We start from the raw sequence: 72,089 nt of genomic DNA, 5'->3' as shown, positions 1-72,089 counted from the left end.
TCGCTCAGTGACCCAGTGAGTCACCTCCAGAAGATCCAGGTAGCCTCTGTGTAATGAGGGCAGAATGCCCACGTACATGGATAACAGCTACGATGTAGGGATGGCCACTAACTCCCAAGCTCTGTGCTAAGTGACTAATACTATCTCATCTAATCCTCCTGCAACCCTGCAACGTCTCATCATTTGCCTTACAGACTCAGAAACAGGTTTAGAGAATAGCTGGAATTCAATTAGCTACCAAACAGCCGGGCCAGAATTCTGACTACACAAGCCAGACATGGGTCACCATCACAAATTTTGCTTCTGGATCCAGATAAAAAGCAACACTCCGTACAGGCCAAAGGCACAAAGCCAAAATGCAGCGCCGTGGAAACAGCTTCAGAGGGAATCATTTTTCTCTTCACACCCTTTAGTGTTTCCAAGTGTTTGCCAATGATTAGGGTTACTTTAAATGACCCACTCCTTAGGTTTCCCTGCACCACTCAAGCCCACCTGGTTCCCACTACTTCCAGTTGATTTAAGAGTTCTTGAGGCATCTCTTTCTCTCTACCTGATGAGAGACAGCCCTCAGGATGCACAGAGTCACCTTGACCCGTAAGTAATCCCATCCTTCTTGACCTGCAGTCTCTAACAGTTCAAATGTATGGGCCATCAATGAGCTACTTCTCTAAGGTGGGTTCTCAAAATGAGCTTATATCAACTGTGAGCACCCACTGAACTCCTCCTTCCATGCCTCATCATCTTCTGAATCCTCACCACATCCCCTTGAGAGTAAGTACATGCTACTAGACCCAATGAATGGAGGAAGGTATTGAGGCCCAGGCATTTTAAATGATATTAAACTGACCAAAACATTTACTAGAGCTGTAATAGTGATTGGAAATAAATATTCTCATATATTCACATTTGGAGTATTAATGAGAATCACCTTCCTTCTTTTTTTATATATATATTTTATTGATATTTTACAGAGAGGAAGGGAGAGGGATAGAGAGCTAGAAACATCAATGAGAGAGAAACATCGATCAGCTGTCTCCTGCACACCTCCCACTGGGGATGTGCCCGCAACCAAGGTACATGCCCTTGACCGGAATCGAACCCGGGACCCTTGAGTCCGCAGGCCGATGCTCTATCCACTGAGCCAAACCGGTTTCGGCTCGCCTTCCTTCTTGAAGACACCTTTACAAAGCCCACCAACAACGGTGATGGTGTACAGAGCCCCTGACACAGACATTCCACTTGAGTAGACTTTCCTAAGGAGATGAGTATCAATGAGAGCAAAGTTAGAATATTTCTTTTTTTAAAAATATATTTTTATTGATTTCAGAGAGGAAGGAAGAGGGAGAGAGAGATAGAAACATCCATGATAAGAGAGAATATCATGGATCGGATGCCTCCTTCAAGTCTCCCACTGGGGATAGAGCCCACAACCCGGGCATGTGCCCTTGACCGGAATCGAACCTGGGACCTTTCAGTTCGCAGGCCGACTCTATCCACTGAGCCAAACTGGCTAGGACTAGAATGCTTCTTAGTACTGTTTATTATAGGGCAAGATGAGAAACCAAATGTCCAAAAATAAGAGTCTGCTTAAGTAAATTGGAACTTATCCTTATACTGAAATAGCAGGTGCCCACATAAAACTGTGTTGCAGAATGAATTATATTTATTGATGTTAAAATTATTTTTGGTTTTGATGTATGTAAAATGAGAAAATTGGGTTATGAAACAATCTGTGTAACATGATTTCATTTCTTAAATAAATATTGTAAGATGTGCGTGTAAAAAAAAAATCAGAAGGATCTAAGGATTGACTCCAAAATGTTCACAATTGTTATTTGTGGAAATAAGGTATTACCAGCAGCTTTTAGTTTCTTCTTTATGCATATAGGTATTTTTAAAACTTATCAATAGTGAAGATGTATTACTCGGTGAAAAAGGAGATTTAAAAACAAAACAGGCTTAAAACATACCACAGTGTCAGTTTGGCATACCTGTCTATATGGCAGAAAAGAGCCAAGATGTGGGTGAGAAGGCTGAACCGCCAGGTCAGAACGTCCTGTGTTTGTCTGTGGCATTGCCTTGGGCAGAGCTCAGGATTTAAGACTCCCTCACATCAGGTGGGGGTTGATGGGAGACACCCATGTGGGTACAAAGCTGCCCCTTGAGGTATGCCAAGGAGGGAGGTCAATAAAAGTAACCCAAGCTTTTTCTCTCTGATGCTTGCAAGTTCCAGTTTAGAGACAGGGCTACCCAGGGAGATGGAAATCAACCCAATTTTTATGTTTGTAAGAAATTTCCTTTCACCCAAACCTTCCCCATCTTTGATTCCCCAAGAATGCACTTACCTTTGTGGACCCAGCAGTGGTCTGTTATTTATTACAGCTTTCCTGTAAGCAGAGAGCACTTTGTAAGCGAAGAGAATCCCGCTCCCACGTAAAAAAGAAAAGAAAAAAGAAAAAAACATGGACTTGTCTGTCACTAAAAGGCCTCAAAAGCCTAGAAAACATAAAGAAGTATAATTTTAGTCCTAAACGTTTTCTTTTTTTTTGTTTTTGTTTTTGTTTTAATGCTTTCTAGCACGTTAACAGAGTGAGCTAATGTTGTCAGCACTTCTTTTTCTGGAAGGCTGCTTCCCTGAGTTCCTGAATAGAAAGACAGGTCCTGGCCTTCATCTAGAATAGCATCTGAGAAAGTGAATGCTTTCACCCGCCCCTTCCATTTTCCCCAATTAGGGGAAGCTTTCTTCCTCTAACAGGAAGTTGTTGAGAGCCCACTAAAAAACACAAGTATGACCACATTCTGCTCCGGAGGTTTTCCAATAAGGAGAAAGCTAGTAGAAGTTCCCGGGCCTGTGTCAGCTACACAAGCACCAAGTACATTGTGAGTCTCCATGCAAAATGTCAAGGATCTTCAAAGCTAAAAATGTTAGGAAGCCACTGTCCAGAGGGCAGTAGAGATGTCAGGTCCTCATGACTGACCTGAGCTTTCCTCTCTCCGTATTGTCTATTACTGACATGGATGATTGAATTGCTCCAACATGTGCCTTGGTCTCTCACGCCTCAGTGACTTTCCATATTCTGCCCTCTCTACTGGAACCACCCTCTTACCCTGACTGCCCAGGGACTGCTGAGTCACTTGCTCAGACATCTCCCAGTGACACCCAGTGAACAGGGCCCTTCCCAACTTCCCCAGCAAGGCCAACTGCTCCCTGCTACTCTCTATACGTTAGAGAGAATCCCATTATTACACTAACCACCATCAGCTAGTAGAACAAGCTATTACATGTGCATCTTCTCTCCAAAAAGGGAGATTTTTGAGAGTGACATCTAGACCGTTTCTCTTCTTCATCCAGAATTAGCACAGTGCTCTTCCCAAAAGTAAGGACTCAGAAAACTTGGTCCACCTGGATGAAAAGGCTATGACGGGTCAGCAGAGATAGTGAAGGGAAAAGGAAGAGGGAAGTGGGGGCAGGAAGAGAAGATAGAGAGAGTGGGCGAGGCAGAAGAGGAGGGAGAGCCAGGGGGAGTACAGGTGAAATGCTTTAGGATCTTAACATCTGAATTTTTTATGGTCAAAATGTTCTTCTTGTATAACACCTATTGTTTAATTCATGCCAAAAGTCGATGAGCAAATAGGACAGCGATATTAACATTTGTATGTTTGAAAGCTACTGAGAAGGGATTTTCAATCTCAGAGGAACAATAAAGGATGAGGGGTTAAGGAAGAGGAAACAGCAAGAATGCCAGGCTTGCTGACTTGTTCCCCGACCTTCAATCTCTCATCCATCCTCCTCAAGTCTCATATTAAGCCCCTTGGGCAGACTGTCAACAGAAGGCTTCATGGAATAAAGAAGCATTGAAAAGAACTATGAAAATAAAGGGCATTTTAGCTCAGTGAAGAGCCCTCTGATTCAGAAGGGAAATGCTTCCCATGATCTTTCCCTTTGAAAAAAGAATAAAAGAAAAAGGAAAAGGAACCTAGAGTCAGTTCACCTGACGCTGAAAACAGCAATGACAGAGAGTGAAGCTATCCTATATAATAAAAGCCTAATATGCTAAGTGTCCGGTCATCTGTTCAACCAATCAAAGTGTAATATGCTAATGATATGCTAAGGCTGCTCCACAGCTCACTATGACGTGCACTGACCACCAGGGAGCAGTCGACCAGTCAACCAGTTTCTATGACATGCACTGACCACCAGGGGGCAGATACTCCAATGGTAGGTTAGCTTGCTGCTGGGGTCCAGCCCATTGGGACTGAGCAAGAAGGGCCGGACATGCCCTGAAGCCCTCCAATGGTCCCTCCCTGGCTGGCCAACCTCCCGCATCCCTCCCTGGCCCTGATCGTGCACAGGTGGGGTTTCTTGGCCTGGCCTTCACCCTCTCGCAATCCAGGACCCCTTGGGGGATGTTGGAGTGCCAGTTTTGGCCCGATCCCACAGGCCAGGCCGAGGGACCCCACGGGTGCACGAATTCGTGCACCAGGCCTCTAGTTTTATATGTTTGATCGCCATGGAATTATAGATAAAAGCCTGGGGAATCCTGACATAATTTCAGAGAAGTCTGAAAAAGGAAAGACAGGAAATTCGTGGATTGGCACTCTGAATCTGAGAATTCTCTCTGGAATGGGGACAAGGGGATTTTGTGAACTTCTAGGAAAAGGCAAAATAAGCTTCAGTGTGGTCTGTTTAAGACAACCAGTGCCAGAAAAAAAAAAAATAGAGCTCATTTGCTGGTATTTCTCTGAAGGAAGAGGACTCATGAGCATTTTGGTTGGTAAAATTCTTCAGAGTGTGAAAAGTTTAACAAAATGTACCTGGTCTCTCACTGCCTTTAGTCAATGTGGAAGCCAGAAACATCATCATAATTCCCCATAGCTCCTAGGAGAGTGGCATTGTTCCCTCTCTGTTCCCCCTTGAGACCCACTGAGGCTCCTACCCCTCCCCTTAAGTCCTACCTCATTTTTACAGATAGAATGAAGTTGGGTCCAGAGAGGAAATGTGATTCTGGACAGTAGTTGAATTGGGTTGGTAGTAGAGCCTGGCTAGAATCCAAACCTTACAACTCAATCTGTTACATGGTGTCTGGGGCTTGTTGAGAAAGGTAGCTCAGGACCCTAATACCTCCTGGAGAAGCTTCATTGATTACCTAGCCTGCCCCACATCCTGGACAAGGCAAGGAAACTCCCAGCAATCTCCTTAATCAATGAACATCTGTGGGTCTGTTGATCAAGGGTGAGAAAGATAAAAATTTATTTCTGATGTTCAAAAGCCACTTAAAATTTTCCAGAAAAAAAGTAGAGATAAAGTACAATATGATGTCCAAAATAAACTATAGTTCTTAAGCATTAAAGTATATATTATTCAATGTTGGCTTCATCTAACCAGTGAATCGCTGCATCCATTTAACCTTAAAGTCTAAATCAACTTTGGATTAGCTTTGGATGAATGGAGCTTTGTTCAATTGTGACTCCTGGTTAGAACAGCCTCTGTGGGTTCCTGAAGTGAATCCTGCCATACGTAGCAGGGTAACAGAGACTGATGGGATTTTCTGCATGAGGGCTGCACTGCTGTCATTTTGCTAAGTTGGAGAAGTTCTAGAAAATAAAGAAGGCTGTGGAGGGGGAAGCTTCATACTCACTCATAGGGAATTTTTCAAGCGTCAGTTTGGTTATGCAATTGAGAAGTATACTGGGGACTAAGGAGTGCAGTGACAAAATCAGGTATTTGCCCCACTTCAACGAGATGGGGGTCACTATCAAAAGATACACCAAATCCCCAAGGCACACAGGGCAGGAGACTAAAGAGTGGGATTTCCTGAAGCTTCACAGAGTAGTAAACAAAACCCACTGGGGGAAGAGCCCTGGGGACCATGGAAGAGAACTGGGGAGGGACCCTGCCCTGGGGTAGCCACCACTTTTCCCAGGGGGCACTGGCCAATCCAGGAGAGTCAGAGGCTGACAATGCCAAGGGGTTGACTAATTGATTAGGCCAATTGTTGTCTGCGGTGACAGAAGCAGGAACATACAGCGGGCTGGGCACCAACCCAACCCTTCTAAGCTTAGGCTGTGTCATTTCTTCTCACTGGCCTTCCACGTCCACCGGATGCTCTGTTCCTCGTGAAAGCATGTCTTCCGGGGTCTCATCAGAAACTGTGCATTCATTTTTCATAACAACTGCACATAGGACCTTCTGCCCTGTGTCTTTCTCTCTTAATGGACTGTGAGCGATTTGAAAGTGGGTGGGCGTTCTGTCTCCTTCATGTCTGTGCAGCCAAGGCTTAGCATAAATGCCACTAAATGTTTGCCCAGTGGAAACCAGAAATGAAGACAGAATGAAAAATAAAAACTCTGTCCAAAAAGAGTATGAAGAGTCAAAATAGAGAAATCAAACACAGGTTGGAAATGGGAACAAAATAGGAAAATAGAAGATTGGTATCCAAAAGATGGAATAGCAGAGAGATAAGTGGAGGATGAGAAGAAGAAGAAGATGAAGACATTTCACTGAGAAGAAACCTCCATTGTGTTCCTTGGGGATAGGTGGCCTGGTGTGAGGAGGTGAACCTGCTGACAGCAAAAGGGCAGGTAGAGAATGGGGAGTGGGCTCACCCCAAACCATTTAACAGGGACACTCTAGATGGATGCGCTTTTTCTCCCCATTCTACTCTTACCTCCCAAAGCCAGGGCTTCCAGGCTTCCAGCCCCCACACATCATGGTCCCCTCAGGGACCTGCCCAGGCTCAGTGTCAGGGCGCAGCACTATATACAAAGCTACCAGGTCAGTTCTCCATAACTCAATGTTTTCAGCTACATGAAGAGCATAGGGGAATACCCAGCCAGGCTGATGGAATCTAATCCTTTAGGCACTCTCAAAGTAGGAGAGATCTTTGTAAATGCTCTTCGAAACATCTAGTTCTACATTGGTGAGGACTCTTGTTTAATCAGGTCCATGCACTAATTTTTAACTTCCAGGAAACCCTGTGGAACATAAAATTGGCCATAGAATCACAAAGCTGATTAAGATAACAGTCTCTTGAGTACAGGATTAAATCTTAGTGCACTGTTCCTGAAGAGTATATATCCTTAAGCAATGTACGTTTCCTGGGCCTCAGTTACTTTATCTGTAAAATGGGTATAATGGCATCTACCTTGCAGTATCTACTGAAGAGGGTTGTTTATGAGGATTCAATGAAATAATATCCATAAAGCACTTAGTACATTACCTGGCAAAGGTCAGGTGAGGCGTCACACTTTATCTGGCTTATTCTAAAAAGCACTTAATGGGGGTGCAGGAGGCTCCTAGTTCTGTACTATCTGCCGTGCTTTTCTTTAGGGGCACAAACCAGCCCGCACCCTTGTGGAAAGACAGTGAGACTCCTGGGAAGACTGACCCTTCAACAAGAAAAGAAATAGAAAGCACTGATTTGAATCATCCTCCATCACCATACATCTGGGCCCCTTTACCTTTTACTGCCCCACACAATGCAATCTGCAGATCATAGAAACCTCTATGATCTTATTAACCAACTAGTAGCCCTGTGCACGAATCCGTGCACCAGTAGCTCTCTGCAGGGCCTGGCCACTCTGCACCTGCTGCCCAGAGGCTCTCTGCGACCCAGAGGCCCATCCGCGGCCCAGAGGCTCATCCGCAGCCAGGCGTGGAATGCTTGCCTCATTGCCGCAGCGACGAAGCAAGCATTCTGCCAGGCCACTCACGATGCCCACTCTCAGCGGCCACCCCCCAGGGACTGGGGACTCTGGTGGGGCTGAGAGGACTGGGCGCTGCCATCTTGTGGCTATGGGCGCCTCCATCTTCGTGACGGAGTGATGGTTAATTTGCATATTGCCCTTTTATTAGCTAGGATGTCACCCCAATGAATGTAATTTAAAAAATAAAATAAGAGCCCTGGCCAGGGTTTCTCAGTGGCTAGAGTGCCAGCCCCAGCACCTAAAGGTTGTGGGTTTGATTCATAGTCTAGGGCACTTACCTGGGTTCCAGGTTCGATCCCCAGACCCAATCAATGTTTCTCTCTCTTTCTCACTCTCCCTCCCTCCCTCCCTTCCACTCTTTCTAAAAATAAATGGGGGGGGGAGGGGATACTTCAATGAGATTAACAAAACAAAACAAAACAGAAAAAGAAAGAAAATAAGAAATTACTGATTTGATATAAAATGAAAGGCTCTTATGTATTCATCTACGTTTGTTGTTTTTCTCTCTCCTTGTGCATTTGTTACATTGCTTCCTAAACTAATTACCTAATTACAGAGGGTGAAAGCATTTAAAGGATTAAAGTGTGTTCCCTCACATGTAATGTGGCGGAAGAGATGTTTATTAATTGCTCCACTGAAAAATGCTCCAACCACCCCCCTTTCATAGCCGCTGAGTCATTCATTTATTCTGCCCCCTCCACCCAGGTGTTTAACCAGCGTTAATCCCCTACCCCCAAGGTACCACTAAATACCTGCCATCGTTTATTCTCAGCCTTTTAATTAATCACATTAGCGGTCATGTGTTGACCCTCTTCTCTCCCGCATGCCATTCCTGCAATTTCCTGGGGAAAGAACCCACAAGAACACACATTTCTCTAGCAACGGCTGAGAGGCACTTTGTAAGCAATTATTCCTTTAAAATTGGAGTCACCAACACTTCAGACAGGAGAGGTCAAATGTGGCTAGTTTTATGGTGACCTACAGATGCGCTGGCATTTGAATCCTGGTCTGTGTAGAGGAGGACCAGAGGTAAACACAGGAAGAACCTACTGCTCAGAACATGGACTCTGCCAATCAGAGGTTCGTGTAGATTATTTAGGAGGGAATTCGGGGAAAGAAGTTGGGATGGAGTAAGGGTTCCGCCGGAGGAAATACATCGATGGGGTTCAGCAACTGAAGGGACGGGATCTGGACAGTAGGTCCAGCAGGGGGCAATTTGTGACTTGGACCGGGGCAGGGAGGGGGACGGGGGCAGGAAGCAGAACAAGGGTAGCACAGAGAGCAGGCAGATCTAGGAGACAGCCATCTGTGGACTTTGCAAAGAGCAAGGACGGTCACCTTGCCTGCCCCTGGACAGGGATGCTCTGCCACCTGCTTGCCACTGAGCTCCCGGGAACCTCGTCTAGGTCTGGCTGTGCATCCAGACACATTAATGGAATTTTCTGGAATGAAGAGTTAGCATACAAACCTAAGGTTTTAAGTAACTCCCATGATTTAGTTAGCATGTTGACTCAAATATGAACTTTAAAGAAATCATCTCCTATATTATCATTGTGTTTTAAAGCTGGAGCAAACTAAATAAAACATTTAAAGAGAGAATTATGGCCCTAACTGGTTTGGCTCAGTGGATAGAGTGTCGGCCTGCGAACTCAAGGGTCCTAGGTTCGATTCTGGTCAAGGGCATGTACCGTGGTTGCAGGCACATCCCCAGTAGGGGGTGTGCAGGAGGCAGCTGATTGATATCTCTCTCTCGTCAATGTTTCTAACTCTCTCACCCGCTCCCTTCCTCTCTGTAAAAAAATCAATAAAATATATTTTTTAAAAAAGAGAGAAAATTATGTTAAAACAAAACGCTACCGCACAAAAGATAGAAATCCACAACCAATTACTAAAGCTACATAGCATATCTCAGTGTTTTGGGTTAGGCTGAAATAGCATTACTTTTTTTATTCTAACAACAAGGAAGTTGGCTTACTGTGAAATTCCAGGAGGTCCTCCATAAAGCAGCAATGCTCATGGTTTAAAGGAGCCATGGTGTACTGAGCAGGCAAGCACACCTTTGCCCACACATGGTAAGATTGCCCTTGCAGGTCAGCCTAAGCCACTGGCCCTTCCCTTTGTATTTCTAGGGGATGGGGGTGGGGAAGGAATCACTCTGCTTAAATTGCAAAAACTGGATTTGAAATGTCCTCCCAACTCTGCTGTGTCAATACCCTCACACCTACCCTTCAGAAGCCAGCTTAGAAACCCCCAGCCCCAAAGACTTGCCAGCTAGGACCTGCTGATAACACTCTTTTATAACAGTGACAACTACTACCATTTTCGGGGATGTGCCCAAGCACCCCTAAAACACACCTCCAGGCCTACAGGTAAGGAAATTGGGGGCTGGACCACATTAAGGTACTGATCTGTCTGCATGTCCATTATCCATGGCATATTTCTCACCCTCAGTAGGGCAGAATCCCTTGTCATTTCATCTTTGGTTTTATACCCAGTAGTGTTGGCCACATGGCAAGGACCTAACAGTGTCTGTTAAAGAAAAAGTGCAGGAGAGAAAGAGAAGAGAAAGAGAGAGAGAGAGAGAAAGGAAGACAGAAAGAAAGAAGAAGAGAAAGAAAGGAGGAGAGAAAGAAAAGGAACAAGGCTCAGTAGAAACACATTTTCCACTGACAGAAAGACCCAGGGATAGAATTGCAACTCTTCCCAAACACAACCACCTGTGAAGGCGCCTCTTTCTGTCCAGGAACCACGTTAGGCCATGGGGTCTGACTGTGAAATGAGGGGTAGGCTCCTGACTTGCTTCAGCCCGCAGGACAACTGCCTCATACGAACACTTACTCAATGTTTACTTGTTGACAGGTGCTTTACATGCTTCATGTGGACTGAGACATTCACACTTGAAAACCGTGATAAACATGGGCACGGCCAGGTGCATAAAACAGTGAACATTTAATGGCTAATCAGAAAGTGATCAGCCACATCAATACCTCCACATTTAAATAAAAAAGAAATAGCCCTGACTGGGTGGCTCCGTTGGTTGGAGCATTGTCCCATACACCAAAATGTTGCAGGTTCAATGACTGGTCAGGATACATACCCAGGTTGTGGGTTTAATCCCTTTTTGGGACTCATATGGAAGGCAACCGCTCTCTCTCTCTCCCTTCCTCTCTCTCTCAAAACTAAAAAGAATAAAATAGAAATACTATTTTCCGAACCAGAACCAGAGGGAAGGGTTCTTTCCCTCCCTCTCACCCAGCAGAAACCACTGTGCTGTTATCATGATAATAACGTTCTTGCATTTCTTTCCTTTTCACCTTCTGCGCCCATGCATTCTCACCTAACTATCCACGCTCCCTAACTGGAAGGTATGCGTTGTCCATCCCTGCCTTAGGGACGGGGTGTCTGCAGTACAGAGCTCAGGGGCGTGGTGCCCACAGGGGTACAAGAGGCAGAGCAGCCTTCCGGAGGGGCTGGGAGCTGTGCAGCGCATATGGATCTGACTGCAACCTTTGCCCAGAGCTCTGTGACTCAGCTGCTGAAGAGCTCACATTCAAGATCTCTGAGCTGGTGTCACCTCTCGGAGAGCACAGCGGGACTCCTGCTGGCCTCTGGCAGCGGGCCTGCGTTCCAATCCAGGCCACTCAACTCAGCACAAGGCTACCCAGGCGCCTCCCTGCCAGCGTAAAGCACCATTACTGGAGGGTCCCTGACACTGTTTCATATGTGAACTAACCCTTCATTTCAAAACCTTCTTAAGTCACCAGGACAGCCAGAATCCAGAAACCACCCTCTCAAACTCCTAAAACTCGAAAGAGCAAGAAACCCGAGCTCAGAGAGGGAAGTGAGTCGTTCAAGGTCACACGCTGTGATACTGCACGGGCCCTAATAAGGACAGAAAAGTGAAACTCCTTTCATCCTGTTAAGCACCGGCAGCGCTGAGGCCTAATGTTTCCACTTGCCGTTCTGGCTGGCCAACCCAGTTGGTTCATACTCTGTTTTGATGAGGTTCTGGGAAGTAAGCCAGCTAACTCGAGGGATTTAGATAAAGCCAACAGAAAGAGCTTCACTTTTTTTCCCCCTAAGCCCAACTTTGAGGCCAGTGTCGAGTGATCCGGGCAAGGGTAGGGGGTCACTGTCCCCATAACCACATGGATGGCCAGAGGCCATAGTAACTAACTGACACTCACGGAAGCCTTTGTACGGGGCTCTATGGTTTACAAAGTGCTCTCACATAGGTGATCTCATGTGACCCTCATAAGACTTCCCTGGCAGGCAAGAGGCAAGAGACGAGGCTGGTCATGTTAGTCCTGATTTTAAAGGAAGACACTGAGCATTTGTCGGAGGTCATCAGACTAGCGGAGCCGAGGTGACCCACTCTTCCATCACCAGACTTGGTGACAGGAGAGAAGAGAGCCTGGAAGTCAGTGACCCGTGGTTCATCCTCACTCCATGATCACATGACACTGACAAATATTACAAACAGCTCCAGTTATTAACTCTGTATCTCAGTCATCTTTATAGCCCCCCAACACTGAGGGATCTTGGGGTGGCCGGGTGTAATTTGACTTAAATACAATTTTACCTATAAAGAATGTTTTGCATCATAAAACTCAGTCAAGTGGGGCATTTTTCTGAGATAATTCAGGCTGTCCTTGTCTTCTAGTGTGGTATCTCCATAGATGTGTGTCAGTAGCTTATCTGAGCTACAAGTAACTACAAATAAACTATTTCTCTCCTTTTGTGGATCAAGAAACCGAGGCCAAGACAAAGGACAAGACAACCTTCCCCAGTTGACGGAAGTCTCTGGGAAAGTGGGGACAAACACCAAAATCTACTGAGCTCCAGTCCATGTCCCTTCCACCCCACCCACCTGTCCCAACCCCCCTGTCTGCCATTGACATGTCGCCTACCTATGCATTCTCACGCGATTCAGAGCTAGCATTTTGCCAGGACCTATCGTAGCTATGAGTGTGTCTTGTTTATTGTAGCATCATCTCACTAAGCCCCCATCTCCTTCAACAACCTTTCACCTGACACTCCCCCTCTTTGAGCCTGGGGCCCTCAACCTGTAAAACACAAATAAGCCACGTTCCTCCCCTCACACTGTGGGGACCTCTAAATGGATATGCAAATGGGAGAGGTCATTATCAATATGTAGCTTTGGATTTGCATTCCATGCAGTTGTGCCTCAGGTCTCCATCTGTGAAGGGGAGCTAGCGCTGTCTAGGTCACAGGGGTGGGCAAACTTTTTGACTCGAGGGCCACAATGGGTTCTTAAACTGGACCAGAGGGCCGGAACAAAAGCATGGATGGAGTGTTTGTGTGAACTAATATAAATTCAAAGTAAAGGAGTGGAGGGGAGAGCAAGAGAACCGGATAGAACAGCCGGATCCGGCCCGCGGGCCGTAGTTTGCCCACGGCTGGTCTAGGATCTAGCCCAGAGTGATGCTAGGGAGGCGTGTGCAGAAGTTAACCTCTCCCGGTCCCTTCCCAATGAAATGCTGCACAGTTATCAATGTCCTCATCAATGAATCATTAGTATCCCACTGATCTGCATGAATCATTTTATTTATTCCCCTGGCATCAATTTTGCACTCACTGTGTACCCAACACTGTGAGGAGAGGCAGAGCCAGTCCCTCCCTTCAAGAAGCAGACAGTTCCGAGAGAAAATGACACAGACCTACAGACAGACAGCCTGGCTCTACGAGGGTGCATGAAGCATGTCAGGGAGGACAGCAAAGTCAGGCCTTCTTCTTAGATTAGTCCATTAGGAAGGAGTTCCTACTGCTTTGAGACGAAACAAAATAAAAGAGCCAATAATAATTAGAATTAGAATCTTCCTCCGGGACCCTCCCACAATCAGCACAAGAGAATCCAGGCCCAGCAGACAGTTTCCTTTCTGGAAAGCTCCCCTGCTTGATTGGCCACAGTCCAGGGCCCCTCCTCTGCATCCCAGGGCTCTGTCTGTCCTGGCTCTGGTCTTTCTACTCCTCGTTATCTTACAGTGGTTTGCAAATCTATCTTTGCTCCCTGACCAGTCCAGAAAGACATTAACTGTGCCCTGCTCCTGCCCCCCTCCCTCCCTCCTTTTCACTTCGCCCACTTAAAGCCATTGCACAGAATGGCTCTTACAGGTATTTATCGATACTGGCTGACCGGATGGAGTCGCCTCCTGACAAAGGGCAGGCTTACCAGTTTTCACAATCTGGTTCCACTCTCTCTGTTCAGCTCTAATTCTTCTATTAGGGGCCCGTTTAAGACAGGTCACCTAACTGGATGAGGTGCAAACGGGTTTTACTCCATCCTTTAGAGCTGCTGGGAATCTGTGGAGAGGCCCAAACTGTATTTTAAAAACAATCATCATCACTCCAAACAGACACTATAAAGCAGACGCTATAAAACACACACACACACACACACACACACACACACGGAGAGCCTGGTCAACATGATGGAGCAGGTGTATGGCCTAAGCTTCAGTGTGCCTGTGCCCGGTGGTGACCCATTTCTGCAGCCATCAGCCCCTCAGGGCAATTTATAAGTCCCCATTGAAGACTTTGTGTCTTGGTCCCTGGCTCCTCCCCTCTCTCATTCATCACCAAAACATTATGGAATGCTTGCATCCACAGGATGCTGACTCATGGATTCATGCCAATCTGGTCTCCTAAAAAGCTCTATAAACTACCAACATCTTGGGCCCCCTCTCTTTGGTGCTCTGATTCAATAGGTCCTGAATGGAGCCCAGGAATGTGGGATAGGAGGATGTTCTCTGATTGATTCTCATGTTCTCTGGTGGACTCCCATGTGAGCCTCAGATGCTACCTAATTCACATGATAAACAGAGGACCCAGAAGGAGGCATGTGTGATGCAAAGCCACCCAGAGAGTCCATGGCTAAGCAAGGAACCAAGTCTCTTGATTCCCCCTCCAGGTCTAGCCCCCTCACCCCCCACCCTCCCACCCCGCCGACCCTTAGGACAACAGTGTTGACAAATGGAAAGAAAACAAACTCTTCTTGTTCATCATCCTCCCTCCCTCCCTTCCTCCCTTCCAGAAAGAGCCCTCAGCAGAAAAAAAATAATAATAATATTGCAAATCCTTATAAGCATACACTTTCCAAAATCAGAAGAATTTGGTTTCAACATGCAACTTGCATTTAAACACAAGAAAACAGAAACACACCAGAAAGTGCTACGGTTCAAATTTTCTGTTGAAACCAGCTCTGTGGATTACCTGAGCGATTCGGCCTGTACTTCAACCTGGGGGAAGATGGCTGGAGGATTTTATAAATAGCTACTGTCATCCAGACGGAATTTCTCCTTTGCTTTTCAATCATGTATTATTATTGGTAATATTTCTAAAATCACTTTTGAGATCATAAACTTGAAAAATCGTGGTCTCATGGATGCATGGGGTTTTATGACAAAATAAATACAGGGCAGGAGGAAATGGTGAGTGTCTCATTTTAGTTAAAATATCTCATTTTGACGAAGGTCCTCAAGGGCAGGAAGCAATATATACACATTTCAAATTGGTGGCATTACATCGAAACAGAAATATTAAGGGGAAATGCAATAAAAGATGGTGTTGTACACAAGTGGGGAAAGTGGCCCCAGTCTCGCTGGTAGCATAGCAACACCTAACTACACTTTGGCTCAGGTCAGCATTCCCACGTCCCTTAAAAAAAATTAATAATACAAGTACAAGTTTACTTCTTCTACCAAAGAACTTCAGTAATCAGCATGAGACAAGTTTAATCTTCTGTATCTCTCTTCTACTCATAAAGGCAAAGGAGAATTCAGTGGGATATGACTAGCAGAGATTCTGAAGTTCTGACCAGCTGAGATGGTTCATTTTCGAATCTGAGGGGACAGTTTCAGGTACACGGGCATTAAATAAAGAGAGGTAAGTACTTTTTTTTTTAAGTGGGGCACACCAAAGTGGGATGAGGCTGTAAATACTGGATTATCACTTTATCTCCCATCTGAGAGTCTTTTTTCATTAAGTCATCAAACCAAGGTTCAATTTCATTCAAAAGATATTTACTACGAGCGAAGAAAAGCACAGTGTGAAATGACAAAGGGATCCCTCATTTGTTCCTACGCCACAGAGGACACCAAGTGTTCAAGGTCAGAGTAGTCAGGATAGATCATGCTTTCCCTGTGTTAACAAATGAATCTCCAAATCTTGGTAGTTTACCATAGGAAGCTTTAGTTGTTCTTGTTTTTGGCCACTCACATAAAGTCTAATTTAAAGTCAATTATCACCAATCAGAAAGAATATATGCACCCCTATGTTCATACAGCACAATTTACAATCGCTAAGATCTGGAACAGCCCAAGTGCCCATCAGTAGACGAGTGGATAAAAAGCTGTGGTACATTTGCACTGTGGAATACTATGCAGCAGTAAAAAAGAAGGACCTCTTACCCTTTGAGACTGCATGGAGGGATCTGGAGAGTACTATGCTAAGTGAAATACGCCAGCCAGAGAAAAACAAGTATCACATGATCTCACTCATATGTAGAATCTAAAGAACAAGATAAACTGATGAACAAAATAGATCCAGAGACATGGAGGCATGGGACAGATGGTTGAATCTCAGAGGGAAGGTGTGTGTGTGTGAGAGGGAGAGGGAGTGTGAGAAGAGATTAACCAAAGAACTTATGTGCATATATGCATAACCTATGGACACAGACAATAGTGTGGTGAAGGCTTGGGGCTGAAACAGATGCCGGGCTAGAAGGGGACAATGGAATACTTTCAACAATAAAGATAAATTTAAAAATAAAGCCCATTATCTCTCTTTGGCCAGTTAGAGTCAACTTATCCATCCTCCTCCATTTTAGAACTCTTCCTTCAAAAGCACTGACAGAAGACACAAAGCCGGGAGAGCTCCCAGCATGCTTAGCTGCTTCTGCTCACATTCCCATCGGTGAGGACGTGGGCACATGGGGGTGAAAACACTAACTACAAAGAAGCTGGAGCTAAGTAACCTCTCTGTGTGGCCGGGAAGAGAGACGGTGATGAGAACATGGTGTTGTATGTGCCACACAAAATCAGTTAAATGTACTGGAAGGCAGACGGAGCAGGGAGGGCAGAGCGGCCTCATTCTGAGTGGCTGGGAAAGCTCTCTAAGGCAGGTAAGCTCAGACTCACCTGCAAGGAGAGATTAGGTGGAGAATATAGAGCGCATGCCATGTGGGTGGAGCGCTGTGATCAAAACTCCAAAGGCAGGAAGCAGTGGTGTGGGTGTGGAGGACAGCAAGGAGACAGCCCTGCTGAACAATGGTGAACAATGGAGGCCAGCTCTTCAGAAGCAGCTGCGATGGATCATAGTTTGGAAAGTCCTGAGCCTCAGGGAAAGGAGAAATCCCTTTTCATGTGGTCTGCGAAGCCAGGTCGTCCAGGTAATCCCAGGGATGCCCCGGGTGTCCAATCCAGAAAGCTGGGAGTCACTCAGCTCAGCTCCTTCCCCCAGTCATCAACATGGCCACTAATTCCTACTGATTCTACTTTAGGGTAGCCCAAAGCCATACGTTCCTCTGTGTCCCCATTCCTCTGCCTTGCCCCAGGCCCTTAGGTCACTTACCTGGTACCAGGAAATGAATGTTTGTGTCACCCTGAAATGCTATGTTAAAACCCTAATCCCCAATGTGACAGTACATGGAGATGGAGCCTTGGGGAAGTGGAGCCCTCATGATAGGATTAATGCCCTTCATGAGAAGAGACTGGAAAGCTGTCTGTTCTCTCCTCCCCCTCCCCCTTTTCCTTCTCCTCCTCCCCCTCCCCTCCCTCCTTCTGTTTCTCTTCCTCTTCTCCCTTCTTCTTTATCTTGCTCTCTCTCCCTCACTCTCCCTCCTCCTCCCTATCACGTGACTGCAACTGTACAGCAATAAGGCAGTTTCCTGCAAGCCAGAGCCTGACCCTGCCAGCACCCTGATCTTGGACCTTTAGCCTCCAGATCTGGGAGATACAAACGTCTGCTCCGGGAGCCGCACTCTGTGCACCTGTCAGAGCCGTGCAAGCTGACCCAGACACCTGCTCCCTTGCCACGTCCTCGCCAATGCTCTCCGTCCTGGCCTCTTTTCCCTTCAGTGTAAACTGACACCATGGGGCAGGAGGGCCTTCCTAAAGCCACTTCTCACAGAAGGGCCCCTTTCTGACCTGGCCATGTATGTCTGTGTTCCATGCTACCATACCAAACCACGATGAGGTTTGCTGAAAACATTAGATTGTTCATGACTCTAGCATTTTCTATACGCTGCTCCTTTTAATGGAAAGGACTCCACTCTTTTCTGTTCAGAAACATTATAGTCATGCAAAGCCTCTCTGTGAGACCGCCTCCCGAGTCCTCCCGTAGTTAAGAATTCCCTGCTTGTAAAAGTGTTCACTTTTACATGTTCATTTATTGCTTCTCTGTGTTTGCAGAGGACTGTATCCTGGTCAACACGCCACATACAACGTGAGCTGCACTGAGAACAGGGAATGTGTCCTCTTCACCTTTGACTCCCCAGGCCCCAAGCCCTGTGGCAGGTTCAGAGTATCAGCTCAATGAATTGTGAGTTTATGTGAAGTTAACATAGTGGACATTAGCTAAGCTATATCTTGGGTCTGATCTCCAGGCTTAACACTATGTGCTCCAATGGAATAATAAATAATCCTATATAATAAAGAGGTGATATGCAAATTGACCATCACTCCAACACACAAGATGGCCACCCCCATGTGGACACAAGATGGCCACCACAAGATGGCCAGCAGGGGAGAGCAGTTGTGGGCAGTTGTGGGCAATCAGGCCAGCAGGAGAGGGCAGTTGGGGGGGGGGGGAACCCAGGCCTGCAGGGGAGGGCAATTAGGGGTGACCAGGCTGGCAGGGGAGCAGTTAGGCATCGATCAAGCTGGCAGGGGAGTGGATAGGGGGTGGTCAGGCTGGCAGGAAATAGTGGTTAGGGGCAATCAGGCAGGCAGGCAGGCAAGCCGTTGGGAGCCAGCAGTCCTGGATTGTGAGAGGGACAACCGACTGCCCAGTGGGATCAGGCTTAAATGTGCAGTTGGACATTCCTCGAGGGGTCCCAGATTGGAGAGGGTACAGGCTGGGCTGAGGGACACACACCTCCCCTGTGCACGAATTTCGTGCACTGGGCCTCTAGTAATAATAATAAAGAATAAAGAATGTTACAAAGGAGGAATATGGCAAAGGAAAATGCCATGGACCCTGTAGGACAGAAACCTGTAATCCTACCTAATAGTTATGAAGACCTTATTCTAGACCAGATGTTGTGCAAGGTGCTGTTAATATAGTATCTCACTTAATATTCGTCAAAATCCCTTAGAGAAGAACACTGTTACTACTCACATTTTACAGATGAAGGAACCAGGCATTTTGCCCAAGGCCATGTGGCCGGCGATGGTGGAGCCAGGGTCTGAATCCAGGCCCTCGGAAACAGAACCCTCACATGAGAGCTGTCCTATGAGAAGAGGGCAAGTGTGGGTATTAGGATCAAAGACCAAGACACAGATAGCAATTAGGACAACATTAAAGCAAGAGGGATGATGGAATGTGAGCATGAGAACACCCATCCCCTAAGCTCCTCGCCCTTGGTCATTTAGAAACAGGCGGAGTGTGCTAGTGGTATGTTAAGTACGTGTTTTTAAGTAGAAACCATACTTCATTAACTGTGTGCTATGTCAGTAGTTAGATCTAAACATTTGACAACTGGAAAATAAATAAATACCTCATTGCGATAAACATAGGCCTGGGCAAGGAAAACAAGATGAATCAGCACCAGTCGTTTAAAAAAAACACACCCCGGCACCAAAGGGAACGCCTCAAAGAACAAGTGAAATGCAAGCCAAAGCGAATACTTGACTCTGTCCTGTTTTCCAATAAGCACTTTTCCTTTTTTATCGAATTCTGAAGTGTCTCTGCCCCTATTATTACAAGTGTACCATAGATGTCCTGCCCTCTGGTAGAGGTCTAGGGGAATTTAAGTGGGAGGGGAAGGATGAGTAGAGGAAAGAAGGGGAGAGAATTCCTCCCATTCCCAAGAGCCGTTGCTATCCATTGGAGTGTATTCAGTGCCTATGCATTGAAGTTCCGCCTGGCAGCCCGGAAAGAGCTCAGTGCTGGGGATAATGGCGGGAGCATGGCAGTCCCTCCTCCTAAAGGGCTCACCGTCTTGCAGTGGATATTGACACGGAACTCGGCCACACCAACACAATCGGAAAGAACAGATGCAGGGGGAGCTCTGGGTGAGTGCAGGAGGCTGCCATGAGGAGAAGAAATCTACATGAAATCTGCCAGGGGAACATTGCAGGAAAGAATCCTAGCAGAGGGAACAGAGCAATAACATAAGAAAGAGCATGGGGGCCGGCCAGCAAGGCTCAGGGGTTGATCATCGGCCTATGAACCAGGAGGTCACAGTTCAACTCCCAGTCAGAGAAAATGCCCAGGTTGCAGGCCTGATTACCAGTAGGGGGTGTGCAGGAGGCAGCCAATCACTGATTCTCTCTCATCCTTGATGTCTCTGTCTCTCTCTCCTTCTCCTTTCCTCTCTGAAATCAATAAAAATCTATTTAAAGAAGAAAGAGCATGGGTAACATAGGAGCAGGGAAATAGGTGAAAATAAACAAATAAACGTAATCAGTAAGGCAGAAGCAAGAAGCAAGACCGCCCCAGTAGCCAAAGATGAGGTGAAGCAGAAAAACAAGGGCTTGGTCTTGATGTAGCGCGTGGACTTCAAATGTTTTCCCCATGTCCATGAGCGTGATTGAGGAGGGTATAGAGAGTCAGGCAGGAAGGCACCCCCAGGAAGTGCATTTTATTTTTTAATATGTTTTTATTGATTTTAGGGAGAGAGGAAGACAGAAAGACAGAAACATCAATGATGAGAGAGAAACATAGATTGGCTGTCTCCTGCATACCCGCTATTGGGGATTGAGTTGGAAACCTGGGCATGTACCCTAATCAGGAATTGAATCAGTGACCTCTTGGTTCCTGGGTTAACACTCAACCACTGAGCCACACTGTCCAGGCCAGAATGTACATTTTAGAAATCCCTCTGGTAACAGTGGGAGATGGCTGTGGGAGCCACACTGGGGTCAGGAGTCAACGAGGGGGCTGCTGCAGCAATTTCCATGGGAGTTCCTGGTGACTGGGACTAAGATGCCACAGTAGGAATGGACTGAAATAGATGAGGAAGATATTCACAAGGGACATTGGGCACAGTGATATTGGGCCTGGGGACAAGGGAAAAGTGACCCAGAGTGCCATGCATTGGCTCACAAAACCAGAGGGTGACGGGGCCTGTCCACAGAAGGAAAGGCCCAAAGGAAGCCCGTTTCCAGACACAAGAAGAGTTCCGCCGGGACAGCCAGCCCTGTCGGTGTCTATGGCCAGCCCCGAAGACATGGCTTCCAGGCGGCTGGCTTTGGGTTTGCACTTCAGGAGAGAAACGGGGCCTGGCGATCTCCATCGGGGAGCTGTCAAACGGAACTATGATGGAAGACGAAGAAGCAGGCAAGATCTCACCGTGACAACCCCCTGGGAAGAGAACCTGGAAACAGAATCCGAAGAAAGCCAACCCGGAAGGGACACGTTGACCGCAGTGAGCCCACAGAACATGCTAAGAGGACGAGCCAGAGGAGCTGAAGGGAAGCCAGGAGGCGCAGTAGCCTGGAAGGGGAGAGAAAGAAGAACTTATCACAGCAAGGAACCGGTCAACAGCTGTGCATCAGTGGAAAGTCAACCCTACCAGGGAGAACAGGCACCAGGAGAGAAAGGGAGGGAGATGGGATACCGTGTGCTCTGGGTTAGTTCTACAATAAAGGGTAGGCTAACTGTTGTAACAAATAGCCGTAACATTTCTTGGTGGCTTAACCCAACGGAATTTATTCCTCCCTCACATCACAGTGCAATGCAGACTGTTTGAGCGGGGACAACGTCTACTCGGCACAGTCATTCGGGGACCCGTGTCTCCTTCCATCCAGGGGCTCCTCGTCTTGTAGAGTCTGGGAGCTCTACCATGCGTGCCCGCACACGGCCAAGTGGGAAATGAGAGCGCATGGGAAATCATCACAGGGACCGTCCACTGAAAACCGTGTTAATGGTTTCAGGGGCCCAGCCTGGCACCCACTTACCAAACGTCCACCCGCATTCCATTGGCCAGACTCAGTCACCTGCTCACCCCAATCAAAAATGTCAAAATAGAATTATAACCAGCTGGCTTCCAGAGTTGGCTTTTGATGAATATATTCTGCTTTTGGTGACACTGTGTTTTTTTTTTGGTTTTGTTTTGTTTTTTTTCCAGTCAAAAGCAGGCAGGAGGGGGTGAGAAATAACAGACGGATGAAACAATTAGCAAACACCATGTTGTGATGAAGAGAAAAGTTAGGCTTATCACCAACCTTCAGCTGATCGGCCTATTTCTTCCTTCTTTGTCGTCATTGCCAAAAGACTACAAAGCGCAGGTGCATTTTCCTTAGTTTACTTTTAGCTCCTCTTTCCAGTGTCCCAGAGTCAAGGTGCTCTCTGCCTTATTCTTCAAAGCGGGGAGGGATGTCACGGCACTTACTCTCCCTGGTGACTGCTCAAGCAGTCAGCCTTTTATCCTGGCGGGCAGGGGAGGCCTGGGAAGGAGATGCGGAAAGTTGCATGTTGATGTTTGGACTTTTTGGCGCTGTGTTGGAAGCCCTGGAAATAGTGTGTGTTGATTATCCTCAAGGGTGCTGAGAACAGCCTGTTCTTCTGCCGCCAGGAGCGGAGTGAGGTAGGACAGGTAGGACAGAACACAGCCTTCCAAGCAGATGCATTGTAAATGTTTGTGTACAGATTGCATCTGAATGTGGACAGAGGGTTTTTTAAAGCTATTCCACAATAATCTCTGAGCTGGTTTCAGTGAGTTCCTCTCAGACACCAGCAATGAGCTCTCAGATCCTCCCTCCCGAGACCCCGGGAGTCCAGGTCATAGCCAGATACGTAATGGACTTCTTGATCTTTGAAGCCATCTGTTCAATTTTCTTGACTTCAGGGCCAAAATAAGCTGTTTATTATTTACAGCAAATATATAGAGATAGAGATAGAGATAGAGATAGAGATAGAGATAGAGATAAATTTTTTAAAGATCATCACAACTTGTGTTCAGTTCCAAGGATGGCAACTTAACATTCTCAAAAGTGAATCCCCTCCGGAGGCGTGAAGATTAAATCCTTTGCTTAACCCTCTGAGCACAGTGCCTAGCCACCTGCCCATGGTCAATCCATGTGGGCTGTTCCCATTTTTATTTTTGCTGCTGGAGCCTTTTGTCCCTGGCACCGTGAAAGGGGGCCAGGATGCAAAGTTGTGTAGAGCACCAGCCAATCCACAAGGCGTTCACTTTGTGAAGAGGAAGAAAGTCAACACAGGTTTGCACTCACAACAGGGTAAGAGACCAAGAGCGTGCACCAGGCTCCGAGGGGCACAGAGAGGAGGCCCTGCTCCCTCTGGGGAAAGAGGGTACGTTCTCAGCAAAGCCGCTGCAGCCCGTCGTCTTGAAAGGGCAACCAGATGCCTGAGAACTCTTTAAGGCTGAACTTGACAAGCTTTTATAAACTGTCGATCTAGAATTTCATCTGTATGAAGGTTACCTTTGGGCATCCAGTATCCACCCAGAGCACATTCAGTCATGAACTAACTCTCCGTCCAGAAATGCAATCATTAATTACTGCTGGACACTGTCCTCGCACAAAGGCTAAAACTTCTTTAGCAAAGATGGTGCTGGGCTGAAGAGACACTATGACGTCCTACTCTCGGCACTGGTGAGGCACCGTTTTTCACAGACCGGAAAAGGGCTGGCCAAGGCGCAGACTTAGCTCCTTTTAACCCAGCGCCAATGGCTGGAGAGGAGCCTATCGTCAGAGGTGCAATTTCAAAGGCGAATGCACCTGGCAGGGAAAGGTCTGGGAACCAGGACCAGCCCCGGGGCCTTCAGGAACCCAGGCTCCCTCCCGGTGCCCCAGCAGGGCCCCAGGTGCCTGCCTCGGACAATGTGGTTCCCGGCCACTGGCTGCCCTCAGTGCCCGGAGTGCGCCGGGGTTTCTTCCCCATCCCCAGACTCAGCTTCCTTGCTGGAGCCCTCGCTCCCTGAACACAAACCGCGGGCGGACCGCGCTCTGTTACAGTGGGTTGTTGGCGCTGGGGGCGCGGGTGCCTGCGCGCAGAGGCACCAGCTGAAGCGCCGTGTCCCTCGCGCGCTCCCGCAGCGCCCACACCCGCCAGCCCCCCCCCCCCCCGCCCCGCTCCCCGAGTGGCGCGCGCCCGGGTGCGCGGGGGACGGGGCGGGGAGGGGCGGAGCGCGCGCTGGAGACCCGCCCCCACTCCCCTCCCCCTCCCGCGGAGATTGGCAGACCTTGGGCACCTGCCCCAACCAATGAGCGCGTCCCAGGGCGGGCCCTGGAACCCAGGGCTCCGGCTACTTAGAGTCGTCGCCTCCGCTGTGGGAAACCAGAATCCAGTCGGGACTGTGCAGGTGGATCGGGCGCCCCAGCCCGGCGGACCCGCAGGCGGAGGGGCTCCGTGCCGGGCGCCCCACAGCACCGTTCCGCGCGGGGCAGAGCGGAGCCGCCGCAGCCCCACGCGCCGCCCAGGACCCACTTGCCACCACTGCCTCCGCAGTACCCATGGGGACCAGGAGACTTTAAAGGAGTTTGGGGTTTCGGGAGCAGGGAAATCACGGGTACGGAAAGGCGGCTTTCTTTGCCTTGGAGACGTTTTCTCTTCGATGGTTTGGACCCTGTGCCCGGTAGGAGGGAGAGGGATTGGGGGGCTGAAAGTGGGCTCCCCACGCCATCCACACGCACACGCGTACACCGCACTGGCTTCCCCCTTCCTTCCCTTACCTCTTTGTTCGGTTATTTTAGACAGAGCAGCCTCGCCCTGGCGCAGCCGGATCGACTGTGTCGGGGAGAAGGCAAGGGAAGTCGGGGGCGGAGTGCACTGTGGCCAGATGTGCCCCGTGCACGGGTGTAGGTGCATGGATAGGCGTGCGTGCAAGCGTGGGCCTGGGACTGTGTGCGAGTGCGGGGGGTCTGAGTGTGCCATCGCGAAGGTTTGCCTTTGTGTGCAAATGTGGCACTATCACACCAGGGTACCAGCCTGTGTCTAGGCTCCAAGTGTGCGAAAGGTGGCCGGTGTCAAGGAAGCGCCCGGGAATCTGTCCCATTGTCATTGTGCGAGGCGCTGGCAGGGAAGGCATGCGACCTGGTGCAAAACTGAGAGGTGGGCTGGAGAGGGTGGGGACCGAAATGTGAGCGCAGCTCTAGGGCCTGGGGCGCCCCTTCTCCCTGCCAATGGACCCCTCCACCCTTTCCTGGGAGTCGGTCTTCCACGCTGCCACCACCCACGCTGTCCTCCCCACTGGGACCCCGCACACCCTCCAGCCTGCCTGCCTTTCTCTCGTGAGAGTTGGACCCAGTACCCGGAAGGAGTCCCAGGCTGTCTGGTGGCGTCCACTCTCGCTCCTCGGCCGGTGACTTCTGTGCCAGGCCTGCCCCCCTGGGGAGACAGCAGAGATTCGCAGGGACTAGAGTAAGGTCTCCTTGGGTGGGCGGGCAAGTCCCGGGGGCACTCCTCGTCCCGCCGGGGGAGGGGGCAGGCTGACTCTGATCGCGTCTCTGCCTCTCCTCTGGATTCGCAGATCCCCGCTCCTGGCCCTTGCCTCGTGCGTCATTGATGGGCAACCAACTGGACCGCATCACCCACCTCAACTACAGCGAACTGCCCACGGGGGACCCATCTGGGATCGAGAAGGACGAGCTACGGGTCGGGGTCGCCTACTTCTTCTCCGATGAGGAGGAGGACCTGGACGAGCGCGGCCAGCCGGACAAGTTTGGAGTGAAAGCCCCCCCGGGGTGCACGCCCTGCCCAGAGAGCCCCAGCCGCCACCACCACCACCTGCTGCACCAGCTGGTCCTGAACGAAACTCAGTTCTCCGCCTTTCGGGGCCAGGAATGCATCTTCTCCAAAGTGAGCGGCGGCCCTCAGGGCGCCGACCTGAGCGTCTGCGCGGTCAGCGCGCTGCCTGCGCTCTGCGAGCCGGGCGACCTGCTGGAGCTGCTGTGGCTGCAGCCGGCCCCCGAGCCGCCGGCGCCCGCCCCGCACTGGGCCGTCTACGTGGGCGGCGGGCAGGTCATCCACCTGCACCAGGGCGAGATCCGCCAGGACAGCCTGTACGAGGCGGGCGCGGCCAACGTGGGCCGCGTGGTGACTAGCTGGTACCGCTACCGCCCGCTGGTGGCCGAGCTGGTGGTGCAGAACGCCTGCGGCCACCTGGGCCTCAAGAGCGAGGAGATCTGCTGGACGAACTCGGAGAGCTTCGCCGCCTGGTGCCGCTTCGGCAAGCGGGAGTTCAAGGCCGGGGGCGAGGTGCCGGCCGGCGCGCCGCCGCCGCAGCAGCAGTACTATCTCAAGGTGCACCTGGGCGACAACAAGGTGCACACGGCCAGGTTCCACAGCCTGGAAGACCTCATCCGCGAGAAGCGCCGCATCGATGCCAGCGGCCGCCTGCGAGTGCTCCAGGAGCTCGCCGACCTGGTGGAGGACAAGGAGTAGCCCGGGGCGCCGCCTGCGCCCCCTGTCCCCCCCGCGCCAGCTTTCCTCCCCAGCGCCAGGGCTCCCCAGCTAAGGATTCGTCACCTCAGTCCTCTCGTGCATCTGCCGCCGCCGCTGGGGGCCAGTGCCCAAGCTGCCCCCGCGCACCCCTCCAGCAAGTGGCGTGACATCGCAGGAACCGGCCACGGACTGGGACTGCCAGGACAGCTGCGCGCGCGGCTGGGACCCCCGGTGGCGGTAATCCCGCTGGGAAACCCAGTGTGTGTTTCCCCCTCGAGTTAGAAGGGCGAGAGGGAGAATGGGCTGAGGGGAGCAGGGACTCGACTGCCCCCACGAGTCACTGCTCAGAAACCATCTCCCCGCCCCCTAGAGAGGCGCCATCGCCGCCCCCAAACGCACAGAAAGACCTGTCGGAGGCGAGGATGGGTCTTTCCAGGGCGCAGTTCACTCCGGTATGGATGTGTCCCCAGATTGCAGGATTTCCAAGAAATCGAGCCTGTCCCTTAAGCACTGGTGAATCATTCCACCACGAGAGAGCACCTCGGGACTCCGGGTCACCCCGAGGCCGTCCGGGACTGTTCCAGCTCTCCAGCCCGCAGGCCTGCTGATTTTGTATTCCAGGCGGCGGGCTGAGCTAGACAGTATTTGTTTCCTATGGTTTCCACCGAGGGAAGCGAACGCCACCTCCTCCCCTCCCCGCTTTCCCTGGGAGGCCCCCAGCCTGGCCGTAGGGAAGCCTTCCCGGTCCCCTTCCCCGGAGGGAAATGGCGCAGCTAATTTGGGGGGGAGCGCAGGCCCCCCCGCCCCAGGCAAGAAGGGCGCTTGTTGCTTGCTCTTCACCCTGGATTGCTCCCCCCTTGGGCTGCATTTCAAAAATCATCCTATTTTTAAAAGGGTTGGGGGAGAGGGAGAGAGAACGATGTGGCAACGTTCCAGAAACCAGCATTATGACAATGCCATAGCCAGTCTATTTCGTTTGGCTTTTCCTAACATAGAAATCTTAGAAGGTGGGGAAGTGCAAATAAAGTTTTAATAATGAGGGGGCAGTGCTCCAACTCTGTCAACCAAGCATATCGTGTTGATGTTCTTACTGACCATTTTAGCAACATGCTAATAAAATTTCAAATTGAAATTTTTATTTTCATGGCTTTACTCCATGATCGTTTAAATATTGGGGGCCATTAAGAGTGGACGTAGCTACGAGCTTAGCTAGCATTGCCTTCTCACTCTTATTTTTCTCAAATCCTTTGAGAATTCTGTTTTTGGATATTGTTTCTTTAAACAGCAGCCCTTAGTCACGGTGGAGTCGCTAATTCATGTGAATGTTGTACTGAATTTCTGCCAGCCAAGGGGTTTACTGCTTTGGTGGACGTTGCTAGCAGGTTCCATGATGTTCCTTTTCTAGGTGGTGTAAACCATTACCATTCCACGTTTCCATTTCTGTTTTTCTTCCTCTCTTCCTCAATCTCCTTCTAAAACTGAATCTAGTTAGTGGCTTTTCCCCTTCTCTGTAATCGGTCCCACAAAGTCATTCCTGAGACACCAGAGAGGACTTGTAGGATCTGCACAAACGTGTTTTTTAAACAGTGAAGGCTGTTTGAAACCCCTTCCTTGGGCAACAACTTCCCACCTTCTCTCCCTGCTCTGCAGCCCAGCCGGATGGACTATTTCTTACTAATTCAGTGTGTGTCAGACATTCACAGCATCTGCGTCCCTGTCCAGGGAATTTGTCAAATAATGGTGTTTAGCTCATCATCGTAAGCAGTTGCCTATTGACAGCTGTGATTTAGTTGGACAGCAAATATTATGGCCAAAGAATGCAATAAACACGAGTCGGGGTTAGCTGAGACTGGAACGGCCTCTTCCGTGGTCAGTGATTCATTTCTGTTTCGTGTTTTGGTTTTCATCCTGGAGTCATTCCCTGATCTCGAATCCAAAGGTCGGGTCAATGGACTATGAACTAGAGTATTTTTCTTATAGCTATCGAGTGATTTATTTTTTAAGAAAATGTTTTAAATGCATATGCTTTCCTTTCAGCACATACAATGGCAAAACTTCTGTACTAGCGCACTCACCTTTGCATGTACGGAGAACTGAGAGTCCTCGAGTCCCCTCACTTATGCCCCTTTCAAATAACAGATGGCAGATCACCAGCCGCGATCCGTTATTGTGTCTGCGCACGCCGCATTCTTTATGTGCCCTCCTACTGTACCTTGGCTCTCTGCTGTATTAAACACCATCCTAAGCAATTGCAACAACAGGACTCCTTGACATTTTGTCCTCCGGCTGTCACTCAGAGGGTGGGACTGCAGATTTACTTCCTCTGATGGCACGTAATCTGATTTGTCTCTTTTTAAAATATTTTCATTGATTTCAGAGAGGAAGGGAGATGGAGAGAGAGAGAGAAACATCCAGGATGAGAGAGAATCATTGATCGGCTGCCTCCTGCACGCCCCCTACTGGGGATTGAGCCTGCAACCCGGGCATGTGCCCTTGACCGGAATTGAAGCTTGGACCCTTCAGTAGGCAGGCTGATGCTCTATCCACTGAGACAAACCATCGAGGGCTGATTTGTCTCTTATGAAGAGGGTCCGTCAACAGAGGAATGGCTTATCAGCTCTATACTTGCCGAAACTAGACTGGCAAAAATAAAAATAAAAAAAAAATAAAAAGGGTTTGGCAGCCAACATAGCATTCAGGACTTTATTGCCTGTTAAGAATTGAGTTGATGACACTTCTACAAATTCACAACAGTAACACACTGGTTGCACAGGCAACTTGAAAAGTCTGTAAGGTTTCTCAGAGTCCTGTTGAAATAATCATGGATTATCTGTGGGCCAGTGTTAGTAACAGCCAGTGTCAGAATAATTCTAATCATAGTGCACCATGGATAAGATGTTATCAGAATATCATCCAATAGCTTTATCCTGAAAAACCTGTATATTTTGAGGGTGTTAATGATGGGGGTGAAACCAAGAAGCTAGACATTCCCTCTGAAGGTGGCAGGGGCACACCTTAGCTTTCATTAGGAGTGAATATAATGCCTCTGGATTGTATCAGGGTAGAGAAAGGGAGCCTGAAGCCCCCTGACATTGAACAGAAGCCAGGCATTTAGTTTGGGTTTTAGTTATCACCAAGCGATGCGCTGAGTGAGGCTGAGCTGGGGGTTGGTCCTGCCCCCTCTCCAGTAAAGATGAAAACTACCCTTATACCTCCACCCTTTCTCCACATTCAGAGCATGCTTCTGAAAAAGTAAGTTACTAAATAAATATTTTTCTCCAAGAACTGCACTGCTACACATTTTGTTAATTTAAAAAAAAAAATGCTGGGGGGAAAGGAGGGCGGCTGAGCATACTTTAAATGAACCAGCCCTGAAATGCTGTTATTCCCAAAGTGTATTTCTTTGTTTAAAAAAAAAAGAAATCCTATAGAAGTTACATGTATTGCATTTATTTTTCAAAGAAATTAAAAGTATATCAATGAGCCAAATATATATATATATATATATATATATATATATATATATATATATATATATAAAGTTCCTCAATATTTAAAATTGAAGTACCTGTCATGACTGTTTCATTAAAAGAAAGAGTGATATAGATTCACTTATGGTTAGAAAGCATGTGTGCCAGATCTGAACATCAAACACAGAAGCAGCTGTAAGTTCAAAGATATTAGTCGATGGGATTCGATTTTTAAAAATGTTGATGTTTATCGTCCTCTTTGTGTTGTTTCTAAAATGAACACTTTTGTTTGAAGAATGATTTTTTCCAGAAAAGCATGCTATTGGGGTTTACAAACTAATGCATTACCTGAATACTTAGTCTACCCTAATGGTCTTCAAAGATTACCTTTCCGATTATATTCTGTGTGTGTGTTCAACATTCCCTGAGACTTGAGTGTGTGAGTCCTCTTATAAATGGATGGGGTCTAGTTTCACTGCAACTAACACGAATTGCACAAACAAAGCAGAGCAACCTAATTTCCTTTTACCCACGTGGATATCTTCGAAGCTTTTGCTTTCTCTTTTTTAAACAGATGAAGAAAATTGGGTTAGGTTTGCCTTTCGTAAATGTTTTGCCACACACATGAACGGTTTGCAGGTGAAAAGTACAGGCTTTCTGGTTTCCAGGAACATCAAGAACTGTATTTAGGAAATGTCTAAAGCCCAGCTCAATGTCATTGACAATTGTTAACGATCAACAATCCTATACAATAAAAGGCTAATATGCAAATTGTCCCCTCCACCAGCAGTAAGACTAGGAGTTCAACCAGGGGTTGGGGCCAACCTCTGCACCCCCTCCCCCTGGCCAGCCTGGCCCAATCGGCCCTGATCAGGGCAGGTCAGCTAGACCCAAATTCGTGCACTGGGCCTCTAGTGTGTGTATGTATATGTGTGTGTGTGTGTGTATCTATACTATAAAAGCCTAGGTGGTCCTCATGCCCTCATGCGACATCCTCATGTCACCACAAGATGGCCGGCAGGGGAGGGCAGTTGGGAGCGATCAGGCCAGCAGGGAGCAGTTAGGTGTCAATCAGGCTGGCCGGAGAGTGGTTAGGGGGTGATCTGGCTGGCAAGCAGAAGCAATTAGGGGCAATCAGGCAAGCAGGCAGGCGAGTGGTTAGGAGCCAGCAGTCCTGGATTGTGAGGGGGATGTCCGACTGCTGGTTGGGATCGGGCCTAAACCAGCAGTCAGACATCTTCCAAGGGGCCCTAGATTGGAGAGGGTGCAGGCTGGGCTGAGGGACACTATGCTCCCCCTCCCCTCCCCGTGCACGAATTTCATGCACCGGGCCTCTAGTGTGTGTCTGTGTGTGTGTATACACACACACATATATATACATACACACACATATACATAGTACATATTGCCAATATATATACATTTATGTATGTATATATGTGTACGTGTGTATATATATATAAAATTTCTAACTACAGCTCATAATTGTGATGTCATGCAGAGATACATATATCTCGATATGTACATGCATGCATACAGACTATTTCAAAACAAAATAGGAAAACAGGAGGAAAGGTTTTAGGGGTCAAAAGTGCTAAGGAGGACCTGGGGCAGCAAGGTGGCTATGCCTAAAACTAAGCATAAGCAAAAAGAAGAAAATATGGGACTCACAGTTTTAGTTTCACATTTAGACAAATATGTTCCTTGTTTCTCTCACCAAAAAGACACAAGATCCAAAGGAAAGCTGTGAAGATTAGGAAGTAATTGAAAAATAAGACACAAGCTGAAGTTCGGAGGTTAGGCGATGATAGAATAAGCTAATAAGCTTTTTAATGGGATACCTGTTTTCCATTCTAACAGAATAAGATAGTAAAGTTCTTATTTCCCCACTCTTTGATAATTTATAAAATCTTCATAATATCATAGCTCCTATGTTGCATGTTTACCTCATTGGAGCTTGCAATGTAAAACATTTAAATATTTGAATATGTTGCAAAAAAAAAGAAAAAAAGTGTCTGCTTTTTTTGCTGAAGGTAGGTTTTGTGATGGTTCACTCAGTAGCGGCGCCCAGATGAAGGATTCCCCACGATGTGGCTTTTAATCCATCTCTGGTACTGAGTAGGCGCTCAGTAAATATCAGGCTGTGGAATCTATTAGAAGTGGTGCTCAGCAATACTTTATCCGCAGGAACACCAGGAGTCCCACAACTTGGCGTATGTACTAAGTAAAGGGGAGCCTAAGTTTCTCTAACTGAAATTGTTAGGGTTTTCCCACCTCAGAAGGCTCACAGACATACAATTTATAAGGCGTAAGGCAAATTTCAGTGAAAGTATATTGTGAATGTTCTACTTGCTTCTAGGAAAAAAATACTATCAGAGAATCCAAAAAGAAAATGTTCTCTGGCCATTTGGTTGGAAAAGGAAAGAAAACTAACGATTCCGAGTATAACTTCTCACGACTTCACCTCTCACTTACCTCCAGGAGAGATTTTCCTCGCATGAAATCACCAAGTTATTCCTGCAGAAGGAAGCTTATTGAAGCTCTTGCTTGAAATTCTCTTCAGTTTATATAGGGAAAAACCTACTAGAATATGAGCTTAACTCTCTGGGAAAATTAGATTTGATGGAGTTTGGTCATGGATGTTTTTCTAAATAAAGATTATTCATTTATATATTAAAATTTTCAAATAATTGCTATGCCCAGTGGTTGTTATGATCCAATTATATTTATGTGAATATGAGCTCTGAACTGAACTTGGTCCAATGGGGAGAGGCTTGTAAAATATTAGGTGTGAGTAGGAGCAATGTCCTACATTCCAAGCACAAAATCAATGCTACAGGGGTCCTCAAACTACAGACCGTGGGCCACATGTGGCCCGCCGAGGTCATTTATCTGGCCCGCCGGGTACCGCTGCCTGTCCTGCTTAGCAGCCGTCTCGTCCCGGGCCCACAGTGCGCATAGGAATTTGTTCATAGTTGTTTTTTTTTTTTAAACTATAGTCCGGCCCTCCAACGGTCTGAGGGACAGTGAACTGGCCCCCTGTTTAAAAAGTTTGAGGACCCCTGCTAGAGTCTACAAGCTAATGTTGAGCTACAGCCAGTGTTCAAAAACAGAAAAGATCATATAAGGCCACTGCTTGTGTACTTCCTAAGGAAATTCTTGCCATCAACCTGTGATACAGACATTAACGCTCTGCGCATGCCGGGAAACTTCAGGGCTTCCTTATTTTAAGTATACTGGCATTGGCTTGAACAGATAAGTTATTATTCTAAATTCAATTATTTTCCCCTCCAGCAGTCCCGCAACACGCCAGCTCTTTGTTTAGTGCCAAGCCCATTGTTTTCAGATTTCAGATTCTCCTGGGGAATGAGCAGATCAGGGAGAGATCATGCTGACAATGATTCTGTAAAACATCTCCCGGCTCCTAATAGCACGAGCTTTATTTCCTCCTGGTCCTGCTTCTCAGAGGCAGTGTCTGCTCCGGGTCTGAGCCAGAGAGAACCCAAGGCTAGGGTTGCCCCATTTAGCAAATCAAAGCCCAGGCCACTCAATTACATTTGAATGTCAGAAAAACAAGGGATCATCATTTCAGTATAAGTATGTCCCATGCAATCCTTGAAACATACTTATATAAAAATCAGTGCCCCTCCTGCCCCACCTGAGCATCTGTATTATTGTGCAAATTTTATGAGACAGGATCTACCCAAGGAAATGGGAGGAGAGGTAGTTATTCTGTCCTCTACCGACTAACAAAATAGGTTAGACAGCCTAGATCTGTTTTGCCCATGTTACTTCCTGAACGCCTTTAAGGGCTTCCTATACATTGCCAGATAAAATCCAGGCTGCATGGCATCAGTCATTGCTGCCCCTTCTGCCCTCTGGGCCCCAGCCTCTGAGGCTTCATCCCCTGACCCATGACAGGGCATTCCCACTATGTCATCTGCCCTGAACCACCTGCTTCAAGCAGCTGGCCTTTGCTCAAGCTGTTTCGTGTGTGTGCAACATTCTTCGCCCCTCCTTGGCCACAGACCAAAAGCCGCCTCATCCTTTGCAACCCAGTTTATTGATCAGCTGTTCTGTGGTGCTTCTTGCCCCACAAGGCTCTTTACTTCAACAGCATCCGCGGACCAAACTGACCCATTCTCACTGAGCTTCTTTATGCTAACACTTAACATTCACTCTAATCATTTAATATTTCAATTTTCAGCACCTAAACGATGTCAAACACAACGTTAATAGGCATCATATTCAGATTGCATTCTGAAATAGCTTTTAATCTTGGCATTTTGAACTTTGGTCCCATAGTAGCGAATATCTGGTCATATTACTAGTAGATGCTGAGCTAATGCTGACTTAATTCTTCTTTTTAAAAAAAATATTTTTATTGTGCAAAGTATTACAGCTGTCCCCTTTGGTTTTGTTTCTTTTCCCCACTGACCCCTTCCACCCTGCACCTGCCCCTCCCCCCCCCCAGGCCTTCACCACAGTATTGTCTGTGGCCCTGGGCTCTGCATATATGCTTATAAATTCCCTGGTTCCTTTCTCCCCACCCACTCCTGCCTTCCCTTTGAAACTCCTCAGTCTGTCCCATGCTTCTATGTCTGTGGATCATTTCAATTCAGTTAATTCCAAAGCAAATATCCTTCCGCAAGAAGAGTGAAGTGCTATTTTTAAGCTAATCTTCTAATGGCAGGTCAACTCCTTAAACATTTGTTGGGTCCCTAGTAAAGGCAAGACTTTGTTTAGGTCATGTAGACACAAAGCATGTTCTACACGCCAGGAACCCAATCTGGTAAAGAAGACAGGTCCACGATTAGCCCGAATTCACTACAGCCTGGAATATGGGTCTTTACCAAGGCATAATCTCACAAAACACTGTAAAGGTCAAAGGAAGTAGCATTTGGAAATGACATCAGCTTCAAGAAAGGAAAGACACTGACTGCCCCAGAAGAGCTGAATGATGTCTTTAGGACAAATACACAATTTTGTGGGGGAAATAGACAACTTTTTCATGTTATTTAAATGTAATAGCTTATCTTCTGTCATTTATATGCAGAATTATTTAGAGTGATTTTTGTTCTACAAGTTCTGTAGAAGCGATATTTAAATATACTGTAGGAAAACCTTTTTGCTATAGAACACTGGAGATTGGCAGGTTATTAGCATTTAATTTACCAATTAATTCACCTCCCAGGGTAGACAAGATCTGTGATTGACAGGTGAACTGATTGCCTAAGTTCAGTTCACAGGGCTGGGACACGTTCTCCAGTAGGAAGCTGTGCAGCTTAGGGGCTTCTTGGAGTTGGTCTGGGCCCGAAGCAGTGATGGTCTTCGCCCTTCAGAGATAAGGCGCTCTCACTCAAGGAAAGAGGTCAAGGCTACCGACAAACCGCCAGGGCCACAGGTTATTTCTGAGGGGCAAGGTGAGCTATAAAAATAACATAGCCAGAAGTCAGAATCCATGAGGACAGTGGTCAGAGGCAGTATGCAAAATGTTTCCAGATTAAGACCATTTTCCCAGGTAGAATTAGCAGTTGAAGGTGGAACTATTGCAAAGAGGAAATCGACATCTCTAATATGATACTGGCTTGCAGTCTTTATAAATATTTCAGTGTTAAAGCATACTGTGTTTAATTTCAAATGGCCTTTGAAAAAAATCGGAAATCTATTCACTTTGACAATATTCCTTCAATAAAAATAATAGAATTTCTTTGAAGAAAAACAGATCTAAGCCTCTTGTCTAAGGAAACCCTGAATTTGCTCAGAGGCTTCTAATGGCTTCCAGCACAATGCATCAGCTTTCTGAAGCTGCCAATACTTTATTAAATATCAGCATGAAATTTAGCATATAATGCAGGCAAATTTTTCCCTTTTGTGAGGCATTCTCATTTGCTTTAAAAAGGAAAAATCCCACATTATATGCAAAGATTGAGAAATAGGTTAACTATCCAGGCATCAGTGACTGGATTGAAATTTTTAAGTATCGATTCTCATGTTGATGAAAACAAACATTTAATAATATAAAATAAAAATATTATTATTTATTTTAATAAGCTGGTGAAAACAGTCCACTTACAGTATAAAAACCCCTTGTCTTTTGAAAACACCCAATAGAATTTTTTGAAAATATGTTTTTACTGATTTGAGAGAGAGAGGCAGGGAGAAGGATAGAGAGAAATATTGATGAGAGAGAATCATTGATCGGCTGCCTCCTGCACACTCCGTACTAGGGATAGAGCCCAAAACCCAGGCATGTGCCCTGACTGGAACCTAGCTAGGGACCCCTTGGTTCATGAGTAGATGCTCAACCACTGAGCCACACCGGCTGGGCCCAATAAAATATTTTAATAAATTTAAACTGTCTGCCTGTCAAATCTGTCAGACTGACAAGAACCCTCAAGGAGTATTGCTGATGTTGTCGTTCTAGTCTTCCAATAAGATTATATTTGGAACCAAACATGGGCTGCCTAGAGGAAGACTATCCCTCAAAGTAATTTTAAGTAACAAATACTAATAAAATCCTACGTCTCCAACCTTACACAGCCAGGGTGATTTTGTTTGCATTGCAAACTCTTTTCTTATCGACAATAATATCCTGCCTATGAGATTTGCCTATAATGATAAACTAACCTAAGGGGCAAGGTCTGAAGAGTATCAGGTGACATTCGCTCAGACGTGTGTAGGTTACGCAGTCATTGCCATCCTCCCACCCAGCCTGTGTCCCCCAGGTCTTACTGTCCCAGCGTACAAATGGAAAACCGCCAGCCCAATAGTACATGCCTTGCATTTGGTAGAACACCAGCCTGTCTGTAATTCAGGTGTTCTGATCCTAGGCCATTATATTTGTCTGTCTCTCATGAGATTGTCCTAGAATAATCAAATGTCTCCTTCTACCCTTTACGCACAGGGAAAAAATTCACTTAAAGTTTCCAACTAACATGTAGGAGTATTTCTACTGAACCTCTGGTAGCAGCTGATGAACAAAGGTGAACTTCTAAGTTTTTCAAAAAACGTACCTAACAGAAGTAGATATTTGGGTATTCAAAAACACAAACCCACTCGCCCTGGCTGGGTTGGCTGAAGTGCTGTCAATAGACCAGGGAATTTATGCACAGCAAAAGACTGCAGGTGGCTTTCTGGTCAGGCCACATCCCTAGGTTTCTGGTTAGGTCCCAGGTCAGGGCATGTATGGGAGACAATAGATCGATGTTTCTCTCCCTCTCCCTCTCTCTCTAAAAATCAATAGAAACAAACGCCAACCCTTTCAGACTCTGGACCTACTGTGTAACACACGCACTAATAACCTGGATTTGACCTTCCGTGTCCCGGAATGAAAGTCTCAAAAGCGGGTCTCCAAGTCAAAATGGAATTCGGCCTCAATGTTGAGATTCTTTTGTTTTCCATCCTGAACTTTAGAAACAGACACACTAGTTGGATGCTATTCAAGAAGTCTGTGTCTATCACCAGGGGTCCAAGGCAGTCCTCAGGGGATTTTTCATTTATTGATTCGGTTGAATCAGAGGAATCTGAGTTAATGTATTAATTTTCTTTTACCATCAAGATTACAGAGTCCCTCATTCTTGAAAGGTTTTGCTTTGTCTCCACTTGGATGATAAATCTTTGGGGAGAATGGATCTTGTCTTACTCTTTTCTTATCTTCCCTCTCAGAATTTCAACTATGCAGCAGTTGTTCAAAAACTTTTTGATAAAAATCAAAGGACTACTGACAATGGAGGTGCTCTAAGGAAGGTGAAAATGTGTGTGTGTGTGTGTGTGTGTGTGTGTGTGTGTTTAATGAAAACAGAAACTACTCTATTAAAGGAAGGCCATATTTTGCTGCTTATAGTGAGTGGGGGAAATGCCTTTCAAATATAAGCGCAACAACAACAACAACAAAAGTAATGTATGCTACTTACTTCTAATTTCTTATAAAAAGCCTAAAATTCTGGACTTAAAAATATATACATGATTTTCAATTCATTTTTTCCTACCAACAGCCTGAACCAATTGCACAAAATACTGCCTGTTTAGTGGCTGGCCAGCCCTAACAGCAGGATAAGGACATGGGACAGAGCCTGCACAGATGTGGCCACAGGCCATATTTACACTTACACAGAGACCTGTTGAACTCGCTAAGAGAGCACCACTGTGCGATGCTGCAGGGAATCAGTGTTTCCCCAAGGCCAGTCTCATGAATGAACAGCTTACTACTCAACCTGTGGCATTGCCGTTTCTGAATGAGTTTAGTTATTCCTCATGAACCATGAACTCACTAGAAATTGAAATAGACCCGAGAAAACAAAATTCAATAAGTGAACCACCTAGCAGAAGAATGGCCTCATGAAAAGGACATGGGATTGGGAAAGTCTACACATCTGACTGTGAGCTTTCTGGCTGTGTGGTCTTGGGCATATTACAGTCCTGGGCCCTCGTGCCTTCACCTCTGAAGAGGAGATCATGAATCCTACCTCACTCACATGGGGTGAAGTTAAGGTGAAGTTAAGGTTTAAAATGGCTGTAAAACTATCCCCCCACTGTTCTTTGTACAACGAACCTAAGTGAAGGTATGAAGTGAATTTTCTTTTACCATCAAGAGTACAGGTTTCCTAATTCTTGAAAGGCTTTGCTTTGTCTCCACTTAAATGGAAACTCTTTGGAGAGAATGGGTCTTGTCTTGCTCATTTTTTATCTTCCCCAGCAGAATTTCAAGTATGGAGTGGTTGCTCAAAAACTGTTAGATAAAAATCAAAGGAGGACTGAAATTTCATCCAAATGGAGGTGCTCTAGAGAAGATAAAAATGACTGTTTTTTTCAATGAAAACAGGAACTACCCTAGCAAAGGAAGGGCAAATTCCTCCTCCTAATGTTCTAGTCCATGATTGTATCTAAGTGCAATTGGAGCCCTATACAGAGTTCCTGTGGCCCTGGCCAGTTTGGCTCAGAAGATAGAGCATCAGCCTGCAAACGGAAGGGTCCTGGGTTCGATTCAGGTCAAGGGCACATGTCTTGTTGCAGGCTCCTCCCCGGCCCGGGCCCTGGTCAGGCGCATGCAGGAGGCAACCAATCAATATGTCTCTCTCACAATGATGTTTCTCTCTGTCTTTCCCTCTCTCTTCTACTCTCTAAGAATCAATGGAAAAATATCCTCGGGTGAGGATTGGAAAAGGAGAGTACCTGTGGGTGTGTGTCTGTGGCTAGAGCAGTGGTCGGCAAACTCATTAGTCAACAGAGCCAAATATCAACAGGACAACGACTGAAATTTCTTTTGAGAGCCAAATTTTTTAAACTTAAACTTCTTCTAACGCCACTTCTTCAAGATAGACTCGCCCAGGCCGTGGTGTTTTGTGGAAGAGCCACACTCAAGGGGACAAAGAGCCGCATGTGGCTCGCGAGCCGCAGTTTGCCGACCACGGGGCTAGAGACTTCTCCGGCAGTTATTCTCCCACCCCTCCCCCAGAGCCACTTCCCTCTTACCTGGATCCCCTGCTTCCCAGGGGCCTGTTGCTTACCATGCACATCCCCCCCCTCTGAACTGAGCACTGTTGTGTGGTTTGCCTCCGGTGCATTTGGAGGGAGAGCTGAGCCCAATGATGATCAGAACGGTTTGTTTCCATGTGCGTGTTTGCTTTTAAAAGGAAGAGAGACCTTTTGTACACGTGGTGTTCCTCCACCTGTTCCTCAGAGGCGCAGTCTCTCCTGTGGAGTACCTGCTATTTCACAGCACAGCAGTTCTGAACAGTCATGGTCTTTGGGCTCCTGAAAATCAGTGGGGAGCCCGAAGAGCTTTTGTTTATGTAAGTTAGACCTGTCAGTGTTTGCCATGATAGAACTAAGGTCACATTGCATTTAAAATAATGTTTACTTAAATACCAACACTAGCCCTAGCCAGTTTGGCTTAGTGGATAGAGCATCGGCCTGCAGACTAAAGGCTCCCAGGTTTGATTCCAGTCAAGGGCACGTGCCTGGGTCGCAGGCTTGATCCCCAGTAGGGGGCGTGCAGGAGGCAGTCGATCAATAATTCTCTCTCATCATCGATCTTTCTATCTCTCCCTCTCCCTTCCTCTCTGAAATCAATAAAAGTATATTTTAAAAAATAAACTACCAATAATAAACTCATTACATGTTCCATAAATGATAATTTTCATAAAATAACCTCATTTTCCCAAGAGAAAAAGAGAGAAGTACTGTTTTACGTCTGGCTAAATAGCAGGCAACTGGATCCTCGTGTCTGTTTTGCATTCCCTGTTTCTTTTTTTTTTTTTTAAATATATTTTATTGATGTTTTACAGAGAGGAAGGAAGAAGGATAGAGAGTCAGAAACATCGATGAGAGAGAAACATCGATCAGCTGCCTCCTGCACACCCCCCACTAGGGATGTGCCCGCAACCAAGGCACATGCCCTTGACCGGAATCGAACCCGGGACCCCCCAGTCCGCAGGCCGACGCTCTATCCACTGAGCCAAACCGGTTTTGGCGCATTCCCTGTTTCAATCACACACAAGTAACCACTGCAAAATTATGCAAAGCTGTCATGAAAGATGTAGAGTAGAAAAGCCACAATCTTAGCAGAATGCCTTTGCACAGCCCCTGAGGCGGCCTCACTGACCCCACGAGCTCTGGAACCTCACTTTGAGAACCACTGCCATCGGGCCTCATCTGTCTTCCAAGCAGTGTCCACCTACATGCCCCCAAGAAAGCCACCTGCCAAACCGCCAGCCAAACTGTCGTTGAATTAACACATGTCCCTGACACAAGTGATAAAATCAAAAGCATCTTTTCAAAGCCGGTATTGACTCGTGAAGGGTGATTTGTCCCCTCCACCGATGAAGTCAGGCTGGTCCCTGAACTTTTCTCCTCTTTCTTAGGTAACAGCAAGTCCTACTGTCGCTCTAAGCCTCTAAACCAGTGGTTCTCACCCCTCCTAATGCCGCGGCCCTGTAATACAGTTCCTCATGTGGTGGTGACCCCCAACCATAACATTATTTTCGTTGCTACTTCATAACTGTAATTTTGCTACTGTTATGAATTGTAATGTAAATATCTGTGTTTTCCGATGTCTTAGGCTCTACAGCAGCGGTTCTCAACCTGTGGGTCGCTAGCAGAGTCAAAAACACAGATATTTACATTATGATTCATTAACAGTAGCAAAATTATAGTTATGAAGTAGCAACGAAAATAGTGTTATGGTTGGGGGTCACCACCACATGAGGAACTGTATTACAGGGTCGTGGCATTAGGAAGGTTGAGAACCACTGCTCTAAACAGTCTCAGCTGGTGCTTGGAAACCACAGACCTGGGAAAGAGCGCATCTCCAGCTTTATTCCAAGTTCCCGGTGTCCTCCTCCTAGATAAACGCTGGGAGTGGCCAGTCTCCTGTCTCCCGGATGCCCTGGGAGGCTTTCCTGGCTGCCAGGAAGATGAACACAAAGGGTTTCTAAAGCCCCCTCCCCACTTGCTGGGACTGAGGTAAGACAGGTTGGCTCCACCACCTTTTGGGGGGCAGGAATTACGGTGCACCAACATCCCTCAAAATCCTCTGTCCTGGTGTTCCCTCCGTGTGGGGTTCAGCGTTGTCTAAACGAACAGTTCTCTGCCATCTCCCATGGATTTCTCTAGTTCTCACTGTAGTGGCCCATCTCCGTGGATCTCAGTAACTTCGTCAAAGCATCCAGTTTAACAGCCTGTTGTTCACTTTAAAGACACCAGCACCGACTAGCTACTCCCCAGCCCCAGGTGCTCGGTGGCCTCATAATTTGTTCTGTCTCCTCGCGCTCAGAAAAAGCACTGACAGCTCATAATTGGTCATGTTTCTGGGGAAATTTGCATTTAAACTGGGAGCAATGCTTGCTTTTCTTGGTATAATTTGTCTTACATTTCTGAAAGTAGTAACTATTCATTAAATTACATTTGAAAAATGCAGGAAGAAAGATAAAAATTGTCTAGTCCTACCACCCATATAAAACCACTCTTCATTGATGCGTATACTCCTTTAGTAATATTTCAATGTGTGTCTCCACTTCAGCTGTATTCACATATATACAATTTTATGTGCATTTTACTTATTAATATGCTATAAGCATCACCAATGTCAATACAGACTCTACGTAAACATCAATCTAATGGTTACAAAGTATTATATGCCATGGTTTCCTTAATCATTATCTTTATTGTTATGTTTTGCCTAGTATTTTTGTTTAGTATTGAAAACTATGCTGCAATAAATACCTTTGGGTAGACTTTTTTTCTACATTTTGTTATTTTCTTAGAATATATTTCTGGAGATGGGATTGCTGGATAAATGGACATGAAAGATTCAGGACACAGACATGATATAAATGATAGAGATAGAGATAGAGATAGAGATAGAGATAGAGATAGAGATAGAGATAGAGATAGAGAGGTAGAGATAGAGGTAGAGGTAGAGGTAGAGATAGAGATAGAGATAGAGATAGAGAGAGAGAGAGAGAGAGAGAGAGAGAGATAGAGAGAGATAGAGACAGAGAGGTAGAGGTAGAGGTAGAGATGATAGAGATAGAGATAGAGATAGAGATAGAGATAGAGATAGAGATAGAGATAGAGATAGAGATAGAGATAGAGGTAAGGTAGAGGTAGAGGTAGAGGTAGAGGTATCGATAGAGATAGAGATAGAGATAGAGATAGAGATAGAGATAGAGATAGAGATAGAGATAGAGAGGTAGAGGTAGAGGTAGAGGTAGAGGTAGAGGTAGACACAAAAATTCACAAAGGAGCTCTCTATACCCAAATGCACAGTTTCTCAAAGGAACCAATAACTAAGGATGCTCACCTGTGGAGGGTGAGTTTATCATATGCCTGTGTTCATGGCACATCATCATAATTGATGCAGGCAACCTCCCATTCTTTATTGATTGGTTTCCTTTTATTTCCAGTCTTCATTCTTCTACCAGTCTCCTCACCTTAGGAGACCAGTCTAATATGACTGAGAAATACTTCTTTATTTTTTATGTGGTCATGTAAGCATGCATTTTTATTTTGTGTGCACATATGTCAAATACACATACTAGGTGACCAGTTAATAATGTCAGATTTTGTAATCTAACAAACACAATAATTTCAAGAGAAATATCAAAAGTGCTTTATTCAAAGTAATGTCCATCGCTAGCTACACATGCCCCCATCTTTCAGGTAATTTGTGGTTACCATCCCAATAGAACTTTTCTTGTTTTGAGGCAAACCATTCAGATACCCAATTTTCCACTTCTTCGTATGTTTTGAAGTGCTGCTCAGAAAGTGCATGTGCCATAGATTGGAACAAGTGGTAATCTGAAGGAGCAAAGTCTGGTGAATACAGCAGGTGGGTTAATACTTCCCAGGCAAGATCTTTTAATGTGTCTTTATTTTTGAAGTGTGTGATGGTGCATCACCATGAAGCAAAATTACTTTGCCGTGTCTTCTGGCACATTCTGGTCATTTCACCATCAAAGCGTGGTTCAAATTGATTATTTATTGTCAGTAATGATCAGTATTAATGGTTTCACCTGGTTTTAGAAGCTCATAATACACCACACCTTCCTGATCCCACCAAATGCAGAGCATTGTCTTCTTTCCAAAGCAATTTGGCCTTGCAGTCGATGTTGATGGTTGACCTGGATCAACCCATGATTTTGTGCATTTGGGATTCTCAAAATAAATCCACTTTTCATCGCCAGTCACAATTCAATGCAAAAAAGACTTTCTTTTGTGCCGTTGAAGCAACATTTTACTGATGACTTTTTGGTTTTCCATTTGTCTTTTGTTCAGTTGATGTGGCACCCGTTTTCCTTCCTTTAAAATCTATTCAATTCCTTGTAAATGATCAGATATTGTTTGCTGAGCAACGTTTAATCTTTCTGCAAGTGGTTTTTGAGTTTGACACACATCTTCATCCAATAATGCTTGTAATTGTTGGTCTTCAAACTTTTTCGATTGACCTGGACGTTCTTTGTCTTTCACATCAAAATCATCACTTTTAAAGTGTTTAAACCAGCATTCACAAGTATCTTGAAATGGAGCATGTTCACCATAAGCTTCCCAAAGTACATGATAACTTTCAGTAGCACCTTTCTTCTAAATAAAGTAATGAATTAAAACTTCCCACGAATGCTCTTTTTTTGGCACGAAATTCTACATTTTTAAGCATAAAAATATCTATGATGTTAACACCTTCAGCAAATTTGACATATGAAGTTTTGAAGCTTGCTGTCAATACAATAAAATAGCATACATATCAAATCGCATATATATTGACATATGTGTAACTCCATCTATTGAAAAAAAATCCGCATTAGTAACCAGTACACCTAGTAAATGGTTTTGTGCTGTGTACCTCAAATTGTTTTTCCCTTTTTGCACCCAGCACTAAGGTTTTAAGATTTTACACATTGTTCTATATAGATCCAGTCTACGACTTCCAAGTGCTGCATGATATTCTATTCTGTGCACCCATCACATCATTCTTCTCTGTCTTCTAACTAGTGGACCCCATAAACTGCATCCAGCTCTGCACTACGGTGTGGGGGGGATCTTCCCTGGTCATGCCCCCCATGGATCTCTAAGAGATGCACACCCAGAAGAGAGAATGCTGGGTGTGATTTCCCACTGTCACTGATACTATCTCTACTTTGTGTGGTCAGAAGAAGCACGAGGACCAGGAAAATCTCATTGTCAAAGATTCCTCATTTATTCAGTTATTAAAATTCTTACTACTTTGTATTGCTATATATACCAGGTACCCTGCTAAGTCATAAGGATCCAGAATAGAATATTTCATTACCTCATCAATCAGAAAGACATGAAAGAAAAATCATTACTGCGCAGTGCAGTAAATACTGTGAAAGCTCTGAGAATGGCATGCCTCCTTAGGAAAGGTGTCCTGGTGAGAGAGGAAGGGCAAAGCTTTAGGAGCAAACGGACTTGTATTCCATTCCAGTTGTGTGCTTGTTGTTGTTGTTGTTTTGTTTTTGCTTTTTAGCTAGCTGTGTGACCTCTGTGGAATTTAGTTAGCCTTTGTGAATCTGGGATAATACCTGCTCATCAAGTAGTTATAACATATAAGGGAGAGGCTGTAAGTAAAGCATGTGGCATAGAGCCTAGCACATAGTAGACACTCAATAAATAGTTTTGTGTAAGGAAAATTTGAACTAGGAGACATTTGTGACAACTGCTGAAATTTCTGGTCATCAGTTTTGCAAAGGAGGCAAGACAGAATTCTATGTGTTTCATCCAAGAGGCATGGAAGGTAGCATAACATCTATGGCAGGGGTGGGCAAACTTTTTGACTCGAGGGCCACAATGGGTTCTTAAACTGGACCGGAGGGCCGGAACAAAAGCATGGATGGAGTGTTTGTGTGAACTAATATAAATTCAAAGTAAACATCATTACATAAAAGGGTACGGTCTTTTTTTTTATTTCAATAGTTTTATTCATTTCAAACATTTTAACAAGAAGAATGTAAACACTAATTATTATAATTTGAAACTTCAAAAAATGGAGGAATTATAGCACAATAACATACCTTATATTGAAGATGGCAAAGGCAAAATAAAATTGCCTAACAAAGGAAAGGTACAAAAGCCTTTCAAATTAAACTTAAATATAATAAAATAATTTAAAACTAAAACAAATAGAAAAGAACAAAATGTGTAAACAGTAAATTAAACATTTTCTTTAGTGCAACTTCCAAATGATGCCCGGGACGTAGATGTAGATGGCAATGTAGACTGGGTTGAAAGGTTTTTGGTCTTTAAAACATCAACTTCAGTGGGAACAGTGTTGTTGGTCTCCTTTTTAGCTAATGCTCTGATACTGTGCTCTCCAGGGGCGTGTCTCCCTACATCACCACGATAACGTGTCTACGTATTCCCAGGGTGATGTTGGGGGACGTGTCCGTGGGCATTACAAGGAGCCTCTGGAAGATGGAGAGGTTGTTCCTTCTACTCAGAAGAAGGAGCTGCGGCCCTGTTTCCCGACGTTGCCATGTTAACACTGCTGCTGGTGAAGGAGCGGAGGGGAGAGCAAGAGAACCCTCCGCTCTTTCGGCTCCGTGGGCCGGATAGAACAGCCGAACGGGCCGGATCCGGCCCGCGGGCCGTAGTTTGCCCACGGCTGATCTATGGGGATTACATTATTATTGTAGGTGCCAACAAGGCAGAAACACTGTCTAGATTAGTGTATGATTCTATTGATCATAAAACATTGTCTAAAATCAGAGATGTTGAAATACGAAAAATATTTACACTTTAGAATCAATAAAATGTGATACTTAAATTTGTTGGTGATAAAGCTGGAACAGAAGATATAGAAAATAATGGAAATAAAAGAGGCTGGATAAATAAACAATAAACAGGTCACGAAGTGTGTGTCATTGCTTTGTTTGTTTTTGTTGTTGTTGTTGTTTTTTGTTTTTGTGTGTTTTTTATTAAGAAACCAGGACATTGTCCTGTGGGCAAAGTAGAGCCTTTGGAGATTCGAAATAAGGAAGAGAAAGGAGCAAAGTGGAGATTTGGTAGGTGAATTAGAGAGAAATGGCCTGACACCAGTCAGTTAGGAATACGTGGCATCTTTTTGCCCAGAGATTACCAACTTGCCTATGCCTTTTAATCACCCATGAAGATTTCCCAGGAATATGTCTGTTTGGGTAAGTTAACTTCATTGTCATATGTTTTTATAATGCATACTTATTATCACTGAGTGTCTATAGACTCTGTAGTGATGTTTCCCCTTTCACTGCTAATAATTTCTCTTTCCTGCCCTTTTTTGCCTTCATGAGTCTGATAAGAAATTTATTGGGTTCATTCGTCTTTTTCTTTGACCCAAGGGTTATTTAGAATTGTCTTCCTTGGTTTTCAGATATTCTCAAGATATCTTATTGCTTCTGATTTCTAGTTAAATGCCAGTGTGAAGAGAGAATATATTCTGTATGAGTTCAATCATTTGAAATGCATTGAGACTTAGTTGATTACCAATAGAGTGTATCTTGGGGAATGTGTCATGTGCATTTCAAAACAATGTTTACAGTTGACCATAATTGACTATTAGCCTAAATGGGAAATGTAGGCTGAAGGTACAAGTCCAAGTCCAGAAATTGAGAATTCACTAGAGTGGTTTCTTTTATTGTTATTTTTGTTTGTTTATTTTTCTTGTAGAATGTAACAACTATTTAAATTTTTTTTACTATTAGGCCGTCCTAAAACCTTATAAATGAAAACAGAGGAATTCATTTTGACTTCCTAACTTGGGCAATATTTATTATTCTTTCCTATTTTTACTCCTACTTCTACGTGTTATACAACTATACCCATAATAGGCACAACATTTTTTACTCATGGAGGGTGATTTCTCTTCTTTCTAATAAGACTGCAAAGTCTTTCTTATTTTACAATACTTGTTGTAATCTAAAGTGCTCTAAACATCTGAACTTTGAGATTATTTCTCAAATTTCAATATTATAAACCCTGCTATCAATAGCTTTGCACATCTTGGGTTTTTATTTTCTTTGTTTTCACTGTTTACTTGAAATAGTCCTCTAAAAATAATTCTAGAGGACACATGGGTTGGGACACGTTTTGGATATTGATGCATTTTGCTCAGTAGCCCTTTCAGGAGGCTGAACTTATTACTATCAATGATCCCAGTAAGTCACATTCGTCCTTGCCGTTCTGCCATTGCTCTGGCCATTTCTGCTCTCCAGCATTCCCACCCTTCATTAGCAAACTCCTTTTTTTATTGTACACTCTGGGATGGACTTCGGCTCTACAGCCAAACTCAGATCTCATCTACAAAACTCTGCAGACCCCCAGTAGTGTCACTCACCACCTCGTCCATTCTGATGACGCTCTGTGTACATTTCCACGGTAGCAGTTACTGCATTGAAATTTCACCTGTTCTCTCCCCTCATATGTGGTCAGTAGTCTTATTAAGACCCTGAGTGTCCACAATGAGTAACACATAGAAGATATTTGACAAATTTTTATTGACTGAATTTATATGCCTCTAGCAATAATGAACAGACACTGTCTCCCATAGTCTGTCTGGCTGCGAATTATTTTTATCAATTTATTTTCTTATTTAATGGGTTCTACTTAATTTTATTCAGTAAAAAAAAAATTAGATAAACACAAATCTGGGCTATCATAATTGGTGATGTATAAGCAGCAGCTGATGTAAATCAGAGATTTCTTTTTATTTTTAAAGAAGTTTAGCATGTAAGAAAGTAAGGTAAGTCACCTCTAAGGAATTGTTATTCTATTTGTACTTCTAAAGTGGGCAATCTTCAGATAAATATCCAACTGCCACCCCTCCCCCAGGGCAGTCAACACAGCACTTCAGAAAGGCTATTCAAGGTGCTGAATTGAGAAAGTCAAGATCCCTGTCTGGCCGGCTATACTTGTCCTTTAATCGAACTCATTCACTGTCTCTTCAAAATTCATTTAGATTTCTACAGAGAATTAATCATTACAAAATGACCTGTATTAAGCGGACCTACCATGAGGAATAAAGAAAGAAATGATAGAAAATGTGCCTTTGCTATTTTTTCTCCATTTAAATATGACTCAGATTTTGCTCAAAATTTGGAGAAAGGGAGGATAGGACATTTCAAAATTGCTACAGCAATGACACAGAATCCATTGATTCACAAATGAGGATGGAGGAATCTTACTTCCTCAGAGCAGGAGGGATTAAAAAATATCTGAGGGGAATAGTAATCACCTACAAAGCTTAGAGAGAAGCTCTAGAAAATACAAAGAAATTACATTTTTGAAAGTGGCCAACAAGGGACAGCCAATATGTGATTTAGTCCCATGCAACAATATCAAAGGAGGAAAAATAGTATTTCGTGTTTAAGAAGCCTTCCCAATTACACTTATTCTCAAAGCTACATGTTAACTTTTGCATCTGGCAAAAACTAATCATCTTTGGACTTGGAGTGGGGCCTGTTTGACTATCCTTGACTACCATGCAAAGGAGGACAAAGAGGGATGGAGGGGAAGTCAGCCCACTGTGTGGGGTCAGCATCTGCAGATGAGGACCAGGTTGTGGCTGTGGGTGGAGAAATGGAGAAGCCCTCACTCTGAGACTGAAGGTCACGCTGGGAAACTAGAGCACCGGGGCTTGGGATGGGGCAAGATGTCAAATCTAATCTGAAAGCCAGAGACATCTGGACAGTCTGGCATCACGGAGGATCCAAAAAGCTCTTGAATCCAAAGTTGATGTTTGGATCTGAGACTCAGTGGCCAGGCAGAGCTCTGCAGAGAACAGCAGGCAGAATAGGCCCTGAGCAGCCAGGGCAATTGCCTGAAATAGATTTTGTTCTTAAGCTGTTTTCCATGTTCAGGCCACAGCTTGAAGCATGGTTGAGTGGCCTGCTTTTAAAGTCAGGAGGAGAATGCATAAAACCTCGGTCAGTTTTACCAAATTGTCCTCCAGAATGATTTTACCAATTATATTCCCACCAACAGAGAATGAGTGTACTTTCTTGTGCCTCCTTGTCAGAATAAGGATAAATGCTTCCTTGCCGATTTGGCAAAGAAGGAAAACGATACTTTGCTTTAAGTTGCATGTTTAAGTTACCAGGAAGCACATTTTATACACTGTAGTGATGATGTGAATTATTTGTTAGTGTTTTTAGATTGAGTTTATTGCTGCTTTGATATTTTATAATGCTTTATATAAACTCTAATATTTTAAGAGTATGACCATTGTCACAATTGCTGAAATCTGCATGGCCTCCTATATGTATTTTAATTCCAGTTATGATCTTTAACATGTAAACTCTGTGGTTTCTCATATAGACTTGCATGAGAAACTTCTTGTTATTCCTGGGTATGTTAGAGGCTCAATAATTTTTTTTCTATTATATTTTATTTTTCTCCCTTATAATTTCTAGCTAATCATATCTGATCTCAACTTAAAAAGCTCATTGTATTTTTCAAATTCAGCCACATTAATAAATGTGTGTGTTCATTTGCGCAGGTTTCTGATTTTCTTGTATATCCTAGATAATTAATTCTCTTTGGTTGACTACATGAGCAATTATATCATCTTCTGTCAATGATAATTGTACTTTTCCTTTCTAATCACTGAAACATTTATGCCTGTTGCATATATTACTGAATTATCTAAAGTTTCTTGAAAGGGTGTGATAATTGGCTTTTTTTTAAATCTTGATTTGTTCCTAATTTTAGTAGGAGTGCCTGTAATGGTTCAGCATTAGTTAGTTCTTGATTTTAGATATTCTTAATGTTTAGAAAGTGTCTTTATATTCCCAGTTCCCTACACATTGTTGTGTGTGTGTTTCTTTATCTCGTTAATCTGGAATGGGTGGGTGGTAAATTTTATTAAATGATTTCTCAGCATTTTTTCAGATTAAATTGTTCCTTATCTAATACATTAATAATATGTATTAAGATAATACAACTAGTTTTATAACTACATTTTTGTTCTGAGAATAAAACCTAAACAGTCATGGTATACTAATTTTTAAATACAATTCTGGGTCCAATTTCCTGGTATTTTATAAAGGTTTGTTTTCCCCTCCTATTGTCAAAATTACAGGTGAGAGTCTGGTCCCCTTCTCTATACTATCGTCGTCAGGTTTTGCTGTGATAAATTTGTGAATATTTCTGACTTTCTTCTGCTTTGGAACAATTTCAATGGCACAGGAATTATTCAATGAAAACATAAAGTATGTAAAAATGTTTAAACCTGGGCTCATTTAGAGGCAGAATTTTTCTAATGGGAGCCAACATAGTTCAGTGCTATGCAAATGTGGAAAGTTAGGATCTAAAACCAAATTTGGTAAATTATAACAAATAATAATATCTACCTGTTTAAAGATGCTAATATATTTTTCCAAATGATTTTTTACTAAGAACAATTATTACTTCTCACAAGTGTGTTTCCAGAGTTTTCCAAAGTATGTGTTCATCTGTTATCTCATACAACCACTTTAAAAACCACTGTCCAGTAATCATTTGCATCATTTGATGGCTGAAACATGAAGCATCAGAAAACAGGTGAAGTATTGCATTTCAGACTCCATACTCCAGCCTAGGTAAGCTAGGGTAATGGAGGAGATGCACGTGGCAGGAAACTTCCATGCCCTCTCCTGGCGAGTCCCTCTCCCCAGATCTCCAGATGTTCACCAACCAAGAAGCTCTCTGAACCCTCTCCTCTTAGGCTTTTAGGGAGGCTTCATGACATAGGTGTGGTTGACTAAATCACTGGCCTTAAGTCAACTTCTAGTCCCTTTCCCCAACCTGGAGGTCAGAGGGGAGAGGGAGGAATAAAAGTTCCGACCTTCCCATAAACCTTGCCCCATGCATCTCTTCCATCTGGCTCTTCCTCAGTTATATCTTCTTACAATAAACGCTTGCTCTTATAAGTAACATATTTCTCTGAGTTCTGTGAGCCTTTGGTTGGGTCCACTGGCAACCACCCCCATCCTTAGGTGCTTTCCAAAAGTCACCTCATTAACATAACAAAAGATAACTTTAAACAAGCTTAAGGCTTAGGAAATGCCAAGAGTTCTGGGAGCTGGGAGCAGGAATTATGTGTGGATAAAGACCAAATGCTAGTATATATTTCTCATAAATTGAAATATTATGAACTTAAGGACTGAGAAAATAAATTCTATGCTTAATTTCACAAAGATAACTGAAACAGTAAAAAATAATGACACTGACCTCAAGCTTTTGTAATATTCCTTTGAAAGAGAGCCCAGGACCTGCCTACAGCCCAGATTGAACCAAGAGTTAGCATCCCAGGACCAGACTAGCTCACCATTGCACATTAGTTGGTACAACACGCCCATGACGTTGTGAACGAAAGGGGCCACATTCTCACCTGACAGCTCAGGGGAGGCCTGCATGGCGGTCTTGCAAACTCAGAGACCTAAAGTCACCACAAGGATGGTCTGAAATTAAACTGTAACTAAAAAGCAGTGATGGTGGGTAGTTACATCCTAGGCCGGTATCTTCACTGACAAGGTCACCCTTTACCTTAATTGAGCCTATCTGTCTTTTTGCATCTATAATAGCATACCCTTTGAAATGTCTGGGTAACTTGTAACTTCCCTTTTTCTGGACCCCTTGGGGCACTAATGTACCTGGGTGCCAGGACAGATGCCACAAGTTCCTTCATTGTCATGTTAATTGTTCCTGCACCCACCTAAGTATGTGTTTATCATTTTACTTCTTCTCCAATCCCAGAGGTCCCCCCTCCCGCCCCCACTTTGCTTTTTCCTGCCTCTCTAATCTATCACCAATGGATTTCATGTGACTCACCTAAGTCCCCTCCTTTGATTGCAATGTATAAAAATACACTGAGTGGCCAGATTATTATGATCTCTGAATGCATAATAATCTGGCCACTCAAAATATATATATATATATATATATATATATATATATATATATATATATATATATATATTTGAGACTCTGTGCATGAATTCGTGCATGGGTGGGGGGTCCGGCAAGCCTGGCCAGGGGGAGGGGACATGGGTGGTTGGCCCGCCTGCCTGCTGGTCGAACTCCTGGTCGAGGGGACAATTTGCATATTAGCCTTTTATTATATAGGATATACACTGAGTGGCCAGATTATTATGCGTTCAGAGATCATAATAATCTGGCCACTCAGTATAGATGTAAGACCTCCATTCTCTGGAGCACTATCCCAATCCTTTGAGATATTGCTTCCCAGCAATCGTCAGCAGTTTGGCTCAAATAAACTCACAAAAATTCTTCACAGGTTTGAATGTTTTTTGTTTTTTTTTTACATTAACAACATTCCTGTATCCACTGTTATTTCTTGTCTCATCAGCTAGAGTGTGAGCTTCATCAATGAGTCTGTTTTCCCGTGGTGTCTAGATGAGGGTCTCCTTAGAGAATGACCGTGGATGTGTAGAATGCTTCACTGAGAGAAACAGGGCAAGAAAATGGATGGACTGATGCAAAGCTTGGTCAGCTAGGTGTAGGCCATTAGAAACAATCAGGTCCATTTCTTAGGCAATGCAGGCCAAGGAAATATGGAGGGCATCTCATCACTCTCTGTATAAGAAACAGTCCTCAGAGCTTAATGGCATATAACAATAAGCCTTTATTTTTCCCTCATAATCAGATGAGAGTGGCCCTGCTGATCCCAGCTGGGTTTGCTTCTCATCATGGAGGTGGCTGGGGTTGTACCACGCTGGGCCTGCCTGAGCAACTGGGCCTCAAGTTGTGGGTCCAGTGTCGCATTCTTGGGTAAAGGCTGAAGTGATGCAGCCACCTGCTGGGCAGGAGGTCTTCTCAAGGCAATGGTGGAGAAGCCAGAGTACAAGGCCATCGCACGAGCATATTACAAAGGTGTTGACTCTACTAAACATCCACTGAGGAAGGCAAGGAGCATGATGGAGCCTGAGGGCACGGGAAACGCCCTCTGGGGGGAGAACAGCCAAATTCCACAGGAAAAGATGAAGAAGGAAATCGTTCAGTCTACAACACAGGCAGGTTAAGGCTCACAATGAGAAACAAACACCAGAGACATGTAGCCCACACAGATATCTACCCTATAAAATGAGAGGCGTAAGTATAATGAGATGAAGCAAAGCGGAGGTTTGCAGAGAGGGGCCTGGGGTGGGGGAGAGAACACTGCATCGCTCTCTGTATAAATAACAAGCCTTTAAACTGAATATTGATGCCTGTGAGGTTAATTGATCTTTATGCTCTAAATTTTAGCAATCCTGAACTATTTGCCACATCGGAAATGCATGCTGCTGTCACACTGTGCCTTCAAACATACACTGTCTCTTCCCAAACAATCCCCATGTTTTCCTCTGATTCATTCCTATGTTAACTTCAGTATTCAGGCCAGATAGCCTCCTAGAGGAAGTGTTCCCCAGCTTTTTAAGTTGCTCTAGGTACCCTATTGTCTACGCTCCCATAGCATCCTGTACAACCTTATATCCTAATTAGCTTTCTTGAGGGCAGGGATCAGGTCTTCATTTTCTCTCTATCCCCAAGACTTGGCAGACAGTGGACAGTCATGTATTTATTAGCCAAATGAGTGGAAAATCTGAAAGGGCTTTAGTACCTAATGAGAAACATACATAGGAGTGAGGGTCAAAATATCAGCTTGATTACAGGTAAGATGAGACCAGCAAAGATGGTGTTGGTTTGGACCAAGGCCAAAATGGGCTTTATCGTCTGGTCCCTCTGCCACTGCGTTTATTGCTCAATCACATACTATTACCAGGGGGTCAGTGGCTTCCCACACCAGGAGCAAAATATTTATAGACTCTCATTTAATCCTCCCAACAGCTCTGTGGGGTCAGAATAATATCCCCATTTTACTGTGGAGTAAACAAGCTCAGGGTGGGGATGGGGGACGGGGGCAGGGGGAGATTTGCCCAGGGTAATTGGGAGAACTGGGATTGAAACCCACAGCTTCCTCCGAAAGTCCCTCTTCATTTTACCACACCCTCCTTTAAAAATAGCATTTGCAAAACCCGTCAAAATTTTAAAACCATTCCATGAACCTGAGTTTCTGTGATCTTCAGGAGCATCTGTTTTTAGTCCCACTTTTCAAATGAGACACTGAGTTGCCCAAGGTCATAAAGGTTTTTGGAAGCAGAGCTGGAATTTCTCCCGTGTGGGGTGAGCAAGCTAAGGCCGCCCACTTCCTCTGAGGCAGACCACACTGGGCCATTTCCCCAGAACCCAGAGTTCCTCAGAGAGACCAATCACAGGGCAGGCATTCTGCAGTGATGCTGACGGACAGTTCCATTCATTTCCTGGAGTGGAATTTTCTGAAATAACTCTCTTTCTTTGACACAGTCATATCTTCAGGAGGCAGTATTCTGCCTTTTTGGTTAAATCCATTAACTATTCAGACACAGCCGCTCTTCAAAAAGGCAGCCTGCCTCCAACACACACACACATTTGGCAGCAGAGAGATTGTAACCCAGAAAACAGTGGTGGATATGAGCAAAACATACAGAATCAGATTTGAAAGTGGCCTCAGAAATCCTGCAAAGTACACAAATCCCTCATTTTTCAGGTGGGGAAACTGAGCACCGGAATCAAGAAGAGGAAGCTCAAAGTTGGGCAATGATGGAACCAGGGTCAGCAGGACCTTCTGATTCAGAAGTTCGTGATTTCCCCATTGAATTATAGCGTTTCTCAACATCACACAGTGAAATTCATTCTGATGGGCACTGAGAACTATTAAAATTAACAGCACTACCCCTCAGTCTCATGTAGGGATACACAAGGTTCAGAGCGCCTTCATGGACCTAGTCTAATTTGATAAATAAAACCATGGAGTTGTTGTTTTTTGTTTCATTGTTTTTTTTTTTCCCTACAGCAATAAATAATGCCTAAATCTGAGTGGCTTGTAACCACAAAGATTTGTCTCTTGCTCACATGTTCAGTGTGACCATGCTCTACAATATTTCCCCGCAGGACTCAAGCTGACAAAGCAGCCCTCATCTGGGTCATTGCTGGTTTTCGGGTTTGAATTATGCACCCACATATTGAAATCCTAACCCCCCAATACTTGTGAATGTGACCTTATTTGGGAATAATCTTTGTAGCTGATCAAGTTAAGATGAGGTCATTAGGATGAGTCCTAGCCCAATAGGACTGGTGTCTTTATAAAACGAGAAAATGTAGACAGACACACACGGAGGGAGAACCCATGTGAAGATGAAGGCAGAGTTCGGGGTGATGCTTCTACAAGCCAAGAAATGCCAAAGGTTGCCAGAAAACTACCAAAGGTGGGAGGAGAGTCCTGGCACAGGTTCCCCTGCACAGTCTAAGAAGAAACCAACCTTACGGAAACCTTGGGCTCAGACCTCCAGCCTCCAGAGCTGGGACACAAACACATTTCTGTTGGGTAAGCCATGCTGTTTATGGTACTTCAGGAAGGCAGCCCAGCAAACGCATACACTGGTCTTGTTACAGAAAGAAAAGAGATGAAGGCAAATCACATGTCACCTCCCAAAGCCCCTGCTCATGTCCCCTTGACCAGAGGACAGCACACGCTAAGTCTGACGTCTGTGTGTGGAAGGAGGATTCTCAGAGAAGGGGTGTCCTTTTAGAGAGAAGCACCCCAGGGAGGTCAGGGGATGTTTCGAACAATAACACCATAGACCACAGCACTGTCGTCTTTATGGATGGATGGATAGGGAGACTCCTTGAACTGAGACCCAGAGGCAGCAACTGAGCGATTCAGGCAATAGTCACTGGTGGGGCCAGTGTGGGGTTTTCTGCCCCAAATCCTAGGCTGGTTTTACTGCACCCCAAGGAACTCTAAGCATACTCAGGTACTGACCTCTCTTCTGGATGATCTAGTGCAGCTTCCCTTCATAACATCAGCCACTGGTTAAGGACCATAGAATCATCTACCAAAATAAATGAAGTAATTCAACTCACACCATAGTCCAGCTTCAATTCTCTTTCTTTTGAGCTTGCTTAACAGCCCACATTAGAAAACTGTGGAGCTTATTTCCTGTGCAAATGCATGCATGAAATCCGAGCCTCGGTTTGACTGCTGGGTTATTAAATATTTCTGTAGAGATTTGCCCGGGAAGCCGAACTACTGAATAACTTACCAAGAGCCTCTCAACCCTGCCAGCTCAGACCTTCCTACTCACGGTGCTCTGAGATGGGGGCGGCGGGGGAGTGGGGGTAGGGTGCATATCAGGCAGGCTAGAAAAGGTCAGGCCTGCTACAGCATCCATGGCACAGAACTCTGGGAGGTCAGAGCTGCAAGGGGCCTTCCCCGTGGGGTGACCAGCTGTCCTAGTTTGCTCAGGACTGATGGATTGGCCAGAACACGGGACTTTGGATGCTGAGGCTGGAAATTGGGATGTTTAGTGACCAGAGAGCTCAGTTCCCCAGCGAATCCAAATGTAGACTTTCACAGATGGAAAACCCAGTTGCGGAGAGCCAAGGACTTGGTCTGAGCTTTGACGTGGGCGGGAGCATTGCCATCTCATATCCTAAAGTTAGGGAGACCGAGCATTCTTGTTCACCTGGGACCGAGGGGGCTCCCAGGGAATGGGACCTCCAGTTTTAAAACTGTGACAGTCCTAAGGAAACTGAGGCGCACTGGTCCCACGACCTACTAACACCTTGTTTTACAAACAGAGAAACTGAGACCCGGAGAAGTGAGCTGTCCAAGGTCATGGGAGTCGATGGCAAACGGGGAGCTGAAAGAGCTTCCTCACCCAGGCGGTGAGCTTTCTGCAGCGTAATGCAGATTTTCATGTATCATTAAGTGTCTATTTATTCCCATTATTCAAGCAGGCTTTCAAATTTAGTCCAAACTGCTTGAAATGCCTGGAAATACATCACAGAATGGAGAGTGGCTCAAAGAAGGTCTTTTTTCTGAAAGCAGGTTGCTGACGCCAGAGGAGTGCAACCTGGCCCTGGGCCTCAGGCGCTCTCATCTCTAGAATTTGCAAACCCAGGAGCCGCCTCCACTCAGTGTCCTGTGCCATCGGTCACAAACAGCGGAGCCCAGCCCCTCCTCACCTCTCCTCGAACTGAGGTCACGGCACAGTTTTACAAGATGCTCGGCCTGCCAGCAGCTCCAGGGCTGCTCCCTGGTAAGTTCTGGGTGCCTGGGGTGTGTTCGCAGTTATCATACCTGGGTGTCTGCCTCTATGCCGACCAGGGGTGGGCAAACTTTTTGATTCGAGGGCCACAATGGGTTCTTAAACTGGACCGGAGGGCCGGAACAAAAGCATGGATGGAGTGTTTGTGTGAACTAATATAAATTCAAAGTAAAGGAGCAGAGGGGAGAGCAAGAGAACCGGATAGAACAACCGGATCCGGCCCGCGGGCCGTAGTTTGCCCAAGGCTGCCCCAGACCCTAATGCTCAAGGGGGCGTGTTGCCTAGATTCCTGTGAGAGGACCCTCATTCTGTAGAGGAAATAGTATACATTTGGAGCTAGCAAGAGCTGGCTTTATACTCCGGCTCTCCCACATAACGGCCATTCGGCTTTTATAACACTATTTCATCTCCATGGGCCTCAGTTTTATTATCCACAACATTGTTTTAAGGATTGAGAGAATTCATTGTGACGGACCTGATATAGTACTGGGCCTACAGTAGGTGTGGAATACACAGCAGGTTGGCTGGTTTCTGTTTGAATGACATACTGAAACAAGGATTGCTCAGATCTGAGAGTCCTATCTGGCTTTGAATTCCAGGCCTGTCACTTATTACCATTATTACCAGGAGTGATGTGCTTAAAATTTCTGGGATGCTCAGTATCTTTGAAATGGAGATTAGGTATTAGAGCCCTCGCTCTACAAGGTCATGCGTTGTGTTTGAGTTACTACAGAATGAGCACTCATTAGTACGGCTACCATTACAGGCAGATTTTGGGGATGGTGTTCGGTGAGAAGTTCAACTCACTTGTTCTGATTTTTACTGCCCGTCCACCCAAGAATTTCCCAAGTAAAAAGTACACACTGAAACAGTAACCACTAAATAAACACTATCAATTTGTGGTTCCCACCTTCCCGAATTCTCACAGCATAGAGAGGACCATGGAGAGATCCTCTGGTCTTGCTCAGAAAGAATAAGACTTTTTCTTTATTTTTCAGGTAAGAATTAGAGCACAGTGTTCTTTTGAGGTCGCCTACATATCTTTTAATTCGGACGGTGGGTAACAAGTTTATTTGAATTTTTTTAAATTTTATTATTTCACCTCACTCATTGGATGGCTGGTTATGCATCGTTCAGATTGGTCCAGCTGTATTTAACAAGAAAGCCTTATGAAACATTAAACAAGATGGAAATCTATAAAAATAAGTTGACAAGGGCAGGTGAGGTGGCCCATCTTTCTCGGAGTCACAGACCTTCGTGTCTTCCTATGCGGCCCCCTTCCGCACGTGGTTTCCATCTTCAGGGGTTCTGTGGTGAGAAGGAGGCTGGTGGGCTTCCAGCTATTGTATCTAGATTTCCTGCAGGAAGAATGAGAAAGGATAGGGCCCAACGCCTCATTCTACCATCCCCAGGCCCATCGCATCATCTTCCTCCAGCTACAGAGGAAGCCAGGAAATGAACCCCCCTTTTCTTTTCTGGGTCTCCGTTCCTCAACTTCTAAAATGGGTAAATGGTGATGGAAGGAGACTGACCTGGGGTGTGAACACACAGTACAGTGCACAGATGATGTGTTGTGAAACTGTGTGCCTGACACCAGGGTAATTTTGTTAGCCAAGGTCATCCAATAAACTCAATTAAAAAGGGAAAATATAAAATAAAATAAAGCCGTAGGCTGTGTGATCTCCGTGTCCTTTGTCGTTCAGAACAGCTGGCTAGAAAGGCTGCATTTTTTGGATTTTTTTTTGGTAGCAACGGAGACATAATCTTTCTCTGAGTGGCCACCGAAGGATGGGGCTTCTGAAGAATGCTTTAAAGGGGTTTGACTCCCATGAGTGACCTTTCAGTTGCTAAGACAGAAGAAACCATAGACAGTGAACAAGAACTCAGGGTTCCTGCCATATAATCCTGCCATAATAATATCATCATGTTTTATATTCAGTTGCTTTCCGTCGCTAAATCTCCCTGAATCCCTACCTTGGCTGCATTTAAAAGAGCACAGCAGTGCCCTACTATCGCCATAGCTGGTCACCGCATTCCCATTCTTTGGTCGGAAACCTCTGCAGGGTCAGCTGAGTTCTGATCAGTTGTGATCCAAGTAGACTTATATGCAGTCGGCAAAGCACATTTCCAAGGTTATCCGCTTCTGCACAGACACAGAGCAGGAGGAGCTTGTATGTCACATGGTGCATAATTGTTTCCATTTGTTCTAAGTAATTATCTTATGATGTTCCCGTGGCTACGTTCTATAGATGGAAAGCTCCATCTATAAACCCAATCACTCCCTGCCCCGAAATAACTCTTCCCCGGAGAAACATAAGCACCCGCACAGCCTGCGCGGGGTTGATTCTGTCTGCTTTCTTAAACTGTCTGCACTATTCCCTACGGTTCCACCGACATGAAAACATCCCAATGTTAACACTGGATAGATGAGGCTCTTATCAAAAAAAAAAAAAAGAAATTATTTTTGAAATACAAAAATTTACAATAACCATTAAAATAAAATAGACTGCACTAATAGCCTATTCCATAGCTATAAAACTTCAGAAACAGTGGGAGAATAATACCACACCTGCAAATAATGTAGCCCGATAACCAGGCGACGGCTTCGTGAAATTGGCTGTACAGCTATTAGACTCCTATTATCCTCCTAATTTTAACCAGGAAACAACCAAGACGTACAAGGCTAAGTGGCTTCTTCAAAGACAGTGACTCCCCACCCCCACCTCCCGCCCCGCCCCCTTTGTGGAACATCCGAAAGTTTTGAGCTCGTTCAGCTTGGCTTTTTCTCTGTATTTGTTGTTACAGTGTGAATCAGACACTTTTGACAATCCCTGTTTATGAAAAATGACTCACAGTTTTCGGCAAAAAGGCCGAGCCCAACTGTGTGCGGCACAGTCATGGGAAGGGAAAGTTAATTTATCCCCTCAGCGAGGAAATGCAGGGAAAACCCAAAACCCACAAACTGCTCTCTGGAGTCCGGAATCAATGTCTCGTGTGCTCTGCGCTGAGTCGGGAAAAGACAATCCTGCAATGGACTTTCCAAGGGGAAGCCTGCCCTACAGATGCACTGACTGTATTTGACTTACTTACGAAAGGAAAGAAAATAAAACCCCTGTGTAACGAGACACGGGGCACAAATCCAACAGTGACCTACGCGATCGCCCTGTTATTTGAATCATGTCCTGCATTCTATCAGGCCGCTTTTCAGTGACTGGAACATTTCATTGTTGTTGTGTGTTTGTGTTAGACCCCCCGTCTCCCCCCCAGCAAGGACGAAGGGCCAGGCACAGAACCTCACCAGGGCAGAAAGGCCCGGATGCCTGGCAAGGGGCACAACCGGGAAAACAAGAGCTTCACCCTCAGGGTAACCGTTCCGCCCTAGCTTATCGCTGGTCAGGCAGTTTATGGCCCCCTGACCCCTCCTCCCTAGAGATAACAGCGAGGCCTCAGTTGCATGTCAGCTCCAGGCCCAGGAAAGCAGCAGAACCAGACAAGTGGCGCCGGGCTGCCCCGGGACCAGCTTCCCTGACCAATGGCCCCTGCCCTGGCGCCAAGCGGTCAGTGAGACCAGGACCTGCAAGAGCTTACCAGGAAAGCCAATGAACATTCTATTCAGACCCTCCCTATGACCCCCCCGCCCCCGGAGATTCCCGAGGGAGTGCTGACACTCCGGGACAAGGGACCCGGGGTGCACTCGCCTTCCAGGGAGCATGCCTGCACACTCCCTTCCCCACGGGCATGGATCCCCTCACCCCTAGAGACCCCAGGAGAGGGGCAACCGGGGGAGCAGTGGGCAGCGGCAGCTCGTCCCTGAGCCTGTCCCCAAGGCCCCTTTCCTTTGGCTTCTCCATGAGCCAGAGCAGCCCGACCCAGTGCCCTTCCCTGTGGACACCCCACCTCCACCCTCTTTTCCTTACACAGGCAGTGCTCCGTCAGTCCCCGTCTGAGAGGACTGCTCAGCCTGCCACACACCACCACCTTAACCTTTGTTTTGTGCGTGTGTGTGTGTGTGGTGTGTGTGTGTATGTGGTGTGGTGTGTGTGGTGTGTGTCTGTGTATGTGTGGTGTGTGTGTGGTGTATGTGTGTGTGGTGTGTGTGTGTGGTGTGTGTGTGGTATGTGTGTATGCGGTGTGTGTGGTGTGTGTGTGGTATGTGTGTGTGTGGTATGTGTGTGTGTGTGGTGTGTGTGTGTGGTGTGTGTGTGTGGTGTGTGTGTGTGTGGTGTGTGTGTGGTGTGTGTGGTATGTGGTGTGTGTGTGTGTGTGTGTGTGTGGTGTGTGTGGTGTGTGTGTGGTATGTGTGTATGCGGTGTGTGTGGTGTGTGTGTGGTATGTGTGTGTGGTATGTGTGTGTGTGTGGTGTGTGTGTGTGTGTGGTGTGTGTGTGTGTGTGGTGTGTGTGTGGTGTGTGTGGTATGTGGTGTGTGTGTGTGTGTATGCGGTGTGTGTGGTGTGTGTGTGGTATGTGTGTATGCGGTGTGTGTGGTGTGTGTGTGGTGTGTGTGTGGTATGTGTGTGTGTGTGGTGTGTGTGTGTGTGTGGTGTGTGTGTGTGGTGTGTGTGTGGTGTGTGTGGTATGTGTGGTGTGTGTGTGTGTGTGTGTGGTGTGTGTGGTGTGTGTGTGGTGTGTGTGTGTGTGGTGTGTGTGTATGTGTGTGTGTGGTGTGTGTGTGTGTGTGTGTGGTATGTGTGGTGTGTGTGTGTGTGTGGTGTGTGTGGTGTGTGTGTGTGTGATGTGTGTGTGGTGTGTGTGTGTGTGGTGTGTGTGTGTGTGTGGTGTGTGTGTGTGGTGTGTGTGTGAGTGTGTGGTGTGTGTGGTGTGTGTGTGTGGTGTGTGTGTGGTGTGTGTGTGTGTGTGTGGTATGTGTGGTGTGTGTGTGTGTGTGTGGTGTGTGTGGTGTGTGTGTGGTGTGTGTGTGTGGTGTGTGTGTGTGTGTGTGGTGTGTGTGTGTGTGTGGTATGTGTGTGTGGTATGTGTGTGTGTGTGGTGTGTGTGGTGTGTGTGTGGTGTGTGTGTGTGGTGTGTGTGTATGTGTGTGTGGTGTGTGTGTGTGTATGTGGTATGTGTGGTGTGTGTGTGTGTGGTGTGTGTGGTGTGTGTGTGTGTGGTGTGTGTGTGTGGTGTGTGTGTGTGAGTGTGTGGTGTGTGTGGTGTGTGTGTGTGGTGTGTGTGTGGTGTGTGTGTGTGTGTGGTATGTGTGGTATGTGTGGTGTGTGTGTGTGTGTGTGTGTGGTGTGTGTGGTGTGTGTGTGTGTGATGTGTGTGTGGTGTGTGTGTGTGGTGTGTGTGTGTGGTGTGTGTGTGTGTGAGTGTGTGTGGTGTGTGTGGTGTGTGTGTGTGGTGTGTGTGTGTGGTCTGTGTGGTGTGTGTGTGTGTGTGTGTGATGTGTGTGTGGTGTGTGTGTGTGGTGTGTGTGTGGTGTGTGTGTGTGGTCTGTGTGGTGTGTGTGTGTGTGTGATGTGTGTGTGGTGTGTGTGTGTGTGGTGTATGTGTGTGTGTATGTGTGTGTGTGGTGTGTGGTGTGTGGTGTGTGTGTGTGTGGTGTATGTGTGTGTGGTGTGTGTGTGGTGTGTGTGTGTGTGTATGTGTGTGTGTGTGTGTTATCCTGAATGACAGCTGATATCTGCATATCAGTTCACAAAGCTTTTCCCACATTCTCTCTGGACCCCATGTGCCCGGGCAGCGTTTTGTCTTCTTCTCTGCACAGACCTCCTGAGGCTGAGCGGCTTTCTGGGCCTGATGCCTCTCACCACGCGGAAGCACAGGGCACCCGGGCACAGAGGGCACCAGTCGGTTACTGTGAACCGCACCAGCAGCCAATGCGGCGGGCAGGGCGGAGGCTGGGAGTCCGGCCACTGAACCCTGGAGTCACCCCTGGTCGTCTTGGACACGTCAGGCTCTGGCGTCTCCTTCCGAAGCTGTGGCGTAGAGATTAGATGAAGCCACAGGCGGGAAAATGTTTTGTAAACCGCTATGCACGTGTCAGGGGTTACAATCATCCGAAACCAGTGTCCACTACTGGGAGGTCTTGGAAGGTCTTGGACTTATTCATCTCCCCAGGACCCAGCATCAAACAGGCCCAGATGATTGTTTGGGGAAAATGGTCAAATGCACAAATAACCAGTATGATCAGTAGGTGAGAGGGGACTGAACTGTTGACCGGGGGGAACAGTGTTTGACAGGCAGGCGGCGGAGAACTCAGCTGGGTAACGCTCTCTCTCACTTAGAAAGGGCTTTATGGTTTGGAGGACAGCTTCCCACACACATTCCCATTTGACTCCATCCATTTGGGGGATTACAGACGGACACTGAGAGAGGTTGCTAAGAAACTGGTCCAGGGCGCGCGCCTGGAAGAGGTGGAAGTTGAGCCTGGGTTACCGTGACTGCCATTTCCTTGCTCACACTCTGCTGTTCACTGGGCATGCGGGTGAGGAATTCTAGGCTCATGGCCCCAGCTAGCTCCTGGCTCTGTTTCTCTCCCATGCCCTGCGTATTAGAGGTTTGCAGGTAGGCCTGAGCTCCGGGAACTGTTCAGCCTCATGAATTTTTACCCCGTGCATAAATACTTCAATATTCAGACAGAGATTTGAGGGGATCCCACTGTAGATCCTTTCAGGTCCCTTCTTTCTGGTACTTCGTCTGCAAGATTCCAGCTGCCTTTCAACCTCTGGCCTCCTGACTCAGGGAAACTTGGGGTTCTGTGTAGGCTGGAATCTGGAAACTGCCTCTAGGCAGAAAACTGGGGTGATTGGGGGCTCCCTCGACTTGTCTTCCTTCTCTCAGAGATCACAGTCTCGCTCAGCCCATAGTCCAATGTCTTCAAGCAAATGTTCCCTACAGTTTGACCTACTTTCCCGTGTTTGCAGAGGGAGGGCAGTTCCCAGGTGCGGTCCTTTCCGGGCAGGCGAGGGAGCCAGTGTGACTCCTTCCGACGAGTCTCATTGAACTGATGAGTCCCAGAGCCTCAGAGCCTGCTCTCAGCAGCTCCTTTTGTAAACGTTGCCCCGGTGATGTGGTTTTGACACTTGGCATTTTATCTGAAGCTGCTGTCTCTAGGGACATTTTAATTTTACTCTCCTCTTGTAGAAGCTCTGAAGTCAGTAGTATGGAAAAATTATATGCATCCCCTTAATAGATGTGGAACTAAATTTGCTTTTCCTATGTAGTTGTTTTATGATCTTGGCACATCCCTGCTCAGAGTCCCCATAAGAAAATGTGGATAATAATAATAATTAGGAAATGAGCCTAGTGCACATGAAGGGATCAGTAACGGAGCACTTTGGGAAGGGTGCTGCTTTAAACTGAGGAAAGTAGAAAGAGAATGCAACCACCTCCATGCTCCCCACCAAATGCCCATACCTCCACAATGATTAGCATTCATTATTTCATGTGGACCATGTTCCTGCCTCCTTAGGAATGGGTAATATTACCCCCCTTGCTTTCTTATTGTTAATACAGCAGGTGAGGGTATGATCGCTGAAGCCACCTGCTCCACTGTACAGAGTTACTAAAGAGAAGAGCTGGAATCCGAACCTAGATCACGCTGCTTGGCTTTGAAACTTGTCTTTCTTGGACATGTAATTCTTCCTTTCCCTTGCCTTAAAAGCGTGTCTTTTTCAGTCTTTTGTGACCTGAGTGACATGCCTGCCATTTAATGTGCACTGTGGATCTGTAAGAACGCTCACAAATACGTTGCAGTTTATTCGGCATCTCACCTTTAACATGTCTGTTGTCAGAATTTCATCTTCATTCCCCAGAAATTCTAGTTTACAAATTACAGCCCTGACAACCCACGTTCTTATCAGGTTCCCTGCTAGGGAACCTTGAAACATTGTTGGTGGAAGTCAGATCACTGCTTACCTTAAGTTTCAAGATTTCTGTTAACCATTTTCTTTGCCTAACAACTGTCAGCCCTGTAACCTACTTCCTCTGGGAGTCAAACTCATGTCCAGTGTTTGTAAATCCTTTCTAAGGAAGAGTAGCAAGGTTGGTGAGGAATGCTGAACACCAGGGAAAATAAGAACTGGACAAATCCAGAGTAAATTTAAAATAAGACCCAGGATCGACTATTAATTCTCTTGGCAAATGTATCTGCAGGAATATGAGAAGTAGAAAAAGGATGCCTGGTTGAATTGGAGAGAGGTATATTTCAACTCACTGAAAGGAAGAACATTCAAAGAAGAAGAGCAAGAACAGACCAGCTGCCCTATGTTCTTTCTCACTGGCGAAAGACAGGGTGGAGAACAGGGTGACCACTTTGTAGGTGATTTAAATTCGAGGAGAAATCCTTCATTTGCAACTTACAGAACCCCAGGTGATCCAGGATAGGGTCCAAGAGGCCCATAAATCCCTTCATATTGTGTGTATGAATGCAAAGGTCAGGTTTTCAGGGGAGGGGATGGATAGCTCTTCTTAAAGCATCAAAAATTTCTAAGACCAAAGATCAGACAATAAGTTTAGGAAGCAGAGAGATATCACATTATAATTTAACTAGAGGCCCAGTGCACAAAATTCCTGCATGGGGGTGGGGGGAGGGTCCCTCGGACTAGCCTGCACCCTCTTGCAATCCAGGACCCCTCCAGGAATGTCCGACTGCCAGTTTAGGCCCGATCCCTAACTGCTTGCCTGCCTGCCTGATCTCCCCTAAGCGCCTCTGCCTCTGTCCCCGCCACCACGGCTTCGTCTGGAAGGATGTCCAGAATGATGTGCAGAAGGTTGTTGGGCTGTAAGGTCTAATTAGCATATTACGCTTTTATTATTATAGATACTCAAAGGAGAGTCCTAGTTGGCAAAGAGATTAGATTGTTTGATCTCATATCCTTCTTACCTCTAGCATTGTGTTTTCAAATGAAGTATAAGAGGGACTAAATAAATCTTTAAGAAACATAGCTATAGTTCAGATCTATGGCAAATACAACAGCAAAAGGAAAAGAATAAACTATGCCTCAGCCACTTCCTAGATCCACTTACAAGGTGTCCTCTCCCAAGTAGAAGAACAAAATTCAAGCCTGCTTCTGGTCACTGTCCCCAATGTCCCAGCCCTCAAGAATCTGATTTGTACAAAGTCAGCCAGAGGAACAAGGCCCTAGAATTGAAGGAACCAGCTGAAAAACAGTCCAAATTCACATTTCCTTGTGAAAGAGTAGGGCCTTTGAAATGCAACGAAGTATTTAGGAAACACAAGCATCAAATTTAAAAATATCTGAGAATGAAAGAACAGATTCCAACTGTAAATCTGAGACACCGGCAGTTTCCCTTGTTGGAGCACAGAGCTCTCATCAAAGGGATCATGAACCACTTCCCTTGCCATCACACGTGGCTTCTCACCCCAGCCCTCCTGTCTTGGCCCAGAGACAAGTTTCTTTAGAACTGCGATGTGACTTCAGGTGCACCCACTGGTTTACCTATACCTCCAGAATCAGTATCTTAAGCCCAAGTGTAGAATCTACATGACAAAAATGGAAGCGGATTTCCAGAGCTTTCAGTGGGTGCAGCATAAGATTTAAAAATATTCCCTGTAGATGCCCACTCTCACCACTCCTGTTTGACATAGTGCTGGAAGTACTAGCCATTGCAATCAGACAAGAAGAAGAAATAAAAGGCATCCAAATTGGAAAAGAAGAAGTAAAGCTGTCCTTATTTGCAGATGACATGATACTGTACATAGAAAACACTAAAGACGCCATAAAAAAATTATTAGACTTAATAAATGAATTCGGCAATGCAGCAGGATACAAAATTAATGCCAAGAAATTTATGGCATTTCTATACAACAATAATGAACTTACAGAAAGAGAGACTAAAAAAGCAATCCCATTTACCATCGCACCAAAAAAATTAAGATACCTAGGAATAAACTTAACTAAGGAGGTAAAAGACCTATATGTGGAAAACTACAGGACACTGAAAAAAGCGATAGAGGAAGACATAAATAGATGGAAGAACATACCATGTTCATGGATTGGTAGAATCAACATCATCAAAATGTCCATATTACCCAAAGCAATCTATAAATTCAATGCACTTCCCATTAAAATACCAATGGCATATTTCACAGACCTAGAAAGAACTCTCCAAAAATTCATCTGGAATAAAAAAAGACCCCAAGTAGCTACAGCAATCCTGAAAAAGAAGAACAAAGTAGGGGGGATCTCAATACCAGATATCAAGCTGTATAACAAAGCCACTGTTCTCAAAACTGCCTGGTATTGGCACAAGAACAGACATATAGATCAATGGAATAGAATAGAGAACACAGAAATTGACCCAAATCACTATGCTCAATTAATATTTGACAAAGGAGGCATGAACATACAATGGAGTTAAGACAGTCTCTTCAATAAATGGTGTTGGGAAAATTGGACAGATACATGCAAAAAAATGAAACTAGACCACCAACTTACACCATACACAAAAACAAACTCAAAATGGATCAAGGACGTAAACATACAATGGGAAACCATAAAAATACTAGAGGAACCCATACGCAGAAAAATCTCTGACATATGCCAAAGCAATTTCTTCACTGATATTGCTCTTAGGGCAATGGAAACTAAAGAGAAAATAGACAAATGGGACTACATCAAATAAGAAGCTTTTGCACAGCAAAGGAAACCATCAATAAAACAACAAGAAAGCCCACTGCATGGGAGAACATATTTGCCAATGATATCAATGATAAGGGTTTAATCTCCAACATTTACAGGGAACTCATGCAACTTAACAAAAAGAAGATAAACGACCCAATCAAAAAAATGGGCAACTGATCTGAATAGACACTTTTCAAAAGAAGACAGAAGGAAGGCCAAGAGACATATGAAAACCTGCTCAAAGTCACTAATCATCAGAGAGATGCAAATCAAAACAACAATGCAGTACCATCTCACACCTGTCAGAATGACTATTATCAACAAGTCAACAAATGACAAGTGCTGGCATGGATGCGGAGAAAAAGGAACCCTCGTGCACTGCTGGTGGGAATGCAGGTTGGTGCAGCCACTGTGGAGAACAGTATGGAGTTTCCTCAAAAAACTAAAAATGGAACTCCCATTTGACCCAGTAATCCCACTTCTAGGAATATATCCCAAGAAGCTAGAAACATGAATCAGAAAGGATATATGCACCCCTATGTTCATAGCAGCACAATTCACCATAGCTAAGATTTGGAAACAGCCTAAGGGCCCATCAGCAGATGAGTGGATTAAAAAACTGTGGTACATCTACACAATGGAATACTACGCTGCGGTAAAAAAAGGAGGTCTTACCATTTACAACAACATGGATGGAGATGGAGAGCATTATGCTAAGTGAAATAAGCCAGGCAGAGAAAGATAAATATCACATGATCTCACTCATTTGTGGAATATAATGAACAATATAAACTGATGAACAAAAATAGATCCAGAGACAGAGAAACATCAATCAGAACATCAAACCTCAGGGAAGGTAGGGGACAGTGGGAGTAAGGGGAAGAGATCAACAAAAGGACTTATATGCATGCATATAAGCCTAATCAATGGACACAGACAACAGGGGGGTGGGGGCATAAATGGGTGGTAGGGGGTAATGGGGGAATAAGGACACATATGTAATACCTTAATCAATAAAGAAATTAAAAAAAAATATGCCCTGTACATTTCAATTCCTCATTTAAAAAGATAAAACCATTTGCATTAACACACACACACACACACACACACACACACACACACACACACAAAACCCCTTCACTTCTATTCACCCAGGAGAATGACTCACTTCCCTAAGCTCTTAAGATTTTTTTTAAGCTTTTGTATTGCATTTATAATAAGAATGCTTTACCACAAGCTGCCCTAAGTACCTTGTTTCGGGCATAAAATATCTAAGAATCTTACAGCAATAAAGAATATAAAAAGTGGATTATTGAAGAATAAACAAATTACATACAAATTTAAATTTTTTTTCAGTTACAGTTGACATTCAATATTATTTTATTTTAGTTTCAGTTGTACAGCATGGTGGTGAGACAATTATAGACTTTACAGAGTGGTCCCCCTGATATTTCCAGTATCCACCTGGCCCCACACATAGTTATTACAATATTATTGACTATATTCCCCATGCTCTACTTTACATCCCCATGACTATTTTGTAACTACCAATTTGTACTTCTCAAAGCCTTCACCTTTTCACCCAGTCCCCCACCCCAAACACATTTTTTTAAACTAAATTCTGTGTGAGATCTGGAAATTGAGACTTTAGAATCAGGATCTGGAATTTGAGGTCTAATGCTGCAGGACATTTCCTGGTGACAGCTATAAAAACAGTAGGTGACATTGATTAAAGGAATAAAAAATAAGCTTGGAAGATAAAGTTTGTGCCTTAAGTAGTCAACTTAAATCGTTCCATGACTGTGAACAATATTCTGATGAGACTAAAAGGCAGAAAATCACTGAACAATAGTTAGCACATCAGTTGTAGAAGAGAAACTGAAAAACATAATGAACTCTGGCATGTAGCAGTTCTATTTTATTATAAAAATAAGGATAAACCATGTTTAGCTTTGTTCGGATCCCATATCCTGAAATGAGGAGCCAAAGACAGACCGAAGTGTAGACAAATAAAGACTCCAAAAAGGCAGAAATAAAATGAGACACCAAAGAGAACGTCAAGAACAAATTTTTCTATCAGCATTTACTTCCAGGAAGAAATGGTAAAGATGAAGAAAAACAGACAAGCTAACTTGAGGATGCCTACTTAAGATGATTCCACTTTCAGGGAAGAGATTGCCCCGAAGAAGCCTTTCATTAGGATTGATGCCTTCAGTTGATAAGCCACTAGATTCCTGGGGATTTGTACTAAGATTCCAAATTCTCCATTAATTATATCCAGACACCACAATCTCAACCACCAAGGTTAAAACTGTTTGCAAAGGAAATAAAACTGGCTTAGTTCTGAGTTTGTTTTGATTAGAAGGATGCCCAAAGGATTTTTTCTAAGAAAAGACAATTCATTCCTTTGAAGAAATATCCTAGTTTGCCTTTTCTCTTTAGCGCTATTACCATTATCATTATTACTCTTACGTTATTTCTTTACCTGTTTACTGCCAGTTTAATGAAAGGCTGGAGAGAGGTTCTTAACAAAGAGATGAATATCTCCAATAGGTTCCTTATGATATAAAACTGACTATAAACTTCTAAAAATAAGGAAAACACACACACACACACCCTCAATGCACTTTAGGCAGTAGAGTGTAAAAAATAAATTGGCAAACGATAACATTGAAACTTTTCAAGGAAGCGACAGCTTACGAGATTTGGTGCCAAGACAAAGCGTGTCTATGGGTTTCTTTTTCATGTGGCCAAAGGAGGTGGGTAATGGATCGCTTCAGAAGCACAGTCAGGGACACAGAACAGGTCCATTCAGGATAATCTGCAGGCACACTTTCTAAGCAGCACGGGTAGTGTGGAGTGAGGAGGATTCGAAGGCCACGGTTTTCTGGGCTCCACCTCACCCTTTCTGTATCAGAGATCTGTAATTGACTCCATAACTCAGGAGTCACTTCCCAGTTGACCGTCTCCACATCCCACGTCCTCCCTCAACTCCATCACTCTCTCCCTTTTCCCTCTGCATATACGCAGAGGAATCCTCCCACAGCTGTACAATTGTTTGTACATGTCCTGCTCAATTAAATATTCTTCATTCCTCCTATAAACATGTCTTAAACACCTGCGACTCCAGGCTTGCCACTGTGGAAGTCCCAGCTCAGCCCCTGAGCTCTGAGAAGAGAGGATGCTCCAGACAGAGCCTGCGGCCCACCATGCGTTCCCACGCATCTACACGGACTGACAGACAGAGGGTTGATGCCAAAACTGCTCATGCCTTGGCTGTTTGAATGAATTCTACCAGCTTGATCTGCACACTGTGAGGTCTCGAGGACGGATCTGAGCCAGGATGAAGGGCCAACTAGGATTAGGAAGGGGGTGGGGGCATTTGGTCTTGGCCTTGAATGCTGGGAAATAATTTTTATACAGGGAGGGAAGAAAAAAGGACCTCCCAGACAAAACCAAAATGTATACATGGAGACAAAGAGATGGTAGGACAGGAGGCAAATGAGAAAGAGGAAACGAATCTGCTTTGCCGTAGGACAGAGCTCATGTGTGGAACGGGAGGAAGATGGCCTGGAAGTCACACTCGGAGGAAACTTGAACTCTGGGCGACAAAGCCTGTGTTTCGTGGTGGAAGGAATAAGGAACAATGGAATGTTTGGGACTAGCCCAACGGCTTAGTTTCCTGCAGCTTCTGTAGGAGTCAGTGGTTTGAACAGACACCTTTACTGCTCATTACTCTATCGTTCCGAGGTCGGAAGTCTCCCTCAGTCGGGTGCTGGCCGGGCTGGAGGTCCCAGAGAAGTGGCTCCCTTGCTTTCCCAGCCTCCGAGGCTGCTGCTCTCCTTGGCTCAGGCTTCCTCCCCTCTTCCCAGCCTTCCTCTGCTTCCTTCCTCACATCCCCTTCTGTGACTGAACCCCCTGCCCCTCTCTTTCAATGTTTATGATGACTATACTGGGCTGACCCATATAAGTTAGGATAACCTATCCATCTCCAAACCCTTCCCTGGATCCCAGCTGCAAAGTCTCTTTTTCGATGGGAGGGAACATTCACAGGGCCCTGGGTTAGGATAGAAACATCTGTAAGGCACTGTTACTTTGTCTAACACAGCCAATC

General features: G+C 45.3%; 1 protein-coding gene across 2 annotated transcripts; it reads left to right on the top strand.

The window, feature by feature from the left end:
• Positions 1 to 24,180: 24,180 nt before the first annotated feature.
• On the top strand, positions 24,181 to 28,150 carry LRATD1 (LRAT domain containing 1). Of its 2 annotated transcripts, none has more exons than XM_080683027.1 (2): positions 24,181 to 24,487; positions 25,382 to 28,150. In XM_080683027.1, the coding sequence occupies exon 2, from the start codon at positions 25,417 to 25,419 to the stop codon at positions 26,293 to 26,295; it is 879 nt and encodes a 292-aa protein (XP_080539153.1). In that variant the 5' UTR covers positions 24,181 to 24,487; positions 25,382 to 25,416; the 3' UTR covers positions 26,296 to 28,150. The 2 variants fall into 2 exon arrangements, with proteins under 2 accessions (XP_080539153.1, XP_080539152.1); XM_080683026.1 differs by having other exon boundaries at positions 24,185 to 24,421.
• Positions 28,151 to 72,089: the final 43,939 nt, after the last annotated feature.

This window comes from Plecotus auritus (assembly GCF_963455305.1).
Source record: "Plecotus auritus genome assembly, chromosome: 8".
In the NCBI taxonomy this organism is placed as follows: domain Eukaryota; kingdom Metazoa; phylum Chordata; class Mammalia; order Chiroptera; family Vespertilionidae; genus Plecotus; species Plecotus auritus.
The sequence above is the reverse complement of the archived record's forward strand: the minus strand, read 5'-3'. Positions and strand labels throughout refer to the sequence as shown.

Coding starts and splice junctions, on each gene's coding strand:
- LRATD1 (XM_080683027.1), top strand. CDS start 25,417: ATGGGCAACCAACTGGACCGCATCACCCACCTCAACTACAGCGAACTG.